Raw genomic sequence first — 70,724 nt, 5'->3', positions numbered from 1 at the left:
TTCTTAAATCCTACACCCAAAGATTATTAAGGCTGTTTCTGATGCATCTCACCAGCAGTGTCTGAATGGACTTATCTTGTTTTTGTTTGTATGGGAGCTTTGCCATGTATGTTTTGGGTTTGCTCAGAAACCAGTGAACTAATGTTTCTTATTTTTATTTAAAGATCTTATATTTCTCTTTCAGATCCTGGCAGCTATGTCATCTCCCTGCAATGTGTATACATGACTTTTTCTAATGTATGATAGTGTTGCGGATATAGCCAGGATGATGCTGTTGACGGGCTGCTATTTGCCAGCAAGTAATTTTGCTTCTGCATTGCCTAACATCGGTGATTAATTAGCAAAACTGTGGCAAAGAGACGACCCCTTCCAACAGATAATTTATAGGAAATTATAAACTCAGATAATAAAAGTTAGGCTACTGGCAGTAAAAGCAAAATAAATCCACTTTCTGTCCGATTTGTCAGCTGCCCTGGGGAGCTAACTGGGACCCTGGGCCTGACGCATAGTCCAGGGGGACAAACTCTATCAGAGTCAGAAATCTCTGGATATCCACTTCTCTGCAAGACTTCTGTTCAAATCTTCCAAAATAAAACAGCGGGTGCCTCAAAACTTTCGACACTACCCTCAAGACGGCATCTGATGACAGCAGACTGTGCTGAAAGACAAGAAGAGCAGGGAGTCATCCCCTCAAACTAAACATCTACCAGCGAGGACCTGGAGGCCCAGCTGAAAAGAATTACTATAGCCACTTTGGAAATTAAAATCAGTGTCCAACAATACTGTTAGTTGCTACTTCAATTGCTTCTTCTTGGCAACACTACGGAGACAGACGAATGAATCTCAAGGAGGATATTTGTGGTGGAAAATGAAGTACAAGAGATCCCTGCCCAGATCCAGAAAAGTCTTGAAGAAAGATATATCCTGTGCACAACTGGAGTGGCCAAATCCTACAGCCCACAGGCCCTTAAAATTTGTCCTCTTGATCCTTACGTAAATGTTTAAATGTCTGGTAGATACTGTGCCTAGCCTAAAAAAAAAAACAATCTCTGATTGCAAGTATCATATACTCATATTTACACATCTCAAATTGGTTATGAAAGAGGAAAATGCAACTCAGTGAAGATAATTCTTTTGGGGATGCCACATAGAAAAGAAATAATTTCCCACAGTTTAGCAAAGCATATTGTTGGACTACAATCACACTTAAAAAAGCAGGAAGCCTGCCAGGTGGCAAGGACTTAAAGGTTTTAATTAAGTTTCCAGTCCAGCGCTATTTCCAGATCAGCCAGGTGTTGCACCCCTTCCAAAAGCTACTGGTTTCTAGTTTTAACTTTTAATAGCTCAACTTCTTCAGACTAGAAACATGAGAGTTACTTCTATTCTCAGTAAGACACCATGGAAGAATGCCAAGTGATAGCTCCAGCAGTCAGCAGAGTGGAAGAGATCAGCACAAGATGATTTATGTCATCTGTATAATCTCCCATTAACCCTCCCATTAACTACTTGTACTCTTCCTAAGTCCCCTCCACTCCTTCCTTCGTTCTTTGCCTCCCCTGGTTTGTTTTGCTCCACATTCCCTTTGATTTTATCCCTCTGTCTCCATGCCCCTTTGCTCAGCTTCACTGATAGCCTGAATGCAGGCCTCCCATGCATAAACCTGGAGAGAAAAGCCAATAATGAGGAATCACTCATAAGACTTAATCTTTCATGCCTTTTTGCTGCAGAATTCTATAATTTGGCCCAGCCATTAGATTATCCCCCTGGGAGCTGAGTGTTTACCTTGCATTGGTGCAGGAAATGGGTGGCCTGCTCGTGAAAAGTGGGAAGGAGGACTTTGTTGGAGCCTCCTACATCCCCAGCATGTAACATCTCTCTGTCAGCACAAGGCTGCGGATCAGGATACTCAATCTGGCAAGGGATAAATCACACAGCTAGGGAGGCTGCTAGGGGTGGGGTATGGGCAGCAGGGGGTCTCACTTGCCCCTCAGGGATGTCTTTCCACGCTGAGTTGCTTCCAGTTGCTGCTGTCCCTGGTTATCCCCATCCCAACGTCTTCCTTTCTCTGTTTCTTCATTTCCCTCCAGCTCTCCTGTTGCTGCCTGGGACAAGTCCCAGGCACTGGCTGGAGAAACAGCAGCCTCTGGGAACTGGTCCCACTCCAACATCACAGCAGTAACCTCCAGGGCCAGTTCCCTCCCCACATGGGCTCTATGACTGCTCCTCATGTACTGTGAAGGGACCAGCAGTATCCTGCTCACCAGAGTGAGGGCTGCAGCCACAAACCAGGCTCTGTCTGGGTTCTCCCTCCGGCCTCAGAAATTGTTAATTCATTTGCTCCTTGGGGCACAGCATTGACTGGAAGTACGTCACAGACTAGTGGTTAAGTCAGGCTCCAAAGAGGCAAAATATGTAGAGTGAGAGTTAGGAATCCTCCCGGGCAAAGGAGAGGCAAGAGAACTGGGACTGCTCCATGAGAATGCAGTGATGGTACCACCATGACTGAGGCAAAATCAGCAGCCCCTTTACAGTTCCTGTTGGTGCATAAGGAAGAGCCGTCCTCCAGACACACTTCAGCAGAGAAACTCTTGGCTTCCTGGTTCTGATAAGGCGCATGCCCAAAGCAGAAGCCTTCTAGTTCAGGTCTATCAGAACTGAAATGCCTCTCTACATGTCCAGAGGCTGAACTTCAAGGACCTTTGAGAGGTCAAGGAATTTAGATGCCTCCCAAGTAAGGTCATATCTGAATTCTAGTCTGATGGGTAGCAATTTTGGATACAAGTGTTTGCATCTGCTCCTAAGGCTGAAAAAACAGATCTTGTAAATGACTTTGATACCCAAGGAGAATTATAAACACCAATATGTGAGGTTACAGAAAAAACCCAGCCCAAAGTTCAATAAGTGTATTTGAGCCCATCTTAGTTACTGTTCATAGACTATGTTCCTGCCATAGAAATAGTCACAATTTTGAACCTATTTTGACTTTGCTGCTGAGTGCTTGTTTTAAAATCATTGAGGCTACCTGAGAGACACAAGGATGAACGCCATGCATGAAGGCTGAACCCCTTGCATGAATCCCATGATAGCCTTATCAGGGAGAATGAAGGACCTCCATCTCATAAGGAGCTCCTGTTGTTATGCAGATGCTACCCAAAGGTTAGCCGATGCAGCCATGGCTATCCAGCCTCTGCCGCTATGGTTGCAGTCAGGCTTGCAACCATTTCTCTCCCATCTGAAGTCCTGTTCCCAGCCTCATCTTCCCCTTTTCCCCATATTTATGTGCCATATTCTTTATTCTGCCATTGCCTCCATGCTAACGTATTTTGTCTATTTAACATTGTCCTATCTTTGCTTCTGCGACGAGCTGTGAAACTACATAAGTCTTTGAAGTATATGGTGTTAGCAACATCTGTGTTGCTGTTGTGAATTCTGTTTTGCCTTTTGAACTGTTATTTAAAAAACATAAATTATAATAATAGCAATTACATTCCTGTAGCCTATATTTATTGACACACAGGGCCAGTGAGAAATTTGGCACTGACATTTAAATATCTACTTGCTTAATACATTAAAGTGTTGTTTGTGTTCCACATACCATAGGGCCAAGCCCAAATTAAGTTTGACCTTCACAGCTTCCCTGCACAAGGATGAGGTTAATCCTAGCCTAGAGGCCATACACTTTCCCATGTCATGACATTTTCTGGCTTCATCTGACTGCAGGCATCGCTGTATGGTTATCATTGTCCCCAGCAGAAGCTCTGAAATTCATTACAGCTTTTTTTTTTTTTATTGCTTTTTTTTTAAATTGCTTTTTTTTTTAAAAATTGCAACTTTTAGGAAAAAGTTGCTAGTATATTATTTCAATGTTCTCATCTTTGTATTCTCCACTGAATGTGCACAAATTTTGTTTGAAGACACACTTAGCACCCCCAAGTCCTTCATCTGGCTTCCAAAGCATTGCCAGCAAATCATTTCATTTGCATATTAGCAGTAATTCCTGTCTCCTCTTCGTTTATTGGAAACACTAAGCTACAGACAGTGAACTCATTATTTTTCTGTAGTTTTCGCAAATATAGTGTTAACAACTTGGTAAATTGATAAAGGATACAAAGACTTGTATTTCACCTTATCATGTCTATATATTGGTGTTATAATTTCACTTTTCTTTTACAAAATATGAACTTTGAAGGCAATGTAGGGAAAAGACAGACCATAAAAATTTTCACGAGACTTATAAGACATTTGAACACTAGATCTGTACTCACCATTTGGCTGAAATCATAGTCTTAATTGCACAGACAATTCTTAAAATTTAATCACTTAAAATAGTCCATAAAGTCCAAAGATTACAGGATCAAAATAAGAGACAAAAATCTAGGAGACTCTAGTTCAAGTCTCCTTCTTCATTTGTTAAACTTTGCACGATATTAAGCCCTGTTAACGTGTAAAAATGTTGCTGGTCATAATAGCATCAAAATAGCCAGTTAAACTAACTTCACTTTGACTCAAACACATATGCAGTCATTTTCAAATAAGCCATAGAAAACCATAGATTGCACCATAGAAAACCTTTATTCAGATGCATATTCTGTCTGATACTGAGTTTGACCATGTAGATAAGACTTCAGTGGCAATACAAAGCCTTTTATTTCTTTTTTTTTAACAAATGAAGAAGGAGACTTGAACTAGAGTCTCCTATATTTGTTATTTAAGATTAATATACATACAAGTAAATGGAACTATGGACCCTTCTACATCATGTACATAATCTTCAAACCTATTTAAGACTAAAATTCATCAGTTACCAAATCAGTTCATACCATTCTGAAAACATGATCAAAAAGCAGGGGCACAGAGATGGTTATTGCATGGAGCTTTAGTGAGAGGTTTCATGTTAAGGAGAAAGTAACTGGTGAATGCTGCTCTTCAGGCCCTGCGTCTATAAATAAATGGGATTTTTCCAATGACTTCTGTGAACATTTGCTTGCTCTTGGGACAGTTACCAGCAGAATTGCGCTTTTATATACCATGATCTTGGCACTGTTTTACTTCCTTTTCACAGGCCAATAAGAGCAAAATACAATCTAAATTTGATGTCAGTTGCTTATTCTAAACAAAAGCATCTAAGAAATACTAGAAGAATGGAAGAACAAGGCTTAAAATGTTGTGCTGAACTTTTGCTCCGCTCAGAAAAAATAACATGGATGGATGCATGGGTGGATGGGAGGATGGACGGATAAATAAACGTGCTAAACATTTCACGCAGTACTTGAAAGCTAATGGAAAACACATTCTGCGGCTTTCACAAATTAACAGAGCAGAACAATCTCGTTTTTATACATCACAATCTTATTATTTCCTGTTTTTCTGGTAATTTTTGGCTTGGAAAGCAAACAGACCCGTGCACAGATGAGTAACGATGTTTAGTTTTAAGATTTAGCCAGAAAAGAAAATCCCTGAAGATCATTTTATTTGGATGGAAATAATGTATGCTACTTTGTTGTTGCTCTTTGGGATTTAGTTCTTTTACTGCCTTTATAGCTGATTGCAGCGTAGCACAATCATGTTAGGGCCAAATCTTAGAAGACTTAGTGAAGTGAGTGGGAGTTTTGACTTCTATCTGAGTAGGTACCCTGGGACTTCGGTTAGGACAAAACCAAACTTTTTTAGCTCTTTTTTAATTAACATCCAACCTCTCAAGTGTTGATCCAGTTGGACTAAAGTAGAAGGGGCCTGACTCGTACCTACACCCTGGCTCTTATGTGGGGCTAAGGGCCTCACCGATACTACGGATAACAGATGATTAAAGCCAGGGACTTCAGCAAATAGTACGCGGTACTCAAAGTGTTCATCAATGTGAAGCCAAGCTCACACGGGATTATAGAACGGATTCAGCTGCTATTTGTTTTCCCTTTTAAACAGTTGTATTTCTTAATAGATTTCAGACCCTTGTAGTCAGAAAATGTGAACTATTCAGATTTAAAAAAGAGTACACCAACAAAAAAGAACATATACTATTTTTAAAGCTTTCTATTTTTAAACTAATTTAATGATTCACTTGGCTCTGTCTCTGGTGTTTTGAAGGGTTTGTTCCCAGCTCTTGGGGGTAAAATTTGTTCTGTGTTCTGTCCTTGAAAAGCCCATTCTCAAGGACCATTACTTAATACAGATTAGTATATATTGCTGTGATGGCTTTGTAGGCAGGATTTCCTTCCACTAGAAGTTATTTGGAAGCACAGGTTTGTTTCTTGCATTACAGAGCACAAAACAGCCACCTGAAGACAGAAGTTCTAGTCTATGGGAACAGTCTTGCTTGGGTGTTAGCCAAGGCTGCCTGCCTCATCTTCAGTCAGTCCTCTGCTTTCTCTCCAGCCTTCCGCAAATAGATACATTCACATGCCTATATCTTAGCAAAAAAGGTAATTCAGGAGTACTGGTAGGAATAATTTGAAGCATCAGTGTGAAAATCCGCATATGCATGTATTTCTTCCTGTGTATATTCCTAAAGAACAATACGACTCATGGGCATAAATGTGCATACACACACACACACGTTTTTGTTCACAAAGCCGTTGCCCCGAGAGTTGTGCAGCCTCCGTCTTTGGAGGCTTCAACCCGGCCTGGACACGGCCCTGAGCAACCCGGTGTGAGCGGGCGGCCGAGGCTGCTCCGAGCAGGAGGCTGCTCCGAGGGCCTTGTGAGATCCCTTCCCGCCTCAGCTATCGTTCCACCCTGTGACTCTGTGACAGGAACTGGGAGATATTTACAGCAGTGCTTACCGTGACCAGGGAGCCTGACCGAATAGCGGGGGCTTGGGACACTTGCCATCAGAGGCACGCTACTCGTCAACTGCTGTATTTTAAGTCCTCCTTTAAGTCCTCTCGTGTGTGTGAGCACGAGAGAAGAGCGGGCGCCCGGGTGCCTTTCCTCAGCGGCACAGGGTTCATGGCTGTCCTGGGCCCCTGCTGCAGCTCCCAGCGACTCCCCTGCCCAAGGGGTTTCACGCTGCCCGTGACATTGTTGCTGTCCTCTTCCCCTGCTCCTCTTTCCTCCTTCTCTTGCTCCTTCCCACTGCCTCACAAGGCTGGGATTTCCCCCCCCCTCTTAGTTTATGGCTTCTCCAGGTTCACACCATTTCCTAGCCCTCTCGCAAGTCCCAGCAGGGACCTTGGCAGAAAAAAATAACCCTGGAGGTTGCGCAGTGATCAGAGAGATTATCCGCATGAAGCCTTCCCCTCGTGAGCACGAGCACCACCAGAGCTCCTCCACGACACCCCGTCACGCTGCTGGAGCCGGGGCAGGCGTCAGCCCCTTCTGCACAGGCCGACCTCGCAGCACGGCTGCATCTGGGCGGCCACCCGCGCCTGTCCTCTCAGTGAGAAGCCCCTTTGCTTCCTGGTGTTGATATGAGCGAGAAAAGCTGCTGCTAAATTGTCAAAACAACTGTGTTTGCTTCCCCCGATACCTCACAGGGAGAAGGCTTCTGCTTTCCTATCTGCTTATCCCGGACTTAGCATATTCTGAGCTCCTAATAGCAACTAAAAGCACACTCCTATGCTTACAAGGTAGAAAAGCCTTAACTAAAATGTGAGAAAGGGGCATCTGCTGCTTCTTCAGATGCTTTCCCCAGATTCCCTTCCCATCTCCATCACCAGGGCTGTTGAAATTATAAGGCATGAAATAGCAAAAATAAGAGTTCACTTACTAGAAGATTTTACCTCAGTCCAGAGAATGTGCAAGTCAAAGCTTTGTTTTACATAATCACCTCTTTTTCCAAGCAAGTCGTCCCAACACTCGGCACCATTTGTCTTGTAACTTGCCTTTAAAATAAATATTTTGACATTTTCCTTCCTTTTATAAAACAGACAGGAGGTGTTTTCAATTAGGGCTGCAGAGGTTGCTGAAGATTCGGGAGATTCCTTTGAAGTTGGAAACCCCCTCTCACCGACAGCTCCGACGGCTTTGCCGTGGCATCGGGAATGAGTCTCCCGGCTGCCCTGGAGTGGAAGCGCCCGGCTGCAGCCTTCGCTCGGCCCTGCAGAGCCCTGGCGCTGGGCAAGGAGCGAGTTCGTTAAAAAGGATCGTTCTAGATAAAGAAGCAACTTTGGCAGGATGAAAAAAAAGCTTGCTTCCCATAACACAAAACACAACCACTATGGTTTTGATCGATGAGCTCCGTCTCCCTGGTCATACAGGTGGACAAAAATCACCTATTGTCAGATGAAAACTGAGTCAGAGCACCCAGAGCCAAAATACAACTTCAACTTTCTAATTCAAGCATTAGATTTAATAACTATATGCTAAACTTTTGGGCAGATAAAAAAGCAACTTTCTTCCCATAAAACTGTTAACAAAATTACTATTACGAAAACATATTTTCAAGAAAAGTGCATTCTTTCTTCTAATTTCCCAGTCTAGTTACCCTCATGCTCTGGCACACAGTCGAACCAGGGAAGATTTAGCCCCTTTGTGGGAGGACTTTGTGAGCTCTTTACTAAAACACTTACATTCCCAAGGCAGCAACACCCTTTTTCTCCCCGTCTTTCAGATTCAGCCCTTGTTCTCTTTAAATCCTACTTTAACACTAGAAAAAAATGTGTCCTTGCATTACAGCACGTGCTACCAGCATAACCGGTCTGAAGAACACAGTCTTATACAATCAAAAAGCAGAAAAGGCAGAAAGTAGAGAGCAGAAAAAAAGCAGAATTCTATTTGCACTGTTCCCTATTAAAGCCAATGGTGCCAAGGGTGCCACGGTGCAGATATTTCTAGTCTAGGCAGATCCAGAAAGAAAAGATTTTTTTTTTTTCTTGCAAAATGGAATGACTTAGGGTTTTCCTTCATTTTCCTTTGACGTTTTCCTATGTCAGAAGCTGTGAATTACACTATTCTTCTTTTGGAATACAACCCAACACTTGACACCTCAAGCTCTGGTTTTAATTTGCCTGCGTGTTACTGCTGAAACAAAAGTCCATACATGTCCAAAATTATCTCGAGGAACGTTCTGACCCTCGTGGAATGCGGTGGCTGCCACAGCTGTATTTCAGTGCACACTGGACAATTAAATGGCACACGAGAGAAGGTTTCCATCTCTTACACTCATTTGTGGAATTATTTCCTTGGAGAGGTTCAAGATTTAAAGCTTCCTGGAGAGATTCAATTTGTCTCTGAGATATAATATCAGGTCAGAGCACTAATTTATTTACAATTCTGTGATTTTTTTGTTCAATTAAAAAAAAATAGATTTTGGAAACCTTTGGAAAAAGGTTTCGTAACAGGTCTTACATCTATCTAAATCAAATCTATTCAAATCTATAGTATTTAGTCTCCTTTACAAAGTTTATTAGACTCAATAGCACAACTCATTTCAGACCCATCCCTTATTATTTCAAAAACCTGAACAACTTAAATATCTGCATGGAAGAGTGTGGCATATTTTGTTTAAATATGATACATATAAAAAGAATGTATTCTATATATATACATGTAATCAAATATTTTATATATCATGCAAGTCTCCGTTCTAACATAGTTCCTGTGCAAATGAAGGGAAGTCACTTGGTCTATCTGTTCCTCAGCTCTTTATTTTGAAATGGGAACAATGTTACTATGTTAACTCCTGGAATATTATAAGAACAGAAAGAGCAAATTATTTGGGAGTGCTCCAGTAAGGGGAAAAGAATCAGGTTAGGAAAAAAAAAAAAAAAAGAAGAAGAAGAAGAAAATAAGTTGTATGTGTTTTTAAGAAGAAATATTGAGAGGGACAAAATGTCCCTGTAGTGGAGCAGATGGAAAAGCAAGCAGATGGAAAAAGTATAATGCAAATGTGTGATTCATAGTTTTCCTAAACAAATAATTTGACCTGAAAAATCTAAATTTGGACTTTGGCCACAACACAGATGCATGCCAAAGGCCTGATCCTTACTTGGCTGGAATGTTCTTTAAAATCACACAAAGAATCCTATTGATCTGGAGACTTGTAAGATCCCAAGTCAGTCCACTTGGCCATTCCACTTAAGTTACAGTGCCATCTACTGTAGTAGCAGCCATAAATATATTATTATTAGTGCTAATATATTGTAAAATTTCTCTGATTTGATCTTGTTTTCCACTGTATCTGTAATCAGATCAAGGTATGAATTTAGGAGAATGCAAAATCATGTCAGATATGGATGCAAATAGAAGGAACATCCAGAGATCCAGGAAAACAGGTAAATCTATGAAGTGCCATGAAAGCTTTTTCAAAGCAGGCCCTTCTAGCTGTGGAGATCCGGACTGCCAAAAAAACCCACATTTTTTAACTACTGACATAAGAAGGAAATGTTCCTGCTGTCTGTTTTTTGCACACATTCCATCTTGTTTTGGAGCTTCTGAGGAGCTGCCGGTGGTGACGATCCCCCCGGACGAGCTGCGCCTCCAAGCCACTGTGACAGGGATGTTTCTGTTCTGTGCTCTATGAAAAAAATGCTCCCTGCTAACCCTACACACCCCAGAAGGAGGCTCCAGAGCAGAGGTCTTGGCACATGTGTTGGAGCATGGATGCAGCCCAGTACCTTTCCATATATCATCTCCCAGAGGGTGACGAGCATAAGCCAAGCACTGCAGAAGCCCTGGGGCATCGACGGCAGCGCTGCCTGAGGCTCCAGGACACGCTTGGAGGCCAAGACCTGGCGCCACTGCCGACATTTTCAGCAGGATGGAGGGGCTGCTGCTGGCTGGAGCAACGTGGAGACCCCTGCAGCACCTCCTCCAGCGCCTATCACGGACCCGGCACGTTGGGGTCTGGTCTGGGACATCAACAGCCCTTAGGATGGGGACTATCCACAGCCTACACTGCTTGTAGCCCACATGTTCATCGTGCTGCTGTAGTCTGAACACGGATGCGGTTAACGAGACACTATCAACTCCTTCTCATACATGCTCATTAGCCCCAAAGCCGGTATGTTCCAGATGTGTAATTGCATCACATACCACTGTGAAGAGAAAAGGTGCCAGTATCACAGCTGTGTCAGGCTTTAGTCACCTAAATGCAAAGAAAGAAGCTTCATCCTGAACAGCGAGTGCACCTTTGCACACTTATTTCCACTCATGCTCCAGGCAACATCCACTGATTCACTGTAGTCAGGTAGCATTTCACATCTTCCTAAAATCCTTTGCACAAGTCAAGTCAGGAGGATTCACAACTGCACCTGGCTAAACACTGAGCCCCAAACGAGACAATCCTGCTTTGTGCCACAGGCTGGCAGAACTCAGTGCTTTCTTCATTTCACCACTGACTTCTTTAGAATAGTCTGCCCTTCCCACTGGTTTCTGGGATCCTTCTGCACATGACACTCTGCTGCAAAGACAGAGGAGATTTATGGCTGCTTAATCATCTCTTTTCAGTCAACTGCACTGTAGCCCTTTTTGTAGTTTTCCTTTTTACAGGCATTGTGAATGATTCCCCAGTTGGAATTTTTACTGAGCAACGGAAAACAAGCATTAAAGAAACACATACTATAATTCACACAAAGGTCACCTCATATAATGTCTGGTGCAAGTTAATTGTGTCCCAGACTGGGACTTTGTAAGAATTTCATCCCATGTAAGTCAGTTCAGTTTGATACTGGGACTTCAACGAGACTGCGTGAAGACATGTCACTGTTGGGGCTCTTCTTCTCTGAAAGTCCTTTCTTCAGTAAATTTATAGCACACTCAACTGAATAAAGCTGGTTATTCTCCACTAGGTGCAACAGCAGAGCTTCTAAAAATAAACCCCCAAACCAAAAAGCCTGCTCGAGTGAACAAGGCGGCAGACTAAGGTGTTGTTTCCATGTAGCATAAATGAGAACTGCCACCACAGGCGGTCACCCTGCCCTGGCAGCCCCTGCCCTCTCTGCACAGACCCCTTCTCCCAGCTGTTCGTGCCAGGGCTCCCGCGCCCTCCTGGAAACTTTATTCCTTTCACATGGTAGTTTCAAGCCAGATCACTGCTGATCTTAACAAGTGTGGATGCAATTCCAGGGAGTTTCCTGCTCACGTCAGGGTAGCTAAAACTCGCTCAGGGAGCAGTCCTTACCCACAAAAACTGCTGCAAGTCAAGTCTACAGAACTGTAAAACAGCAATACTTAATCCTTACACATGCAAACTTGGGGCAGAGAATATCATGAAGAGCCAGCAGTCACTGAGGATCAACATGAGCGTTGATGTCCCTGATGAAAAAGAAGAGTTTCTCATCACGGCTGCTCATTTCTGGTTGCCACAGAAACAGCCATTGGAGCCACTTTGTGTCAGGCTGACAACGTCCGATTTTCTGACCCTGCTGTTCTGATCTCTACCATATTTCTTGCCTCTTCCTTTCATGGTGGATTTTTTTCTTTAATGAGAAATGAGCGACAGACTCAAAATCTCTTCTACCTAAACCATGAATATATTATTTTCATGCCCAAAATTATCCATTATTCTTCATATGCATGTGCTTGGTGCGTAATATTATCTACCTCCAGTTCTAAAAAAAAAAAAAAACAAAACAAATGAAAGGAATAAAAAATATAAGCACAAAACAAAAATTTGGTTACAGATGCTTTTCCTTTGCTTTCCTTTGTTAAAGCTTGAGGATCAGATTAATATTGGAATTATATAGCCTTTTTAATGAATCTAATACAGATTCCCCTCTCTCTTACCCTAGTTTGTCCATCTTAAATCATCCCAGCTGTAGCATAAATGCAAAATGGGAGTCTATACTTATATACTTGCATTTTAAGTTACTTACAGAGTATGATTGAATAGTGAAATTTTAAGATTGTTGTGATTATTTTCACTCATTGAAGAGTTCTTCCAATATTTCTGAATTTTTCTACTTTTTTTTCTGCTTTAAACACGATGTCTTATGACCTCAGACCCGCAGGCATAGAAAATCAATGTTTTTAAAAGTAGCCAAAATTTGAGCAGCCAAAATACGTAAAAGATGAAAAATTTCATCAGCTTTTATTGGTTTCAGCCAATACTGTAGCAGCTAGCACTCCAGGTGCTAGGATTTTGCAAATTCAGCAGAGACTTCTGGAAATTTGAGCCAAAATATCTCTTTGATTAAGGTAAATCTCATGGTATACTTACCTTAGAGAAAGATTCAGTGAATACCTAACAAAATTTGTCAAGTACATAATAAACTCAGGTTTAAACTATTGGGAAACGCAAAATAATTAGGAGTACTTTGTGCATTTTCTGATACAAAATGAAACTGATTCAAAGTGATACCTCCCATACCAGAAGTTAAACAATCAACGCTAAACAATCAATGCAAGAATTACCTACTCCTAAGATACTTCTAAAATTCCTAATGCAACGTCCTCAGTGGGAATGAGGAATACCTTTTCTAAGCAGCTAATGGCAAAAGCATGTTCTACTCAGATCGGTGAAAAAGACTTGTCAAGAGTCCTACTTGAGCTTGGCCTTGGAAGATGCAAACTTGTTACACAGCAAGTGCGACGGTGTTGAACGTGGTGGGTAGCTCCACAATTCATATTCTGAACTCTGCTTAGAGCTTCCTCTAAAAATAGCTGTGCACGGGAACAAATGCAATTGGTGCCTGCAGAATTGTGCTTTCTGGCAGGAACACAGACAAGGAGACTTGGACAAGTGCTCTCCACGGGCAACAGCAGGGTAGGAGCAGCTGCTAGTGATTTACCCCTGCAGTGCCCTTGAGACCAGGCGCCCCTGCTCTGCGTGCAGCTTGGAGTCACAAGTTTTTGTGACAGATGTTGTGGCAAAAAGGACTCTGAAGAAACGACCTGAGGGCTTGTAGTGTGGATGCAGACAAAGCGCTCAGCTCAGGATCTGCTCTGGGATCATTCTCAAGAAAAATCTTGCAGATCCATGTAGATGCAGCTGAGGACCAATGCAGGATGGGTTGGCCTGCTGTGCAAGTAATGTGCTGCTTTCTAGTGCCAGACTTTATTCTGCTTATTTATGACAGAGTAACTACAGAAATTGCCATTCTTAAAATCTGGAAGCACCTAAGTTTCAAAAAGAAACCTGTTACAGAAGAGACTTGTCTTGTTTGGACTTGTACTTCTAAATGGTTGAGCTTTGAAGACAGGAAGCCTGGGGAATAGCTGCATGGGCCTGTGCCCCAAAACACCAAGGCAGATGCATTGCATGAGTGAATCGCGAAGGGTTTTTTTTGTTTGTTTTTCAAATTCAGAATAGTTCCTGATTAACAGAAGTAAACAGAAAAAAAAATGCACAAAACCCTATGCAGTTAAGTTTCCCCAGAGCTCAAATACTTAGAAAAATCAAAAACATCTGAGACATAGTTTAGATTCTGAAATACACCCTGGTGCTTTTCCTTTGCTTGTATATGCATATAGCCCATTCCAAGAAAGATGTGTTTAAGGCATTTAACGTATTTAACAGATTTCAGACAATATAGAAGAGATTAACAGCAGGAAAGTATCGCAAAGAATAGTGCTGAATGTAGGAGTAAAAATAATGGAGAGAAGGTTTTAAACAAATAGAAAGTGATGCCATTCAAAAATAGTGAGTGATCTAAAGATGGAAATCTAATTTTGTAGCTTTCTGGAACTAACTGAGCCTTCTCATTAATGACTTATAAGACATCAGATTCAGATTGGACAGTTTAAGTTGTTACCACCCCTGGCTGTGTTACCACCTTCCTGCCTTGAGGGTTGGGAAATCTACACTATTAGTGAATCAGCTTCTGATTCCCTACAATTTTCAACCTGCCTCTGAATCACTGAGTGAAGAGCTGAACCAACAGAATGAGTAGACTGATAGGCAAATCTAGAGGAGAAAAAAAAAAGGAAAAAAAAAAGAAAAAAGGAACTCTGTACTTAAGTTCATGAACTCAAAACATATGAGTCTCTACAAAAAGAGAAACCTGGGTAAGAAATGAACTATACCAATATTTTCCTACAAGAGCTGAATCAGTAGGAGTTGCAGATGCTCTTAAGATGCAGTTTCATGTTACAGTTAACCAGGCTGCTACTAGAAGAGGGGATACAACTGCCTGACAGGCTGTGTCACCACCTGTTCTGGCATGAGCACCCGATGGTCCCTTTCCTTATCAGGCTGCAATTACTCTGGAATTAAAATAACAGAAAAAGTCAACCTTCAAAACGAAGGAGGCAAGCAAGGATTTGTGCCCATTCACCATCCCACTTGGGACATGCTTTTTCCTCAATCTGCCTGTGCAGTTTTATGCACTTCAGTGGAAAAGACAATTCCTTACAGTTTGGAATGCACAGACCCTTAGCGGGTATTTTTACTGGGAGATAAAACACTAAAAGAGCATGTACAGTAGCTCTGGTCAGCTTTGGAAAGATCAAAAGTTTCAGTGCTACAACTAAACAAACAAAACATCTATTCCACGCAACTGCAATAACATAGCTGGGGTGCAAATTTATACAACAAAACATACAGGTAAGCCGATTTTGAGCACTACCCAGAATAACACAGCATTTCCTTGATTTAATTCTTGTCACGTCATGTCATGTAACACTACTGCATGAACTGCTTAGTTTGATATTAAGATGAAAAGTGTGTTGGGAAGTTCCTGTACCATCCTCAGTCTTCACTCCTCAGGGACAATTCTAACATACTTTTTTAATATAAAATATATTTTTGTTGTGTTCATGGTAGTAAAAATAGATTATTTTAAAAAATGTTATTACACTGAAGGTGGTTTTACTCCCACTTTTACTCAAAGCCCAACACTCATTCTCAAGTAATGACATACAAATAAGGGTGTGTGGGAAAAGCTTTCTCCTCCTGTCTGTCTGGTGGCTGCTAACACACTAGAAGAAAAGGCACCAAAAGGCCTTGGGGAGCCAACTGTAGAGAGGCCTGTGGGCCGGCAATGAGGGTTTCAGGAGGCTCAGAGCACCCACAGTTGCTTTTATATTCAGAATCATGGTTATACTTGAATTTCCGTCATTGGAACAGAAGAGACCAGTGAAACGTGCAAATGAACAGGATCTGTGTGAAATGTGAACTTGAACTGCAATGCCATTTTCCCAGGTAGTGTTGCCAGTGTCCTGGCTTCTACACATTTTGGTATCAAGGAAACCCCAGCTCTTTTTGTGAGATGAAATATTCCATGGTGGGAAAGAAGAATTTAAGGAAGATACTACATCTCATCTGCCACCACTTCTTCTCCTGTTGTGCTCTGAATGTGGAGGACATGCAGTTACTTCATATTCCATGGTGTCTGCTGTTCCAAATAAAGATTACAAGACCTCTTGTTCCAGACTGAGTTGCACCAAAAATATTATTCTTCTAGTGATCACATTTCTTTTTCAGTCTATTCTATACCTCAGTCTTTTGAATTTTATAAGGAGGAGGCAGCATATGGTTTAAATAATTTTGATGTGTACAAAATACAAAGCATTTGCATTTTCACCAGAGCTGATCAACTGCTAAGTTGATTCAGAGAAATAATTCACAAAGCAGTTATTGTTGACCACAAGAAAGTTGAAGATGTATTTAGTGAGTCTGCTCACGAAAAGCAAGAAAGCACGCCAGAAAGTAAACAGAACAGCTTGCATAATGTTTAGTCTCCTACATTTGTTTATAGAATTTACTTAATGATATGCATGCAATAAAAGTCACATATTCTAAAAGTTTGCATGCAATTAATCTAGCCAGTGGAAGCACTTAGAAAAGCTCCATAGTGGTAAAGCCTTTTGAACCCAGCAACACAGCACAGGAGGGGCCTTATGAGCCTCCCTGATCCCTCTTCCTCACTGTATAGAGCCACATCCTCTAGGTGACCCTGCATGTGCAGGGGGGTTGGACTAGATGACCTCTGTAGGTCCTTTCCAAGCCTAAGCATTCTAGGTTTCTATGAAAAGTCTTTACCTGCCTCTTCACAGATCCCTGCCAGGGTCCTTCTAATGCTACTCAGGTGGTTTCTGGGTTCTGTAATGCCTTTCCCACTCTGATTTAATTTCTTTTCCCTTTTATTAAACAGCATTACAACCTGTACATTGCTCTCCTAATATACCCAGTGCACATAAATCCCTCAGCTGCACTCAGCCTGGCATCTCCTATGAGGTCCTATCAGGTCACTGGGATAGCAAGATGTGCCCTTTCTTCACTTCGGTAACTTTGTGCAGCGTGGCCACATGGGCAGAACTATCAAGTGTCACAGCACTTCATTTTATTTGGTAAAATATTGGTCACTAAATCATTTCATCATGAAGCAAACAGTCAAACCCATTTAGATTCCTATGCTTTAAGAGTATCTGTAAGCACAGTGGCAAATCCAAAAGAAAAGTCAACCTTCCTTGTTGACTCCTTGTTGCTCCTTGAAAGCAATGGATCATTTCTCATATGCATGACCTGTGTGATGTAAAAATGTGAAATTCTATTTTTTTCAAGCTGTAATTAAATATTACATCAGCAGTGATTTTAAATGCCACGATATTCAAATAGACGGTTGCGCCTATGTATCACCTCTAACAAGTGTCTTCAGCCACTACCTCAGCTCTTCCAAATGTAATGGATTTGCTAGCTCCTCTAGCCGGAAAACTCCTGTATATTTGAGGAGAAACTCCCCGGTTTAGGGCTTCTGCCTCGAGGAAAGGGTTTAGGCGTGCGGAGCTCCAGCTTTCCCCGCAAGACCAGGGCCACCGCGATCCTCTCTCTTGGCTGCGCGACACGAGGGCGGCGCCAGGAGATGCCGAGGGGCTCCGGGAGGCGCTGCCGCCATCATGGCAGCCGGGGCGGGTCGGGCCCAACGGCTGCCGCCACTTCAGCCGGAAGCGCCGCCGTGCCCCGGCGGAAGTGACGCGCCGCCGTGCCCTCCCCTGGTGGCGGCGGTGGCGGGCGCGGCTGGCGGCGGCGGCCCGAGGCGCGCGCGGGCGGGAGGATCATGGCGGACGGCGTGGACCACATCGACATCTACGCCGACGTGGGCGAGGAGTTCAACCAGGTACCGCGTCGCGCGCCGCGGCCAGCGTGGGTCGCGCCCGGGCCTGGGCCCGACGCCGCCGCCGCCATTGTTCGGCCGCGGCCTCCCCGCCGAGGCCTCCGCGCCGCGTCCCGCCCCCTCCAGGCACGGCGCGGCCCTGAAGCCCGCGGCGAGGAGGCCGCGGCCCGGCCGGCTGCGCAGCGCGGCCCCGGGGCGGCGCGGCCATTGTTCGGCGCGGAGCGAGCGGCGGCGGGGGGGAGGAGGAGCCGGGGACGCTTTGTTGTGCGCAGGGAGGGAAGCGGCCTGCGGGCTCCTCTCCCGTCCTTTCCCTTGTGTTCTTTTTTTTTTTTTTTTTTTTTTTTTTGGGAGTTGTTGTAGTTGTTTGCTTGTTCTGTGTTTTTTTTTTTTTTTTTTTTTTTTTTTTGCCTTTTTCCTCTCCCGTATTTTAGAAAAGAGTGCTCTGGACTGCGACGCCCCTCCCGCTGAGGAAGCGCGCTTGAATCCAGCGGAACTTCCCTGCACTACAAATACTTGATTTTTTTTTTTTTGTGTGTGTGTGCTCATGTCCGTTTTTTTCCTTTTCCCTTTTTTTCCCTCCACATTCAAGCAGGCGCATGCCGCCTTCCTCTCTGGACACTGATGTTGCAGCAGGTTTGCCAGCCATCTGTCACCCATGCAACTGCTTTGCCTCTCTGCATCGCCTTGCCCCAGATTGCGTTGTTCTTGCCCCAGAAAATAAATAACCAATGAGCAGCTTCGTTTCCAAAGGTTTTCCAGGCTCCCTCGCCCTACAGAGAACTGGGGCATAATAGGCTGTGGAAGTCGCGGTTAATTTCAATAGTTGCTCGTAATTCTTGCAGGAAACTTTAATTCTGTAGGTAATTCATTGATCAAGTAATTCAGAAGATGAGCAGTCTAATGAAGGTATGTTTTGGTGTTTTTTTTTTTTTTTTTTGTTTTGTTTTAAGCGGCGTCAGGTTAGATGAACACCCAAGGGAGAGAGCTCAATTACTCCTGTAGTTTGCTGAGAGATAAAGGTTTTGCCGTTACAGTGGAAAGTTCCCTGTATGAAACCGAATTAGGGAAACCCCAGCGCAAATACCATTTATTGTAACAGTACATCTGCTCAACTTCTTTGTTAACTTTTATTCATCAATTTTGAGTAGGACAATGGTAGCAAATTAAGTCTTGCGGAGCATCTGATTGAATCCAGTAGTGTTGGATGTGTAAATTCACTGTTGAAGAAGCCCTCTAAGCTGAATAATTTATGGTTGCAAGTATCATGCAAGCAGATGCTGCCAGAGCAAAACAGGAGGGGATACTCTGTTTCACAGACTATAACGTGCTCCTGGTCTGCTTGGGGCTGCCCGATTTTGGCGTTCCCTGTAGCCGTAGTAGGGAGGATGAGGACATATGAGGAGTGATAATTGGGATTAGCAACTCGCTCCAATCGCTCTCCTAGCAGGGGGGTTGCTTTCAGAAGGTGTTGTTACTACCCTGGTTTGTAACCCTAGCAGAACATAGGAGAGAAAAATGAGAAGAAACTGGTACCCTTTCTCTCCAAAGTTATCTACAGAACTTTACTGGTAAAGTTTCAGGAGCTGCCCAGTTAAACAGTATTACTTTAAAAATGAAAGTGATGGTGGGAGACACTGGCATCTTTGCCCTTTCCCATTTTCTGGGACAGGCTGACTGTTTCTGCCTGCTGAATTGTTACTGTCCCGAGTTTCTCACTTTGTTTTGGTGACTCTTTCAGAAACCTCTACTAGAGGGCTCCGATTTGGACATTACGTCTTAAATTGATAAGGCAGACAGTTGACAGATGCCATACGGAGAAAGTGATTAGCACTATTAATTTGTTTTCATAGCAGACATTTTACATGGTGCTATATTTGTAAGGAAAGGTTCCTATACGTGTGAAATTGCTGGATTATGTTGTCCTTGGTTAATTGGATTTAGGAATATTCATTTGAGGTGGTCTACAGGAACCATTTCCACTAGTTTTGCCAGTAGCAGGGACTGAAAATACACTGTTGTGACTTCGTTATTCCTCCAAGCACAGAATGACTGTATACTCAAGCTAGGGGAAGGAAAAAAAAAAAAACGGGGGGAAAAAAAACACAAAAAAACTTTTCCTTACAGCTATGGTGTTGCAAATAGGTTAATAAGGATAGCGGATTCTCCCTCCATTGTTTTGTCTTGTTGTGGGCATTAAGATACTCCTTCTTAAGTCTCTTCTGGGATTTTTAATCGTCCTTTTAGAAAAAGTGATGTTCTACTTGGTTACTGCTGAATGAACCATAGGGTGTAAGGGTGAAGCAGACGCAGCCACAGGTTTACCAGCAGGCTAAACTGAATGAAAGTGGGTCTTGGGTTATATTGGTGTTTGTTACCATGAGCTGGATAGCACGACTTGAAACCAAATCCTTTTTCTTTAGTGAAAGCACATCCTTTCCATTCCATCAGTGCTCCTCAAAACTATATGTCCATGCTTATTCTTGCCCTTTCCTTAACATTCATCATATGAGTATTTTTTGTCCTCATATTTACAACTTTAATCAGTTTATCTCCCACTGAATTTATTTATTTATTTATCATGCTTTCCATATTCGCTAGAGGTCTCCTTTTCTGGAGAACTTGAGTCATGTCACTTTTCATTTTCTTAGTTTCAAAAAAGTAGTTTCATGTATGCAGGCCTTTCTACATACATTGCATGTGATCTGTAAGAAGCCGGTGTTGCATGCCCTATTTTATTTTGGCCATTTCTATTCCCTCTTTATGTACATGGATGAGGCTGGCATCCTCTAGGTGGCAGAAAATTGCAATAAAACTTAGGAGGACTTTAGCAAATATCTTTTTGGATTTTAGTGCAGTTGATAATAAGGAGGCTGTGCATGAAGGCAGCGTGGGTCTGGCACAAGATTGCTTCCACCTGGGGCTGGCAGACTGGATTGCTGCAGTTGTGAAGATGGGACCACATATTGTCTCTTTCCATATCTTAAAAAAAAAAAAAAGTATATATTTATATAAATGCCTACATATAAAATGCGCATACACACATATATAGGTACAATCTTGTATCCTCTCCTTGATCAGGAGGTTCTCTTTGTTATTTTAATGGTATAGAAAAAAACGTTTATCTTGTTAATACTCTGGTGAGTATACTTGCATAATTGCTTTGCAGATGTGTCTAAACATGCCTGTAGAGTTCCTGTTTGGTATTTAAATACTAACAAATTAGAAATTAAAGCATTTTGAATTTGTATTTTGTAGCTGAGTAGTAAAAGTGATTTAGAGAGAGTAAGCAGCTAAATGGCTAATCATCTCGCAGCCTCTGTGGCTACAGGTTCTTAGGAACGTCTGTTACTCCCTTGACTTCTTGTCTAGAACAAAGAGAAGGTATTTTTTTTCTTTTGTGCAATAAATAATAAAGCCCAGCATTTAATGATGATGTAAAGCAGGTTATTAAAAACAGCCTTTAAATCAAGGTCAGTTGCCTCATTATTGGAGGAGATGGATGAATTTTGATCTGATTAATTTCTACTCAAGAAGAGCTCAGTTGTAAAATGTGCAGATGGGCAAACTTACATTTATTTTAAAAAGTATGCACAGTACCTTCCTTAATAGATATAGCTAGTTTGGGTCAGTTCTGTTGGTGCTTAAACAGGGGTGGAGATTACCCCTGTGCATTTGCAAGCATACTACAAAAGAAAACTTGGGATAACCTCAGCTGCAGCCTCTTTTTATTAGGTTTTGTTTTGTTATCAGGCAAACACTAGAAATTTTAGCTGCTTGCTTGATAGCTTGGTGATTTCCCATGAGCTGTAATCTCCATGGTGAAGGGTGGAATGTGATTTGTCCAGCAGGCACCAAGTAGGCTTTTCGTTAGCACTGCCACGTGCTCACGGTGTTCAAACCTCAGTGTCGCAACATGCTGCGACTCGTAGTTAAAATGCAAAATGGGGAGGAACGGCTAACCCAAGTGTAACGGCTTCTCTGAGACCAGATCACTGCAACACCCAGGTTATTCATTCAACCCCACCAAATAGCTTTGAATGTGGCATTTAAGTCCCAGTTTTCCTGAGCAAACATCTAAATATTTTGCACAGTAATCTGGTGGAATCATGGGCTGTGGAGGTCTATTGCTACCCTGATTTGGCATCAGAAAAATTATGCAAACTTTGTTTCCAGACATGTGTATCTGCAATCATGGGCAGTTGAGCAAAAGTTTTTCTTCATGTTTGGTGGTTTCCCCTTAAATAAGGAAGGCAACAGAGGTCTAGAATAATTCTGATACAGCATTTGTTGAAATGGTTATGACTAGAGAAGCTATACTTCTTGTATTCTTTTTCTTACTCATATAAAACTAGGAAAGAAGGGCATTATAGGCTTATGTAGGAGGAAAGGTGGTTGCATTTTGTGCAATAGCCGGTGAGACATCTCTTTCCCATCCACACTTGCAGTTACTGCCTCGAATTATTCTTAATCATCTGACCACACACCGTGGTGGCTGAATGAGTTTGCTGCTGCTGCGAAACCAGCACGGCGCAAGAAAAGGTTGCAGTGAGCAATGTGAGTTTCTCTGTGGTGTCTTTATTGATTTAAATGAAGACGCTGATGTCTTCATGACACTTTCATACGCAAGCTGTGCTGCCCCAACTCTTCCACGTATTTTAGAGGGGAGAATTGGAAGTGAGGAAATCTTGGAGAGCAGTGTGCAGGTGTCTGCTCTGGTTGGCGCTTTGGTAATGTTGCCTTCAGTGTTGTCAAACAGAGGTGCAAAACAAATGGCTGCCTGTTTGGATCCAACTACCAAGACTAAAGTCTCATTCCCTGAAGTCATCGTCTGTGTACACAAATGACTGGAATTACTGCACGTTTAGTAGAGGGTTTCCTTAATTGCCTTGTGGCATCATCCGTAATCTTGTTGTCAGATGTCATGTTTCAGCCTGTCCCAGGCAGTTCCTTTCTCTCTTTACTTTCATCGGTTCTCTGCTTTCATTAACTGTGATGATAAAAGGAGTCAAAGTGAGAACAGAAAACCGGACAGGCTACACGAAAATATGCAGTCCTTGCTTAATTTAGTGATGATAAACTTCCTTAAAAAGAGATAAATTTTCTGTTAAAATCCGGAGTGTATTGAGACTGCAGTTTAATGAGGATCAAATCTGCTTGGTTGATAATGCCAAAACTTAGGTTATCTGGCTTTGTTTGTTTGTATGGAGACAGTTTGTATACTGTCTCCGTATGGGTAACATTTGCTAATGAGGAATCTTTTCATGTTTTAAAGAAGCTGATCCTCTGACGAAGATTGTGCATAAATTGGGTGCCTACCAGCCTAGCTTTGCAGCCTCTCTGCTGTGGAATCCAAGGAGGTTCTCTCCAGGCACCATCTATGTATCCTGAACTAATCCATCCAGGATGCCTGTGAGGGTTTCTAGTAGCAGACACTGAGTAATCTCAATTACCTAGTAAGGCTGGTTGTGTCCTCAGTCAGGATAGAAGACTCCAGATCCCTCTGCAGGCTTTTCAAGTCCAGCTTTTGCATGTGGCAAAACAACACATGAAAGTCAATATATCAGCTTTGAAAATACCCTAAAATTGTCTCTTAAGCTTTGTCAGACCACTGTTCTCATTGATAAGTTAGTAATTTCTTGTCACTAGCAAATCACATGGTGCCTCTCCTTCACACAAATTAGATAGTGAAAAACAGTGATGACCTCCTGCTGTGGAAGTGATCTATCGACTAGAATGAATGACAGAATCAGATGAAAAAATGGCAAGTATCAAGAGAAATCTTTGTTTTCGAAATAGTTCCTTGATGTGAAGATAAAATAGCTGCATCTTTGAAATCAAGTGATCCCACTCATTAAGGTTACACTGTTTTGCAAAATTTTTCCATGCTTTTCTCAAAGACATCATTTACAGCCAGTACGTTTGACCTCTTTATTTTCTTCCTGTCTTTTGCGATGACAGTTTTACTATTGCTAATAAAAAGTAACAGGACTTTGGAGTAGCTGATCAGCAGATGGAGGCAGGTGCTGCTCAAGCCTCTACATCTGTGTGACAGTGTGTGGATGTTCTGGGTCAGACTAAATTTAGTGTGGCGTTTTGGACCTAAAATTCCCACCACGCTTACGATTTGAAGGTGTCTGAAGGAACGATGATTGATCTTGACCCTTCTGTTCCCATTTAGGAAATGCAGTTATTGAACTGCATTTGGAGTGGAGCTTCTGAAAACTGTCATTTCCATCTCCTCTGAAAAGAATCTAGTTCATTTGGCCAGGACTTAGCTGTAAACTGAAGCAACCCAAGGGAAATGGGAATGGTTCTTTCCAAAATCCTGCAATATTTCTCTGAACAAAAATGATCAGAGACAGCATTAGTGCAGCCTGTGATACTGTAGCTCATCAGTAAATAAGTAATGCTTAATGCGCACAAACCTTTGGGCTTATTAAGTGTAAATGAACAATATAGAATTTTGTAACTTTGTGGCACTTCTGTGAATGAGAAGGTAAAAAAACCAGATTAGAAATTAGAAAGCTAGAATGTTGTACTCATCATTAAGGGCTCTTCCAGAAGCTCAGTCTGCTTTCTCTACCAACTGTTTTCCTGGAAAAAATATTTACTTCTAGAGTGGTTGTTAGTTTGTTTTGCAGATTGTTCATTCTTGCTAGCATGTAGAATTTGAGGAGTAAGTCTTGTTTTCTTTTGGATTTTTATTTGTATTATAAGGGCAAAAGTGTCGTATTGCAAAACAGTGGTGGGAAGTATTTTTTGCTCACGTTTCTTTTTCTTTTTTTTCCTGCCTGCTTAGAATAGAATAGAATTCTATGTGCTAATGTAGAATAAACTGGGGCTTAGTTTTTCAGCAGGGGTGTTGTTTAGGTGTCGACATCAGACTTAACAGTGTCTGTGGAATGTGGGAGTTACCAGAGTATTTTATTTTTAGAATAAATTTTAGGAGTGCTTTATGTTAAATGTAATCTAGGTCTGCCGTTTATATTTTAGGAAGCTGAATATGGTGGGCATGATCAGATTGATCTGTACGATGATGTAATTTCTCCATCTGCAAATAATGGAGATGCTCCGGAAGATCGGGACTACATGGATTCCCTCCCACCTTCAGTTGGCGATGACGTAGGTAAAGGAGCTGCACCAAATGTTGTCTATACATATACTGGAAAGAGAATTGCCTTGTACATTGGAAATCTTACTTGGGTAAGTTTTTGCTATTATAGCCGGGGATTATAATATTATGGGTGTAATTCTTTGTAAATAAGTATTACCTGAAATACTAAGAGCACAGCAAAGCAGATGATCTTATTTCCTGCAAGTTACTTAGACTTCAAGACAGCTCTACACAAGCTAAAAAATAGAACAAATCTTCAGTAAATACAAACTTCGAAGTTTTCTCTTCTAAAGGGCTATTTATACTACCATCTTTTTAAGGTTTTCAGAGAATTGATTGAAAGGGCAGCAAATTTAAAAATATCAAATATTTTATGCCTGTAGATACTTTAGGCTACCAAACTAATCTGTTCTTGAGTAATACCTTCCTGAAGCTTTTCTTTTGAAAGGGAACTGCAAATTTCTCTTAAGATTTTATTGGAATTACTTTTCATCCATTTTCCAGAGCGTTTTCCAATTCCCTTTTTAGAGCAATTCCCCTTTAGAGCAATTCCATTTCCCTTAGAGCAGTGATTCTTAAAGCATTTTTTAGGTATTTGCCTTGAGGCTTACTTCTGCAGTCTTGGGGGTAACAGGTTTGGGGTAACTTATTGAACTGCAGTTTCCCTAAGGACAATTACATTTGTTTGCATTGAATCATTTTGAAATGAGTTGCAGTTAAGCAAAGGAAGTGCAAGTAGCTGAATTAACTAGAGTTCATATTAACCTGATATCCAGTTCCTCTAAGAGCGTGCATGCAGAATTCTCATTCAAGGTTTTGTTTTTCTCCTCTGTTGAAATGATTGCTATTGCTAAAGTTGCAAAAGAGTGCTTTGTAGGTTCTTAGGTATTTTTCATTAATTGTAATTTCATAATTACAGTGTCCTATTTTTGGAATCAAATAGGTAAGTGAAGAGTAATTGGCTTAACAGTTATACTACCCTAAAATATGTATGTAAGAATAGAATGAGTAAAATGCACATGAGTTAGCTCAACTCCTTTGTCACATGTCACAATTGGTGTGGCCAGTGTGCAGCAGTTATATCTTACTGATTATATGTTTTTGTTTTTTTTTTTTTCAAATAAAGCTGGCCACAAAAAGTGTGTTTACCTGCTTAAACGCTGCCATTGAGATTTTTTTCTTAGCAGTTAGATTTCAACAATTTGTTGAATTTTTGAAGGAAGCATTGATTTGAGGGAGATCAGAGAAGTAGTTCAGAATCTTGCAAGCCTGCTTTGCACTTTCCATCATGAAATTTAAGGGGATGATGGAGTTACAGACGTAGGAGGAAAACCATCTTTGGATGTGAGTGAAATTGTTAAACATTCCACATTAACTAATAGGAACTTACTCAAAGTAGGTTTAGTTAAGTGGAGCCATGTCTCCACAGCTGCTGAAGCAGTATTACTAACCATGATAGCTATACCAGTGTTCCTTCTTTTTTTTTTTTCCGTAAATATTACAACTTTCCTGTAAATAATACTTAACTTACTAGAACCTCACTAATCAGAGCTCTTGAAAAGAGCACCTTCTTGGTATGGTATTTAAAACAGGAGTTTTAAAAAATAATAGAATTTGTAGGAGAATAAAAGCATTGGATATGGAAAGACATAACAACTATTGAAATAATCCATCCTAAGTCCTACTACACTTGAAAAATGTACTTTCAGAAAACAAAAGTTACTGAACACAAATGGTATTTGGCATATTGTAGCCTGGATATTGTGTTGAAGGACTGATGCAATATAATGTATAATAAGCACATATTTTTAAAACAGTGTTTTTGATAAATGTAAAATATAAATAACTAATCTCCAAAAGTCAGGAAATATTGATAACCTCAGAAATATATTCCTGTTGATCACTTTCATAACAAAATTTAAATTAGTGATTTTTAGCATGGAAGACTAGGTTGCTCTTTTCATGGCCTTTTGGTGCTTAAGATGTATTTTAATATACAACTATGAAAACTTATTTTTTAGTGGACAACAGATGAAGACTTGACAGAAGCAGTTCATTCATTGGGAGTAAATGATATTCTGGAGATCAAGTTTTTCGAAAATCGTGCTAATGGCCAGTCTAAAGGGTAAGAAATTTTAAAGTGTTTCTGTGTGTAAACTGAGCATGGAAAGAGTGGAAATGATGGAAGATTTGTCACTTTTTGTAACTGAGTGTATGTGAACTGATTGCCTTTGCTAATATCTCCAGCAATGACTGGGCATATCATTTCATAGTAGTGATTTAAATTTCAAGCATTAATTTTTATGACTATGTGTTTTATTATTTTGTAGTTAAGTTTTATTGTCAATCTTTATTAAGGCTATATTCCTAAGTTTTGCTTAGTGTGGTGGTGGCATTTGTAATCCTTCATAAGGGAAATACTGTTCTCTTTCCCTTCCTGCCCCCTTTATTAAGTCTCTCAAATGCTTGATTTTTTCCACTAACTTCTGAAAGAAGTGCTTGAGCCTTTTTTTTTTTTCCCCTCGGTTGGCAACCTAATCTTCCTTGCGTGACTGTGTCTGTCTCCTTAGCAGTAATGTGATTTAGCACAGTGAATAACTAACAATAATTTAGTCATATATGTTTATGTATAGTATATTTATACTATACCACAGAATTGCCTTTGCGTGATTTGTTTTGATATATCTTGGAGCTGCACTTAATTTTTTTTCTTTTTTTTTATATCTTAAAATGAGTTATCTGTATTTGAAACTGAGCTTATGTGAGGCTGGGATATGTGAGGCATTTCCTGTATTTAGTTTTCAAATATTCTTTTACTTTACTGTATGATGTTTTTCTTAAGACATCAAGATATTTGGGGAATGGAAACACTGGCATGAAACTTTTCTTTATTTCTTTCAGGTTTGCCCTTGTGGGTGTGGGATCTGAAGCATCCTCCAAGAAACTGATGGATTTGTTACCTAAAAGAGAATTGCACGGGCAAAATCCTGTTGTAACTCCATGTAATAAACAGTTTTTGAGTCAGTTCGAAATGCAGTCAAGGAAGAGTAAGCCTTTCTCTTGTTTATTGTGGGGAAAATAGGAATTTATTCCAAAAGGTTTACTGCAGTTTTACTCATAGTGTCTGATCGTTTGTACATGGCTTAAAATAGCTATAAACATAGTAAGGTGAAGGAAGTGGTAGTTTTGATCAAAGATGATCCTCTTACTAGAAAAGCACTTGTTTGAACAAGAGATAGCCTGCAGTGGAAGCAGATTGCAGATTCATAAACTCTTGTGTTAAAAATGGACATTTAGAGCTCTGTGGAACATTGGTTACTTATGTTAGACCTTTCTTCAGAGCAACTTCTAGACCTATAGTGAAATGAGCTTGAATTAGAAGAGTGAAATTGCATGACGTTTTAACCCAGTCCCATCTGGTGTGCTTGTGACTGTGCTGCTTCCCTTGCTGTAATGTTGATGCTATTCTCACCCCTCAGTAGGCAGGTTTAACACTTGAAGCTAAAAGGATTTTTTTTTTCCTGGATTATCTTTCCGTCGCGTTCCTGGCTCAGGCAGGCATTAGTTTTGATGGAAGGATGGGAGTATTTACTTGAGCAAAGAAATGTGGATGGCAGCCTCAGCCTATGTCATTTTACTGTTCTGGAATTGCGAAGTTCTTACTGCATTTGAATTAGTCCCATAACAATCTGTGATTTGTTTGTTTTGCCTACCTGATAAGTAGAGACTTTTTTTTTGTAAAGCACTTGAGTCGTCTTTGAGAATAATTGCTGTTATTGAAGAGGTCTTCCTGATTATGCTTTAGTTCTGCGCATGCCTTTAGAGCAAGAATAGAAAAGATTTATCCTATTTTGAATTCTGTAGTTAAATTTTTGCTTTTCATTGCAGCCACACAGTCTGGTCAGATGTCCGGGGAAGGAAAAGCTGGTCCACCAGGTGGAAGCTCACGTGCAGCTTTTCCACCTAGTAACAGAGGACGGGGCCGTTTTCCGGGTGCTATACCAGGTGGAGACAGATTCCCTGGACCTGCAGGGCCAGGAGGGCCACCACCACCTTTCCCAGGTAACAGAATTAGCATGCGAGGCTTTGGTTTTAGTTTTGTTTTCTTGCATTAATACAGCTTGCTTATTTGGAGAATTTTTTAAAAAGTAGTAATTTGGTGAATTATGTTGTAAGTATTTATAGCTGGAGTGTAGGATTCTGCAGTATCTTTTTGTTACTGTTCAAAATAGGGAGTTTCACTTCCAATATAAAAAGGTTATTTTGAAGTGCTAAAAGACTTGGGATAGACTAATAAATTTCATAGCAATATAAACATTCTGTATAATGTACCAGTGTACTTTTTGGTTCTAAGCATGAGAAAAAAAAAATTAAGGAGGATTGTTAGGAAACACTTGTGTTTACTGAAGCATAGTTCTGATTTTCTAACTCACTGTGTGGGGGGAGAATGTCTGTGTTGCAGATCAGTTGTCCAGCGGCATAAAGTAACTGCATTCCTTCATTGCTAGTTTGCACTTCATGAGAAATTCAGCTTTGATTGATGCCCACTGGCAGGTCAATTGGGTGGCACTTGAAATGCCTCTAACTTAAGGTTGTGTGTAGTCAGGGACCTACTGTGGGACAAATCCTCGTCAAGCCATGGGCTTGCACTGTGGTTAAGCTCTCATTTCAGATTACGTCTTTCTAATAAACATCAGTCTGAAGTAGATTGCCTATAAACACTGAAAGGGAAATGGTCAGATCTGAAAACTTTTAATGAGTACCTGGTCATTCTGTGTGGGTGATAGAGCACTGGAACAGATTGCCCAAAGAAGCAGGGAGTCTCCTTCCCTGGAGATACTCAACACCTGCCAGGATATTATCCCAAGCAACATTCTGTAGGTGGCCCTGCTTGAGCAGGGGGGTTGGACTAGGTGATCTCTGGAGGCCCTTTCCAACCTCAACTGTTCTGTGATTCTGGAGCAGATTGTTTACTAACACTCAAAGGGAGATGGTCAAATTGAAAAGCCACTAATTGAAGTAATCTGAAGGTAGGTCCGGATACCTTGTTTGCCAGACCTTCTTCAATACAGTTTTTTTTTTCTCTATTTTATATGTATGCATATATATTATTTTATCCATCTGAAACACGAGCTGCAAGTGTTAGTAGGCTGCAGTCTTTTCTAGTTCAAGCTTTTTTTTTTTTTTAGTGATGATAGCAGGTGACTGAGTAGTGCTTTGTTTATTTACTTGCTTTCAAGTTAATGGTGTTCTCTCTGGAATACTGATAATGAAGTAACTGTTCAGGGAAAGGTAGTTTGGTAACTATTAATGTGGGACCATATGTGCTTTGTGCAAGTTCCGCATTGTTCAGTGAGATTAAAATCAAAAAGAATTAATCATTTCAATAAGACTTTTACTTCCCTCTTTTTTTTTTCTTTTTCTTTCTTTCTTGTCTTTTATTTTTAGCTGGACAAACTCCCCCACGTCCACCCCTAGGTCCTCCAGGTCCACCAGGCCCACCCGGTCCTCCACCTCCTGGTCAGGTCCTTCCTCCTCCATTAGCTGGACCTCCTAATCGTGGTGACCGTCCACCACCGCCAGTTCTGTTTCCAGGACAGCCTTTTGGTCAGCCTCCCCTTGGGCCACTTCCTCCTGGCCCCCCCCCACCAGTTCCAGGCTATGGGCCTCCCCCAGGCCCACCTCCACCTCAGCAGGGTCCACCTCCACCTCCAGGCCCATTTCCGCCTCGGCCACCTGGCCCTCTGGGGCCACCCCTGACTCTTGCTCCTCCTCCGCATCTCCCCGGGCCGCCTCCAGGTGCCCCCCCACCTGCACCACATGTGAATCCAGCCTTCTTTCCCCCACCCGCCAACAGCGGCATTCCCACTTCCGACAGCCGCGGCCCGCCTCCGACTGATCCCTACGGCCGGCCTCCACCATATGACAGAGGTGACTATGGGCCCCCTGGCAGGTGAGTGCTTTTGCTGTACCGTGTTTGATAGCCCTGGATGTTGTTCCTTGCATGGAAGCATTTGATTTTCTTTTCTGTTGAAAGCAAGCTTTTCAGGAATAATGGAAAATAAGACTGGAAGGGGTCCCATGAGGCTTCTCATTTTCCCCTTTTCACTCACTTCAGTGAAACATCTCAAAAACATGTTTGTAGAATTAAGAAAGTCTTGAAGTGCAACACTAGTGTTCTCCTTTTGATCTCTGCTCTGTGTTCATCGTTCACGTTTGATGATGTCAACTCTGTGTGTCCTCTCTGTGGACTTGCTCATCCCTTCATATGCAGTGGCTTGTGGTTGTGCTTCTGTCTCAACTAGAAATTCTTTGCCCTGGCGCTGTGCAAGCTGTATTATTAGGATGCTCTGGAGTCTTCCTTGTCCAATGTGAACATGTGCTGAGTACAGCACGGTGCCAGGAGCTGTGGCTGTCTCCTTTTCATCCTCTAGCAGCTCTGTTGGAATCCTCAGTTAAATCTTTTCGTCGCAAAAAAAGATGTGTGGGTTCACTCCAAGATTTTTATCTTCCTTTTCTTTCAGATTGCTTGCGCTCCTTTGGTTCAGTCTTCCTGTGTTTGTAGCAGTAGCCTTTTCTATGGTTAATTCAATCTGGGACAATTTTGGGGTGTCTAACTTGGTTTGTCAAACTTTTCAAATGTTTTAAATGTCTTTGTGCTCTCAAATGTCTCTGTCTTGCTGCTGTTTTTTAATTTCCACTATACTTGTATTCTTTAAAACATTTGGGGATAAATTGTAAGAAATGTACTTGTGGATACATGTGGATTTTTCAGTTGTGATTTTACTCCTAGTAGGAGACACTTCTTACGTAAAGCTTATTTCTGCAAAGATGCTTTGCTTCCTTGTACATATAATCACAAAGTGTTTTTTTAACAAGCATTTGTACTGTTATGTTCATACAGAAACTGTAGAAACTCAAGCATTTGGCTTATTTGCCAGAAATAAATAAGTTTATTTTGGTAGACAAAATCTAGGTTGTCCACAGTTTATAGAGTGGCTGGGGAGGGAAGGAGTGGGAATAGGACAGTATCACTTTACTTGCTGTCCAGTATTTTCATTAATAATGTTAAAACTATCATCCATAACTATTTAAATTGTCATTAATTATATACCATAGGCGTTTCACTGGAAATAACATGTCCATAAGAGAAAAAATACATATTCCATTCTATGGGAGGCACACGAAAAATAATACTCAAAACTCAGGGAGGTATGAATTTTTAGACATTTCCTCTTATGCTAAACTGGCTATAGGATCTTGTTCCACTTCTTGCACTTAAGAGGATAGCATTGCTTATCATTCTGCATTTTCTTTCTACCAGAAGAACTAACACTGTTTTAGAAATATCGTCAAGCAATGGGCCAATTTAAGTCTCGAATTTTGTCTCTTAACACGTTCCTCCAGATTTTCTGTATGCAGAGACTGGTTAATAGGACACTGCAATACTTTTTGTACAGGTTAACTTATGTTAGTTCGGAACTATGTATAGACAATTAATAATTAAAGAAAAATAGTGTAATTAGAATACAAGGAGTTGTCTTTATTGCTTTCTCCTTACTATGAGCAGTTTGGGGATAAATTCATAGCACCTTGAACTTGACCAGAAATATTAAAAAAAAAAAAAAAAAAAAAAAAAAAAAAAAAAAAAAAAAAAGGCTGTAAAATGTTGAAGTGTCTTTCAGTAAATAGAGTGTTTTAAAGATGATAGGCTGAATTGCTTTTCTTAGGTTATAGCATTCCGGTCTCAGGAATCTGGGAAACAGGAATACATAGTCCTCATACCAGTATTGTTATAAAAATGATCTCTAACTTTGTTCAAAATGCACTCCCTGCATATGTGCATTTCCACATCCGTTCAATTAAGATAGTATTTCCTTACATTTTTTCAAGGATTTTGTGAAAATAATAAATATTTGTAAAGCACAATATTAAGTGCTACTGAATCTTCAGAGTGAATGGGATGAACAAGAAATAAGCCTGTTTGTATAGCGGATACCTTGACTGTTTTTTGTTTCGTCGTTTTGGTGGGTGTTTTTGTTTTTTATCTTTTAGCCTTCAGGATTTTATATTGTAATATGGTCCTGCTTTCTTTTCTGTTTGTCACTTTGCTTAAAGTTGCAAACTTGGATTGTTAAAACTGCAATGCTATCTTCATAAGGTTTTCTTCTGACCTTACTAAATAGTAGTTTTATTACTTGCAGAGAAATGGATGCTGCCAGGACACCTCTAAGTGAAGCAGAATTTGAAGAAATCATGAACAGAAATAGGGCGATCTCAAGCAGTGCCATTTCAAGAGCTGTTTCAGATGCCAGTGCTGGTCAGTAAAATTTGGTTAATGTTTCCCATTCTACTGGAAAGAGCTTATAGTTTTCCTATTAAAAAAAAACTTGCAACCTGAAGAACATTTATCCAATTATTAGGATGCGAATTTGGGCATAGACTGTGATTGATTTTTTGCACTCAAATTTTTGATGATACCTTCTGATTATTGAGCTGGATAGTATTCTAATATTTGGTCCCGCAGTAAAGGGTCTGAATGGCTGCTGAAGAGAAGAGAGTCAAACTGGTAGTATTGTTACAGATGATAAAATTTTGTTTTAATTTTCATAATTTTCTAATAATGACTTTGTATCACTTTCAGGGGATTATGGAAGTGCTATAGAGACCTTGGTAACTGCGATTTCCTTAATTAAACAGTCCAAAGTATCGGCTGATGATCGTTGTAAAGTACTTATTAGCTCTCTTCAGGATTGCCTTCATGGAATTGAGTCCAAGTCTTATGGTTCTGGATCCAGGTAAAACTTTCCTCTTCCATCTGCAACCCTTTATTAAAAGGGAAGGTGTAAGACAGGGCTGGCTCACAGAGGAGGATGTGGGCCATTTAAGAAGCATAGTGGGAGCTCAGTTGCTCAAGAAACATGTGAAGGAAGCAAATGCTGGTTTGCTAAATTAAATGATTCAATTTTCAGTTAGCCTGCTTTTTGAAGCTAATCTGACCAGCCAACTTTCAGTTAGTGTCTGTTTTCTAGGTGGTATTGCAGTGCGTAATTCAGAATAGAATTTTCCGTTATCAGTCAAGTGGTCTGATACATAATTTTGGTTATAATTTGCTATTGAAAATTGAAGTTGAGATATATGGCACCATTTTCATTTTGTTTAAACATAACTTTCTCTGCGTTTGCCATGATAGCAACGCCACTGAGGTGGAGAACTAAGTTGGACATAATGTTTTTGTCCATTATCCTTTATCATGTAATGTAAAAATTGCAAGTAGGTAGATCTGAAATTCATAGACCTCTACCCAGGACAAATCAGAGATGAGTATTTCCTTTAAAACTTAAATAACACCCCTTTCAGAGTTAGGCCGAATGTGGAGCTTGTGTTGTGTTTGGATACTGCAGCAGTAGTATAGCTGGTATTGAATAGTCAAAGCACAAAGACAGCTGTTGCTGGCACAAATTCTCCGTACCCGGATTAGCTACCACATTGCAGTGATCATTTGAGGTGTGGAGAATTCCTCCAGCTGATTTCAGCCGTGTTGTCCTCCATTCTGCCCACTTTCCCTTGAAGATTCGGAAGTGGATGGCTTCTCCTTACTATCTCTAAGCTGGTAGCCACCACCTTGTACACCAGCCGTCTTTCATATTGCATTCCAAAACATTTCTACCCCACAGCGTACAGGTATTTCTCTCATACGCTATTTGATCACAAAATTGACGTGTGGGTGGAATCAGCTTGTAGTTTGAGGCAAAATTTAATGAAGTAATTTCTTTTAGAAGACGTGAACGATCCAGGGAAAGGGACCATAGTAGGTCAAGAGAAAAAAGTAGACGCCACAAATCACGTAGCAGAGATCGTCACGATGACTATTACCGGGAAAGAAGCCGTGAGAGGGAGAGGCATCGTGACCGTGACAGAGACCGCGACAGAGAACGCGACAGAGAGAGAGAGTATCGTCACCGTTAGAGAAGGTGAGCGCTTGTTTCATGGTTTTGAACTTATTTTTAGTAGACCATTAACAGTTAAACTCTGCTGTAGATTGGAGATTATTTACACAGTTCATGTCTGTGTTTAAATGGTCCAGCAGTATGTACTGAATCACTTTCTTCTTGCAGCATCTGAAAAAAACTTAGGTAAGTAATAACAGGTAACCGGTTGTGGGAAGGAGGGAGGATTTGTGTGATTCCTTTCTTCTGCAGTGTGCATGCCTTCTTTCTAATCTTCTGTGGTGTGGTATTAACTGTTGCAGCCCTTATGAAGGGGGATAAAAACAATTCTTGAAAAAGCAGTAAGGCAAACTCCTAAGTCTGCTCCCTCTCTCTAATCTTAGAAAATTACACCATGTTCATGGTTATGTTTTAACTTGCACCATGGTCGCGATTTTATTTTCACTTGTACCACGTTCGTGGTTGTATTTACACTTGTATTTTAAAATAAAAAAATCAATCTGTGCAAGGACCGCAGCATTTAGCACTTATATGTAATGCCTGGATTATTTCAGTGGAGGGAGCACGGCTATGTATTGTTGCAGTCCTTGCACAAGTAGATCTTTTTTTTTTTTTTTTTTTTTTCTAAACTTGGTTACAGTGGTTTTTACTTGATTTCAAGGAATGTAGCCAGACTTTGCCTTAATTTATGAGATGTGGCCGCTCAGTATTTTCTGTCTTTTTCTTAGCTTTTAACCAAATTCAGGTGTTATATTCTATTACACTGATGGTTGGTTGTTCTCCTCTCCACTTACCTACTTTTTCATTTCCTCCACCCATTTGATAGAAAAGCCATTGTCTGAAGGCCAATGAACAAATGTATGGCACAAGGATTGGTTGTTTTCTGGTTGTTCACATTCTAAAATATTCTTTTATTTTGTATGTCTGCAGTCTTGCATGCATTAAATATCTAGATAGCTACAAAGTAGCAGTCTGATCAATGCTTTTTTTTTTCAGTTTGCTACTGAGGGCGTTAAATTATATAGGGATGTTCATTACGTTATGTAATGTCCCATTTTGAGGATCAGTAATTTGAACTTTTCATGATTCTCTGTATTTGACAATTGGAATAAAAACCTGCCTCATTTTTTCATTGAGGTAGTCTTTTCCCTTTTTAGGAAAAAAAAAAACTCTCCTAAATCTACATTTAAATCAAAGTTTAGCAGACTTGCCTGTCTGCCTAACTTCATTTCTTCACATCTGCTTTCCGGATTTGCATGTGGCACTTATTCATGGAAACTTATTTGCAGAAGTTAAAGCAAAACTTTCTAGAAATCATACACACTGTATTTCTAAGTAAAAGCAGACTTAGAGTTTTGTATCAATGGAATGCCAGTTTTTCATGTCATGTTCATAGTGCTTTTGTGGCACTGAGTCCTGGAGAGAACAAAATGTGATACTAAACACTCTGGCCTACTCAGTGTTACATGGGATGCTCTTCTGGGATCACACACTACCAGGGCACATGTAAAGCAGTAATGGACCGAGAAAAGGAGAGTCAAAGGCTTAAGTAGGAAGGTGAAACATGGCAGCTAAAACAAAGCTGGCAGTAGTAGTATATATCTCTTAATGTCACTTTTTATGCTAAAAAAGGGCTTGATAAAAATATTTCTGGAGTTTCATAAAGGAAACTGTGGTTCTTAACTGTAAAATGTCAGAACAGAAAAATACAGATTTAACAAGAGTAAATGTAGTTTCTTTTGTGGAATTGGATTGGAGTTTGTGACATTTGCCAGTAGTTATTACCAATAGGAGGTAATCATTGAGCTAAACTATGGATGCATTTGCAGAGGTTTTTTTTTTTACTTCTGTTGAAAAGGAGCAAGCTATACTATCAATTGTATAGTAGTTTGGATTTTTTAACCCTTGACATGCTTTGTTAATAAAGCTTTAATTTTTCTGTATGTAGACTGTTATGTATGTAGTTGTGGAGTTTCTGTGCTAAGTACAGATTCCTCCCCACTTCACCTCCCTAAAAAGCATATCCAATGTTATTAGGCTGTATTTGGTAAATACCAAAGCACAATTTTAAAATGAATTTAATCCTACTGTGAGACTGTTATTTCAGTCTCAATTCAGGGGGGATTTGCACATGCGACTTCAGCTTTGTGGTATGCTGGAACTTCACTTTTTTCAGAGGAGTTGTATAGCTGAGACTCCCTTGCACAAAGAAGAAAATAGGTTGTAACAACTTGATTAAAAGGGGCATTTAGTATTCTGTATGTAAATGAAAGCATTTGATATTTTTGAAAAGATCAGCTGTAACCATTTTGTTATGTTACTGTCTTAATGAAGGAGGACTTTTTTGTAGCTTTGTTTATATATACATATATATATAAAATAGAGTGATCTTCTGGTTTGTATGTTTCATTTCCACCGAGATGTATGTCACCATACATTTTTTGTTTTGTTCTTTGCATTGCTTAATATTCATAAACTGATTTAACAATCTCAGTCACTTAATAAATAACAGCAGTACTGAAAGGAGCTACTCCCCATATCACTGTGTTTTACCAGATAAATTGGATTTGCCTGTGTGCCTGCATCTCTTGAATGGCACCTATACTTCTTATTTCTGTGTGTAACTATAGTCGTAACTGTGAAACTGTATTGGCGTATTTTAAAAAGGTGTCACACATCCAGATCAGAAGGGTTATAAAGGTTCGTTGTGAACATCTTTTGTGTACAGTGAAATTCAATTTGTATTGTATTTGCTTACCTTTATAGAGATGGATTAAATTGGAATACGATTTTAAATGTGTTCTATAAAACTCTCCTCCCCCCCCCCCCCCCCAAAAAGAAAATCAGATGTACCACAGCAGGTATTTACACTTCTGTTTGTACACTTTGTTATTTAAAATTACATTGTCACCTGACTGTTGTGTGTTTTCGCTTGAGTAAAGTGATATGCACACTGATAATACATTCTTCAGAGCTAATATAAACCCAGTGTTTCCTTAAAACATTTTCTCTTTGCTAGTGGAAAGACTTACTGATGTTTTTTTGAAGAGCAGACAGATGTGCAGCCTGTAGGAGTCAAAACAGCAAAAAAAAATCTGATAGAATCATATTTAGAAGCATTAATAGTAAAATCAATGTGTACAAACAGAATAGTAACACAAATAACTTTATCAGAATGAGCCTTGACTTTTTTTAGACACCCTTTTTCTATAGTTTAACTGATATTTCATTGATGTATTTTAGCTGATACATTGTCCCAATCTTAATTTGTCTGAATTTCTATAACTGCTGAATGTTAAGCTTTTCATTTTATGTTCTTGTTATTGGGTCAATTGATTATTTTCTATTTAAAATGCATTTGGACTGAGTTGCGAAGGAAAACTACACTAACATTGTAACAGCTGATGTGTCTGTAGGCTTTGTATTCCGTATTTCATGGCTTTCCAATGATTTTTCTGCTCTCAAACCACTGTAAGCAAAATCATGTAAAGTCAGATGTATTTCTGAGTACATCTTCAAAATCTGTTTTCATCTATCCCTGAAATAGTTTTGAGCTTTGAAATGGTTTAAGAACTAACGGAGTGTCATTTTTTGGCATCAGGAAGGGGGAATGGCACTTTGCAATATTAATAACATTCATTGTATTTTTGTCTGTGAAAATAGGAACTGGCCTGTGACAGTATTAGCCACCACACAAAGAGGGAGCAAATCGGGAACATACATAAGCCTTTTATGAAACCTTGCAAATTAATACGAAGGTGCCTATTTTGTAATTGTTTTAATAATAAGCTTCTATGTGAATCATGGCAGCATCATTCAAGAATGAGGAGTATATAGCAGCCTGGGACTGCTTGAGGTGGTCTTGTTATTAATGAACATTACTTACCTAGTTTCTCTTTTTTAAAATGTGCTTTCGAAGAAGCATCTCTGTAGGGCAGAGAGAAATGGCCACCTTTACAGAATATTATTTTTCTCTCAGCTGCTGTCAGAATGGTTGGCCCTTGTTGCCATATCCAGCACTCATCAGGCAAGGAACGCTCCGAGCAGCTGAGTCAGTGCTTGAAACTCAGCGCAGAGGAGCCGAAGGAGAAGCAGAGCCACTGCTCTGTGCTTCCCAAAGCCCCTTCCGTGGCTGCTTTGGTGCTCTATGGAAGCATGTTGCTTGCTGCTTCTTCAAGCTTAGTGACATCCCTCACTTTGAGGGATGATAGGGCGATTTCAGATGCAAATGAACGAGAAGATGCTATTGTTTATTTTCCAATGCATCACTACTTATTTTATTGGTTTTTTCCATGAACATGTTGCTGTAATTTTGTTGTGTTCTGAGATGTTTTAAGGCACATTTGTATTTTTATATTTCCAACATCCTGGGATTTTTTTTTCCTCATTTGAGCTCCATAAAATTTGTCTTCAAGGCTGTATAACATTTGAAACAAAGAAAAGTTACTAGTCTGTAAATGCAGGATTGATAGTGTTCTTCCCCCTCCCCCTCCAAAAAAAAGACGCAAATCCAATTAGTTGATTTTTTTTTTCCTTTTGCTCATTGTGGTTTGAGAACTAAGATTTCTTACTTAAAAGGGAATGAGAGCTCTTCATTTTATGTTTTCCTGTTGCAGCCTGATCTACCTTCTTGTGTCTTTCTCATATATTAATGTCAAAGATACTTACCTACCTCACAGCTTTTTAGTTTGTGAACTAAAATCTATTTTTTCTGAACACATCTGTGTTCATAAGTTATTTTTGGTGAATAGCCAAACTGAGTTAGAAGGAGAAGACTTGTTATGGATGAAATTATGGTTTGGTGATATACCTTTTTCATTATATGCATTTTTGTGGTGTAGGAAGTTGTGCCCTTCTAAATTACACATTATAAGATTGAGCAAAGGTATCAGGTAAGTACAATAGTAATAGAAAGAAGGGAACAAATGGATGGTGCTAGTGTGAAAGAATAGTGGTGTGTAAATGAACCACTATGAAATGAAGATGATAATGTATGCTACCTTACGTGTAGAAAGGCAAATACAGAGTCAAGCTTGAAACGAGTTCCTCCCCACTGTGTTGTAGCTGTACCACCATGTTATTTGGAGGTCTGTGACATTCTGGAACTTAGGTTGGGTTAAAACCATCTTTGGCCACAAAGGTGTGGGGCTTTAATTCTGCGGCGGAGAGAATGGGTAAAGTTTTTTTTATATATAGAATGGGAAGAATTGCCTAAGCTATTCTTAGGAGCAGTTAGGATACAGTGACAAATGTCATTCATCTTGCTCAAATGTGAATGTGTTGGGAGACTGAATTTCAGTTCCTGAAACTCTCAGAAAAATGATTACGCTATCTTATCTAAACTTAAAGCGCATGTAAACATACAGCTTTAAAGGACTGTGGAATTTTCAGACTTTAAAAGCTGTTTAAAACTCCCCGTACCTATTTGGATGATCAGAATTAAAGCAAAGAAGTTAAGAGTTGCTACTGCAAGATGCTTTATATAAAATATATATATATATATGGGATTTTTGTTGTAAGATTCTGTCTTTGACTGTGAAAACCAGTACTGAATTGCATCTTGCTTAATTATAAAAATGTTTGCTCACTTTAGTTAACATTCTGGAATTTCATTTATGAAATGTTCTGGCATAAAATACTAAACTTTCAACCACAAAAGAGCTATTTAACAGATAAGTCTGAAGTTTGGATTTGTTTAGAAATGCTGAGAAAATGTTTGCTGTGTGTTGTTAAATTGTACAAATCTAACCTATGCTTGGGACAGACAGCTCAAATTAACTTTAGGCAGAGAGAAAAGAGTGTTGCCAAGAAGCATTAACTAAAACTTTGTTTTTTTTTTTTTTTTTAAATTGTTTCTTAATTCAATATTCTACTACTTTGTAGAATACTGAAAAGTGCTGAATACAAAGGTATAATCCATACGGTTTTCTTTCCTCCTTTTGGAACTACATTAGTGTTCTAATTTTGCCAAACTACAGTGGCAGAAAACCTTGAACCAAAATTTCTACCACTTTGGGGATTCTGATGGGTAACATTTTTATAAATTGAAGGTTCGGTGTGATACTGACCGCCTTAAAATCCCTGCGTTGCAAAGCACTGATCCTTAGTACAGCTTTTTTAAAGTTCCTGTAGTTCTATAATTACCCTTGCAAATCTAGCAAGTAATTTCCAGGAACTAAAACTTTCTTGCACTAGTATAACAAATCATATACACAGTGCTCTGGATCTGTTAACTTTTGCCATAGAAATGATAAAGATCCATAAATCTTGCCATAGCAATTGTATTATGAGAGCAGCAAATTGTGACATACAGTCTTACAGCTGTCGTACACTTATTTGCTCCACAGAAGAACTGAGAATTTTCCCTGCTTGTCCATGCTGGCTCAGCTCACAGCTCTAAATATGCCCTTTTGAGAGGGCAGCACTTCATCCTTTGCCACTGAAAACATTAGTTTTATAAGAACTCTTTTGAGATTTTGGTCTCTGGAGAAGTGTTTTCCCCAGGAGCAGTTACTGGTTCACACTCTCATCACTTGAGAGGAAGTTTGTGAAGGAGAAAATAAATTCCAGTCAGTGCTTCACATTTGGATTAATGTATGTGTGCACTCTACTATGTAAAACCTAAACTTTGTTATATCTATTTTAATGCTATGTTAGTCTTAGTGGTCACTTTGAGGAAAGGAGGAGGAGTGTGTTGTTCATACTGAGAGAGGAAAAATTAAAAAAAAAAAAAAGAAGTAATAAAAAGATTACTTTGTTTCCAAACTGTTTTGACCCACCATAAGAGTAAAAGGATCTTTGACAGCTGTGTACTGGTGTATGGTCATGAAATTGCTCCTCTAAATGTCTGTTTTTCAAATGAACAGTTTAATGTGTTGGCTTTTTATACAATTTGATTTAAATTATTTTGAAATCACTGAATGTGGAAATTGTGACTTACTAATGAAATGAAGCTAACTAATTGTTTTGTAATGCAATTCAACTGAAATCCACTGTATGGAATTATACCATCCCAAGTACTTTGTGACCTCTTACAGAAATTACCTTTGAGTGGCGTGGTTCCTAATTCATAATCATAAACAAATAGATGAGGGTAGGAAGCAGGGTTTGGGGATTTTTCTAGGGAAAGTAGGTGAGAGAACCAGCAAATCTATATCATGTTATCTGGAAACTGGGTTCTTGTGACTAAAATTGGAGTGTGTACTTTCAGATGCAAAGGCCCTGCTGCTTGCCACTAGTCTGAAAATCTTTTGAGTATTGGTATCAGATTCTGTGCACTTGCAAATGTTACTGAGCTGTTAGCCATCAACTTCATTTTATAATCAGTGCATTATTTAAATGTTAAGTAAATCAGTTGCAAGCTGCTGCAAGCAGGCAGGCAAATGTGTAAAGGAGAAATCTGGTTGTGGCCAAATTATCTTACGTGCTTTCTCATTTGCTTCTCCAAATGCATACTTTAGGGAGTGTCCTATATAAATGTTTCCATCAATCACAGAAACAGTAGCTATTTCTTCTTTTATAGCTCAATTCTTCAATTGTTATTTTTACATTCTTTCAACTTTGTTGTACAACAACATTAATTTTAACTATTGTATTATAAGACAATTTCTTGCACAAACAAGTAGCTACTGCTTCCCAATATTTTGTGTTAGATTACATTACGGTGAAGTAGATGCACGACTTGCGTACGTATAGATAAGCCAACGTTTTTCTGTGTATTATGGGGACTAGCAAAATCTACATCACAAATTTTGACACATTACAGCTGAAGGAAGAGGAACGGCGTGCAAGACAAGAAACGTTCTTCACGGAAAGATGCTTGTCCAGCAGTTTGCTTCATGTGATTGAACTGAGCCTGTAAGGATTCATGGATAAAATGAACAGGAATAGATCTGAATAAAGCAAATCTGCATACATGGTAACCAGTAGCTCTTTTACTTTTTTATGTTGCTTAACTGTTTTATTTGAGGGAAACCTGTGTGATTTAAACCTTATAGCTTTTGCAACTTTATTACTGGTTATATACCTTTGGCAATTATAATGTGCAAGCAATTGGAAAAAGTCACGTAAATGCTTGTTTTTATAGTAGTTTGTTCTTGTTAAAATGTTCATATGATAATGTCTGTACACAGCACCACTTTGATTACAATAGATGTAGTGTTGTAATAAACTGTTTAATGGGGCTGATGTGTAAAGCTGTTCAAGTTATTTGATGTTTACACCTCAGGGAAAGTCTTGTGTTCAGCAATATTTAAAGATAATGTTACAATGAAAACATTGATGCTGTCTTTAAAAACATCGCAATAGTTCTTGCATATGCCTCAATCTAATCTCGCATTCAGTGAGTTAAACATACTAATGTTGCTCTCAGACATTCAATTTTGATACGAAAACAGGTGGTTACGCAAAGTCTTTAATGCTATTTTGCTTTCTAGCAGTTTTTACCTAGATGGCTTGTGAATTTGCTGAATGACATATAAAACTGTAAAAACTGCAGTGTAAATTCTCTGTTTAGAGGAGAGGTGCACCTGGGTTCATGACTGAAAACTGAAAGTTGCATCTCTCGTATCACTTTGACACTACAGTTTATATTACTTAAACTGTTCATATTGAGGGATGGGAAGATTAGCTTTAAAATAATCTGCGGTTGTTTACAGTTTTATAGTAATAGCGCTTGTCTGGAGGGGAGTTGGGTTTTTTTACTCCTTCTCTCCCCTTTTTCCTCCCTTCCCAAAGGCCCTAGACAGTCTGTACATAGTTGTATATTAGAAATGTGACAGAAGAAACCAGTTCCCATTTTTTTTTCCTGCCCAGAGTAATGGGCTCGTTATTAGCTTAACACTTTGGGGTTTATTCACACAAACATTGAAGAAAGAAGGTACACACATGTGTCTTTGTTCAGTGATGGGCAATATTTAAATGTCTTGGCAAAAAGTGGCACTAACTAAATCTGTCAAATGAGGTTTTGTAAATTTATCTAAAAACAATCTGTTGGAGATTAGAGTGAAAGTTAAATTCAGATTACAATAATTCATTTTAAATTCTATCACGTATGAAATACATGAGGAGAATGTTTGCATCATTTGCCAAAACTTAAGTTTTTGGTAGCCTTGAGCAAAGGCTCCCTGCTGAAGTGTGCTGTAAATCAGTGTGCAACAGATGTATTCTCTGGGCTTTCAGTTACCCACACATCTTGCTTCATGTTTTGAGCTAAGTTTCAAGACCTCACATGGCTTGAGAGGCAACTCTAGGGCAGCTCCTGATATATATGTATTTTTTTCTTACTGATTCAAAGTTTTTTACAGTTGATCTAAAATAAGTCACCCCATTCAGAAAAGCACTTAAATCCACTTGATTTTCTAAAGGCATTTTAGAGCATATGCTTAAATGCCATAGAGTTTAAGGAAACTTTAACATATGCTTTAAATATTGTATAATGATTTTATGCTTTACTGAGTTGGGACCAGTAGTAGCCTGTGCAACTACCAAAGTTTTTCCTAAGTTTGAAATGCTCTAATATTTTTGTCACCTGTCATTCAGCCCGATGTCCTGCAGACATCGCTGATTCTGTTGGACTTGGCTACGGCCTTCAGACCTGCCCCCTCCTCCTCCCAACTCGCTATTTTTTTTCCTTAAATTGTGTACCTCGAGTTCTCATGCATGGGATCACTGGTGTTTACTGAACTATTTGCTACTGAGAAAGTATTTGAAATGTTTGTTTAATCCTGTTTAAAAAATGAAAACTGCTTTTTAAAATTTTGTAAACTGAAAGTTGTATCAAAGTCATGACTAATTTCCTGCTTTTTGTGAATAGGTGTTGGTTACAAACAGTACTGTTGTATTTTTTTTTTTTAACTTAAAAACATTGTTCACTGCTGGGCGTAGTAAGTTTTACAGAAGAAAAAGCCTGCTGTTACATGGGGAATAGCTAATACTGAAGGGCCATCAGGTAAGTATTAATCCACTTCATAGACAAACCTTAAAATAAAATTTCAAAAAGTAAATTCAAAAGCATTTTGCACAGGAACTGATATTTTACTAAACATTGAAAAAGATTTAAGGAGAGATGTTCTTTTACACAAGGAATAATTTCTCATTTGTGTACAGATTTCCATTGCTGGCAATGGAAGTAGCAGGGAGACCACAACATAAATTAAACTGAGAGCTGGTTGTGGCTTGAGAGGTGAGGTCCTAGGATGAAGACCCTTATTTCCTTCTATTCTCTGAAGATTTATTTTGAACCGATGGCTGTATTGTCTGGTCATTTCAATAATTTTCTTTGTTGTGAGCTTCGTTAGTTTTTTTTAAGAAACAAAAGAGAAGTACAGAAAAAAAAATCCAAAGAGCCTTGTAGACACCAAAAAGGAATATGTCTAATACCCATGGTGTGTAACTGGATCTGTAACAGATTTTTTTTTTCTGCCAGGTTTTGGTTTGTTAAGCGTTACTGACAATTTCCTGTGTCCTCTCAGGAAAGAGCAGTTTGTTATTTACTGACTGGTGATGGTGCTTTGGTGGCTCCTGCTGTGTTCTTTTATATCCAACTGTAATTCACCTCCTTCTGCTGGTGAAAGTACAAAACAGTCTATGAGGAAAAACTTGATTTTTAAATACTGATTTTTTTTCCCCTTTACAAGTCATGTTGAAAGTAGTCTTATAAGGCTGTGTCCTTTAGCTTTTCTGGAAAGATAACACCAAGAAGTGGTGATCTTGGGGAAGGGGGATGTGCTCGAACAACAAAAGTTGCTTTACAAGGGTTTTTTTTTTTTTTTTCCTTTTAAGACAAATAGGTTGCTTAAAAAAAATCCTTCTTGGAATAAAGATTTTGACAGGTCAAAAACAATTCTTCAAAAGAGGAACAAAAAATTTGGAAGATGCACATTCCCCCTCCCCCCTGTTCCTTTCTGCTTTCTGTGCCAATAGTTTAGGTTCTGATTGCATTATGGGAAAATATGCCTGTCAGAATTTATTGAATTACAATGTGACTTAAGTGTTTGGATAGCTGTTGGATTTTATGTGTTAACAAGATACACTTTATTGATTTAAGGTGTTAGGTTTTGTTTTTGATTTGGGTATTTTTTTAGGAGTGGATTTTTTTTCCTTTTTTTCTTTTTTCCTTTAGACTGGTGAGGCTTAGTTTTTCTATGTGTTTTTTATGGTTGTTTAGTTGCATACCCAAATCCTTGTAAATGTTTTCCCTAGTTGTATGTGGCTAATTGCAAATTTAAATGTTGTATATACTTGTCATATGTATTCCTAGAAAAAAATACATGTGATTCTTTATAGAAGTACTTAATTCCTGATTTCATTTCTTACCTATTTGCTTTCTGTACAGATTGAACAGATTTTTCCCTAATTTTATTTATAGATTTTAATGAGTTACCATTGGTCCTTGTGTAGACTGAAACACAGCCTTAAATTCCCTATCTTAATGCTTGAGATCCTTTTTGTTATGTAGATTCAAGAATGACATGCATGTTTAAGACTGATATACTTCAGAAATCAAAGACATTAAATTTTTCTGCGTTTAAATATTAACCCCCCATATTTCATAGCATGAACGTGCAGATCAGGGTGCACGTTCTTTCCAAAACAAGTGTTTTACCTATGAGAAGCAGCAACATGGATTTAAAAAAAAAAAAAAGATAAAAGGATATAGGTTGCTTTGATGTAGATCTTAAGCAAAATGGTCTCAGCATGCTGAATAGTCGTGACATTTCTGCAGAAATTCTGTCTTGCAGCTTTACACTATATTGCCTTGCAGCTAGGGTTGCAGGTGGGCTTGGGCTTGGGGTGTGTGACTCTGTTCTGCTTGCCTTTTGTTTCTAACTAGGTTGACCTGACATGCTATGTATTTTCAGATTGATTTTAGCTTTAGGGGATGAATTATTAAAGAGTATTTTGGAGCACAAAACTTCTTTCATTTGATGTTCTCATGGATTTTTTTCCATGTTGGACAAAATATGGTAACACATCCCCTTCTCTCTGGGTATTGTGCACTTTTTAGTATTTTAACCCTCTCTCATGCCCCAGTTATTCCAGTGGATGCTAGGTTTCGGTGTGACCTATGCCTCTACTTAAATGTTTAAAGCCTCTTTTGAAATACACTAATTCTGTTGGACTATCTTGAAAATAGTAAACTGTATGCATTTGATCCCAATGAGACAGAGCATTGCAGTTTTTTTTTTTTAAATCCCATCCAGTCATGCCATGTAATAAATGATTTTACATGTTTCAGCACTAACATTTTTGAATATATTGAATTAATATACCTTGGTGGCCTGACCCTCTTGTATACGGTATTTTGTAAGAAAAAATATTTTAAACTGTACATATTGTTGTTGCATTATGAAACAGACATTTGTGTGATCTTCAAAAATAAGAAACTGAGGAATGTGCTTTTATAAATACAAGTGATTGCAAATTCACTTTCCTTACTAGTGCAGATGTCCTTTTTAATAAATAAAAAAAAGCAATCAAACAAAAACAAACAAAAATAAGTGTTTTAAAAGTAAAATACATTCCTATTTCTTCCTATTTCATAAACCTGAACATTTTTATGAAGATGACTAGCACTGCTGACTTTTTAAGCATAAAGACTGTGGTATCTTCCTGTACCATTCCATTCCCTGGTTCCCATTTTGTGCAAAGATATTATGAGTAAGCTGTTCAAGAAATTGTTTGAAATGGGCTGTGGGGCTGGTCTTAGTTGGAGTGCAGAATTGCAATGCAGAATATAAGGAACTGGCTGTTTGTCAGAATGTCTGACTCCAAAGCAGCTTTCTGATACCAGGAGGCCAAAGAGCCTGTTCAATACTTAAGTTTCTGGAGACCCGTATTTTCCAACAAGGTAAGGTGATACCCTGGCAAATGTGCATTTTAATGTATTTTTGGTGGAGGTGCTTAGTCTATAAGTTTTGGGGATCGTTCATGTTTTTTTTTTCTTTTTTTTTTTCCTCCTCTTAATTTGTACTTGAAATACTGAAATAACTTTTAGTTTTCATAATTTTCTTTTTTTCAGCCTTTAGGAGACTGTTAAGCAATTTGCTGTCCAACTTTTTTGTTGGTCTTAAACTGCAATAGTAGTTTACCTTGTACTGAAGAAATAAAACCCATTTTTATAAATAAATAATTTTGTCTGTCTTCATTTCAGCTTGTGTGCTAGGCTTGCAGTGCTTGCTGTGTCAAGAGTCCTTTCAGTTATCCAGACCCTAAAACTTAGCGCGTGAATGCAGTTATAGCCAGCTGATGTGCTATAACTATTTCTGAGTGTGGAAATAATTTTTGTTTATACCAGCTGTTGTCCTGCTGATCTGGTTTCTGAAGTGATAACACACTTTCTGCAGAATTTTGAGTGAGTGAGAAGTGCACACATTGTGTGGGGGGTTTTGCTGTTGTTTTTTAAGTTAGTTGGGGTATTTTTGTAACTTTTTGTATGTGGAATAGTGACATGGGTGTAGTGTGTCACTGAAGTGAAAGAAATAAAAGCGTAAACGGTACCTTTTGTATTTGGGTACTTCAGGTAGCACTGCAGCTTTAACACTCTCTCTCTCAATATATATATTTTTATATTTTTAATCTGGCTTCCTTAATTGACCGAACTTCTTTTTATCAAAAGATGAGCTGTTGTCAGCTCGTCTTGTGCAGGGGGTCGGTGGTCTGGTACCAGTGGAATAAGTTGTAATGAGTTAAAGCTCATCTTGGCAGTGTGGTCTAACAAATGTCTGACTCCTCTGCGGCTAAATCACTGTCTATATATAAAATACAGATATAATGCTAAATACAGAGGGATGTTATTAGCATTATACTGTGCCATTCTGATGGTGAATTTAGTCTTCCTAGTATTTGTTGTTGAAGATGATTTACTACGTAACAACAAAAATCATATCTGTGTATTAAACTGTTAGTACCCTTTTGCAGCGCTAGCTTCTCCAATTTGTGCCTTTGGCAAGCCTTGCACATTCTGCAATGGTAAGGTAAGGTGAGACTCTGACTTTTATTTGGAAAAAAATGCTTTTAATCCTTGTAACTTCAGCAAAGTCTGTGTGCAACCTGATTGGCTTGAAAATCAGAATAGTCATGGTTTTATTTAAGTATGATATTTGAATGAATGGATCTGGGTGATTCCGTAGGTCCGTGAAGAGGAAACCCTCATTAGAAAATGAATCTGCGTTTCTTTGCGTACTGCTCCAAATCTGTAGCAACTAAAATAATGCGCAGTCACTCTGGCGGTCTCAAACTTTCAAGTAGCAAACAGCAGGGTAGGATATGAAAACTTAACTTGGCCGCAGATTATTTACTGCATGAAGTATTTACTACACCAGGTATGCCTGGACTTCACAGTTAATGTGGGTTCTTAACTACATTAACCTGGATTTTGGCCCTGATCTCACTATCAAACCACGTTATTCTGCTGTGGTTTGAATGGAGATAAGTGAAGGTCTCATCTGGGGCTCCTGGCTTTGCTCCGGGATGAGAGCACAGCTGAAAATCACTGTTAATCTGTTTTATTATTTTGTATTCCAAGTACTCTGTCGCGGTTTTCCTCCAGGTTAGGGTGTTCAGCAGTTCCTTCTACCGAATGGGAGAGAAACCCGGAGCATCCCGGCGCCAGAAGCGCGGGGGTGTAGCCTGCGTGGAGGCCAGGAGGATTTGGTGTAGCGAGTAGGCAGGTGCTTTGTGGAGCCCGGGAGCCCAGCGGGGTGAACGGGCTCCAGGATGGCTCCGGAGCCCCTGGGAGGAGGAGCGGAAAGGTAAGCGCTTTGAGCAAGCCCTTGTCCTGCCCCGTGCTGGGGGGGAAAACATCTTGCTGAGAAGAGAAAAGGAAATCCTTCAATGAAACTTCCCAAGGATGCGCGTTTCAACGTGGGGAAAGAATCGTTTCATTAAAACCTCTGACAAGAGTGAAGTCTAAAGTGAGGATTTTTGTTTCAAGCCGCGTTGACGTCCCTTCCCCCGTGGGCCTGTGAGGCCGCGGCGCTCGTCCCTTCCCCCGTGGGCCTGTGAGGCCGCGGCGCTCGCTGCCTCCTTCGCGCCCGGTTCCGCGTGTCCCCCCTGCTGGGGGCAGCACAACCCGCAGAGCTGCGTGTTGCTCTTGGGGCAGGGCCTGCTTTCCATCTTACAGAAATTTAAGGAGGGGGAAATATATATATATTTTTTACCCTAGAACAATAAATGCTGGCTTGGAGGATGTATATTAGGTCTGCTTGTACCTATGTGCCTCCAGCCTGTGTCACAGACTTGCTGGCAGTTGCAAGGGGGAAGGGCCAACGCCTTGGCAGAGCTGGTGGGAGAGGATCCAGGCCGGAGCAGGTTGTTTCCCTCGCTGCTGTTCCCTGTGCTGCTGAGCCCTGCAGAAGGGCTGTAGGTGCCTCCTGTCTGCTGCCCCTTGCTGCAGGCAGAGCTGCCTCAGGAGAGCGCGAACTCTTCCCTCCGTCCGGCAGCGGAGGAGGAGGGTGTGAATGAAGGACAGAAGCTGTTGCTGAGTGCGGCCGTAATGGAGCTGTGAGACCCTGGGTTAACGTGGATGGGCAGGCTTGGTGGCGGGGAGGGAGGTTCCTGAGGTGCAGCAAGGGGCCGCTGAGGTAGCTACTTCCATGAGCTGCGGGTTCTTAAAACCAGCCGCTGTTGCAGGCGGTTCCCAGGCTGTGGGGTGAAGCAGCTCTTGTGTTCCCATGAAAATACTGTTGTGGGGTTTGCAGCATAGAAAGCAGAGCAGGAAAGCCCCCAAGGTAGCTTTGTGCAAAGAGAAAGACTTCCCTTCTGTCAGTGCTTGACCACGTCTGACCCAGTAAGTGCACGAGTGAAGGCTTGAGCGAAAGTCTCAAGTGAAAAGGGAAACAGAAAACCATTGGAAGAGTGAACTTCTTCCCAGAGTTCATCCATTTTGAAGAAATGTGTACACACACACACATATATATATATATATTGCTGAAAATGTTTTCTGAAACACTTGCATCTTCTTGGCCCTAGAAGTGATCAACTAGGTTTCATAGTTTTCTCCCCTGTATTTATGGTGCCTTTAGGCCTTGAAGTTTCTGTCATGCAAAGATCCAGTGCGTTGTCCTATTTCCCCCTTTTTAGTGCACACAGTTTTTGAGGTTTAGGTGAAAAGGAAGTCTGTAGAAGCAGTTCTTCGGGATGGGGCATTTTTGTTTTAAAGCCTATATTTCAAGTATATGCTTTCTGTGAGAATAGGTAGAGAATTGATCTATTAAGAGCAGGATTTCAAGAAACTAAAAGCTGAAATAGTTTAGAGGAAAATAGATTTAGTCAGTTCACCTAAACATAACACTTCTAACATCAGTTTAACTACTTAGCCTTTGGATTAATGAGCACAGTTAACTGATTGAGACCCTTGTTTGCCTAAATAGTGTGATTTCCATACGCTAGTCCCCTAGCCATATATACATTCTCTCCTTAAAAATTATATGAACTGTGCAGCAGAATTAATTTGGTAATCTCTAACTGCCCTAGATTTAAAAAGACGGCAGTCACTTCTTCCACTAAATTATTTTTTCCTTGATACCTCTTTTTTTTTTTTTTTAACCTTTTTGCATGTATTATTTTGAATGCCCGTGTGTGCATTATTGTTAAACGCTGTGTACTTTTATATCCTGCATATATTTTCCTATATAGTACGCTTAATGTGATGTGAAAAATATGTGGAATATTTGGAAGCCTTCCCTTAACTCTGAAGCCACTGAAAGACGATGACCACCTCAGAGGAGGAATCGGTGTCTGTAGGTGCTTCTGAACAGGAGCACGGGCCCTGCGGGTTTCCAAGTGGCGCAGGCCACGTTTGCCTTTGAAAGAGCCGTGTCCTACAGACTGTGCCGTATTTCAGAGCTGCTGCTTGAAAGCGCCCGGTGTCCCCAGCCCTGGTGTCCCCAGCCCTGGTGTCCCCTTGCCCTGTCCAGCCCCATCTGCTCGTTCTGGACGGGCAGAAGCTGCCTGGCCCCTTTGCAGCCTGTGCCCTGTGTCCCGCTTCAGAGTGCAGGGCCCTACCTGGGTGTGCGGCCGCGGGGCCGCGCTGAAACAGAGGCTGTTCATCCCAAACAGAATCCTTATTCATGGAGCGAGCTCTCAGGGACGCGGCTCCGACCTCAGAAAGTTAATTGGGGCCTACGTGTAATTAAAACTGCCTTTCCGAGTCGTTTAGTCTGGACTCTTTACAGCATCTTTTTGTGCTGCAGCTCCTGCTTTCTCACAGCCGTGGTGTGAGGGGAGCAGAAATGTTGAACCAATTGCAGCAGCCAGTGAGGTGCGGGACGGGAAACTTTTGGAAATAATGTCTAAATTGTGCATGCTTTTTAATGTGTAAAAGCATTTTGAATAAAAAGAGAAGGTTTTATTAACAGCTCTAAAAAGAATGATGGGAGTGATTAACTACCCTTTCTCTCTGCAAGAAATCCTGGATTTTGAGCTTTGTTTTAGTTATGAACATTACAGAGAATTTATACCGTCTGCTGCCTGGCTTCCATCTCAGCTGGAGTCCTGTAACATTTTTGTGCCTTTTTTTTTTCCCCCATATCAGTAGCTGTGTGATACTTCAGAAGAATATTTCTATCATGTGGGATCCCTGCTGTGACCTCCTGATTTTAAGTATTCCCCTATATTCCATTCAGTGAAGTTATCGGGGTGGGGTGGGGGAAGAAATTTTATGTTTTCTCCTCAAAAGGAATTCAGAAATAAGCCCCTTGCCTCTGCATTGTCCCTTCCTTCATGTTCTTTTGCCTGTAATTAGAGCACTAACTAGTGTGGATTATTTAACTGCGGGGGGCTTGGGTGCATTACTGAGGAACAGGGGGTGAGAGAATTACTCGAGAAAGGGGAACTTAGAAACCAGGCCCTAACAGAAGTTAGGGCATTACAGAGGCTTGCTGGAGGTGAGAGACAGTTACTGCTTCCAGGGTGGTCGGTATGTGCGGAATCTACACCACGATTCCCTCGGCAACACAACCTGCCCTCCTAGCACACACTAAGAGTAAACGGAGAGTGGAGCAGAACGGAGACACCATGGCCAAACTATGTTGTCTTCCCTGCGGAGGTGGCAACCTGGTGGGGCTGTGCAGACGATGAGAGTGAATGGAGGGTGGAGCGGAGTGAAGACACCGCGGCCAAACTTTGTGGTACTCCCTGCAGAGGTGGCACCTGGTCCTACCACACAGCTGATAAGCTGCATAGTGTCTGCTCTAAGATGTCTAATGCTGGGCCAGCAATGTCCCAGATCAGTCCCTTCTGATAGACTTTGCTCAAACTTCTCCTCATTCTAATCTCTTTGTAATACCAACACACAACCCCATCCCAGAAGTTACCCGCTTCCAAGGAACGACCACTCCTCACTGAGCATGCTCTCTAGATTTTTCAATTAACGCAGGAGACTTCTTAAAGCAATCAATAACGAAAGTAGGTATGACTAGAGTCACTCCAGCTCCACCTAGGTGTAAAAGAAAACATATAGAAGGTGAACTAAGGAGGGATATAGTAGGAAGAATGGGGTGGTAAGAATGGAGGAAGAGGAACTATGGAAGAAGGAATATTCTAAGATTCTATAAACTAAGCAAGAAGGGGGAAGGGGAGTGTTACATGGAGAAGGCAATCAGTGACATGCAGCCAAAGCCAGAAGGTGTCCAGCGGGAGTATGGTAGGGGGGAAGTGAGGAGAGGATATGATTATAGAGGGTCCTCTTTCACCCCTCCTGGGAAACCTGCAAGCTTGATTACTTCCCTTAACTGCCTGTACACCAATGCGCGAAGCATGGGGAATAAGCAGGACGAACTGGAGATCTGTGTGTGGTCCCAGCATCATGATCTCATTGGAATCACAGAGACGTGGTGGGATAGCTCGCACGACTGGAGTGCTGCCATGGAAGGCTATGTGCTCTTTAGGAAGGACAGGCTGGGAAGGCGAGGTGGTGGAGTTGCTCTTTATGTGAGAGAGCAACTGGAATGCATTGAGCCCAACCTGGGAGTGGAGGATGAGCGAGTTGAGAGCTGGTGGGTAAGGGTTAAAGGGCAGGCTAATGTGGGAGACACTGTGGTGGGTGTCTGCTACAGGCCACCTGACCAGGATGAGGACGTTGATGAGGCCCTCTATAGTCAGCTGGATGTTGCCTCTCAGTCACAGGCCCTGGTTCTCATGGGGGACTTCAACTACCCCAACATCAACTGGAAGGACAACACAGCCAGGCACAAACAGTCCTGGAGGTTCCTGCAGAGCGTTGATGATAACTTTTTGACACAGGTTGTGGAGGAGCCAATGAGGAGAGGTGGACTACTGGACCGCCTGCTAACAAATGGAGAGGGACTTGTAGGAGATGTGAAGGTGGGGGGAAGCCTCAGCTGCAGTGACCACGAGTCAACAATAATGGACTTCAGGAGGGCCAACTTTAGCCTCTTCAGAGACCTCCTCGGAAGAATCCCATGGGCTAGAGCTCTAGAAGGTAGGGAGGCCCAAGAGAGCTGGTTAGTAGGCTCCTCAGAACTTGGGCTGCCCAACCTGCATAATGCATATTTTTCAATAGTCCAAGAACAAAGAGCCCTATATATCAATTCCCATTGGTGCCAAAAAAATAGTCAAGAATTTTTGATTGATTGATTTGATTTGGAGCACAGATTAGTGTTCTGAACAAGTTGCAAGCAGAATCCTTAGGAATTACGCCTTCTGGAAAACCTGTTGTGATTAGTGGAGTTACAGGTGCTAAAAAAAAAATGCCCACTTGCAAGGACACAATTATGGTTGCTTGGGAGAAAGAGGATGACAGCTGTGGATGTGGTACTAAGTTCGCACCCAGGGAATATTCTAGGATATGATGTGCTTAGAGGGAAGCAATGGTATCTGCCTGATGGCAGCGTTTGGAATTTTGGAGGAAAGGAGTGGGAAAAGGGACTCCTCTCCTTAGCACAAGCAGGGAAAGAGGCAGAAAAACTACGAACCGCACAGGATATCATTGCTCAGGGGCCTGTTCAGGCCCACCTCCCGAAGGTGTCGCACAGAAGGGAACTATCCGCAGATGGTATGCTTATCTAGAAGGAATAAGCCACTTGTTATCACTAAAAGAAGGACCAACTAAGAACTCCAAATTACAACAGCCAGTAAGCTCAGACATTGCGACTTTACGTCTTCCTTATAAACCTTCACCTATTAAGGCGGCCCCAGAATTCAGTACATCCTTTAAAAAGGATGGAGTAGGGTTTACTGATGCCTCTGCCTGGGGAACAAACACAGTGTGGAATTATAAGGCAGCAGCCCTGGAAATAAGTTCAGGATGGTCAGGAACTGAGGAAGGTGAAGGTAGCACCCAGGTTGGGGAATTCCGAGCCTTGTTGTTAGCTGTGGAAAATTGAGCTGAGGTAGTTTATACTGATTCCTATGCCACATTTAAGGGAGCAACAGAATGGATATGTCAATGAGAGGCAAATAATTGGGAGGTAAATCATATACCGATGTGGAGCACAAGTGACTGGCAGAGACTTTTGGAAGTAAGCAGACACCAGCCTTTAGAGATAGGATGGGTAAAGGCACGTGCAAAAACTAGTGCACCAGCAACAAAGCGGAATCAGGAAGGCAGTGGATTAGCACAAGGGCAAACAGTAGCTGCTGAAGGAGATGAGTGGCAAAAGCTAATTGAATGGTTGCACGTAAAAAGAGGACATTCAGGGAAAAATGACCTATATCAAGAATGTGTGGCACGGGCATGGCCTGTGTCAGTAGCATTAATTAGTGAAATCATATCAGCTGGTCCTCAGTGCCAGCTCCAACTGAAAACGAACCATCCCAATCAAGCCTCACCTCAACACATTCAAAGAAACAAAGTCTTACGGAGTACCTGGCAAATTGGTTATGTAGGACCATTAAGACCCTCTCGTGGTCGCAAATATATCCTGGTAGGCGTAGGAGTAGTATCCAGACTAACCATGGCTACACAGTGAGCGCAGGCACGGGTGAGAATGCTGTGAAAACCCTGCAGGACCCTGCGGTTTAGCAGCCTCCCAGCAGCAGGGTGCGTGCAAAGTGGTAATGGGAGTCACTCCACTGCTGCTGTGGTGCAAGATTGGGCAAAACAGGAAGGAGTAAAATGGGTGTTTCACACTCCCTATTATCCCCAGGGTAATGGTATAGTGGAAAGAGTCAATGGCATGGTTAAAAAGCATGCAAAGGCGTCACAGCCTGACTGGGATCTGCAGCTATCCCAAGCAGTCTGCACAGGAAACAACAGGCGGCGGGGGGCATATGGAAGCCTCAAAATAGGAGTTTTCTGCCCCACAGGACCTCTTGCTACAACTGCATCAGAGCCCTCAAAGTCACAACGTCACACACCTATTCGAATGCAGGTGGGACGACCTGTGGTGGTGAAATTGCCCTCTGTCAGTGTTGTTTCTTTGGTTTTGTCTAAACCTCAAGGACTGTGTGCCTGGGAAGCCACTGGTGCTTGTGGGAAAACACACCACAAAAACAATTGTTGGATCATTCCAGACTTTTGATTCCTAACCAAAAACCTGGACCAAATATAATTGCCGTTTGCGCTTGCAAAATTAGTAACAATCCAATGTGTGCCGGTCAAAACAGGGACCGAGCAATTCTTCCTTTTGCTTTTCACGATATCAGTACCCCAGAATGCTGGAAAATTGCCCCTAGACTCAAGACCTCTCCTATAGTGAGCTCGAACGTCCACAAGGGTTGTTAGTTTTCTGCATAGAGTGTCTTGTTGTTTTGAGTGATGTGTAAACTGGGCATTTGTAAGAGGGTTCTCTTAAGCAGGATAAAGCTGTAGTTAGGATCAGCAAACATGGTAGTTACAGCTCGCGTTGGGAAGATATGCTTTGGCTTGATATGTTCACTCCACTGGAATCAAGGAGATACCCAAAGTGAGAACAGGCAAACGTTAGCCATCCCTGACCCTGCCACACATGGTTTGCAGGATAACTTAGCCCTAACTTTAATAAAGGGGTTTGCAACTGCTCTTAATGAATCTAGTACTGCTGCTTGCTTGCCTCTACCTACATCTGTAGAGGACGCTCTTCCTATGGGTATTCTTCCCACTGACATAGCAGGGAGCTTGCTGAGGCTGTGGAATACACTCTCCAAATAATGAATCCTTATTCTCCGAAGAGGGAGAATTTCTTTGGCCATTTAATTTTTCTATGATTGATAAGACCATTTGCACTTATTATGAAAACAATATTACTTTAACTCTTCCCTGTAGCTGGATTTTATGGGAAGCAACAGATTTGCAACCTTGGGAACAAGCAACTGCCACCCTGCAATATAGTCAAGCTGTAATTGCATCCTGGTGTATACAGTGGAATAGAGGGCAAGATTGTCCTCCTCAGAATAATCGTAACTTAAATTGCTCTTGGTTTGGAGAATTTCAGGACTTCATGGGTTTTACACCATTTGGCCCGGGATTTTCTTTCTGTTCAGTATCAAACAAGTGAGCGTTGTGGTCTTGCCAAAATGTGATAAATTGCTCCAACTGAGAACAACACAATTGGGTCAGATACTACGTGCTCTAGGTGTCCCTGCTTGAGCAGGGGGGGTTGGACTAGATGATCTCTAGAGGTCCCTTCCAACCTCAACCATTCTGTGAGTCTGTGATTCTGTGATTATTGACCAGTTAACATTTCCCTTAAATTAGACTGTCTGTGCCATAATCACAGCATAAGATACAAATCAGCAGGTGTAAACATGGCACCTCATAATGATTGCTGTATTGCCTCTGCATGATGGCAATATGTACATCTCCTTCTGGGCCGGATTACCTGAGCTCCAGTGTACCTTGGGCCTTCCAACATTGTGCCCCGTGTGGAGGAGGACTCCACTCTGACCCCACTGGGTGGCTCATGCAAAATGGGCAAAACCAGAACTGTGGGGACATGTAGAGGCCTGGCAGGACCCAGGAGCTCACCCATCAGTTACAAGCTACGTCAAAAATGACTCTTTAGAACAGCAGGGCGCTGGACTTGATGCTGTTACACCAAAATGGACTTTGTGGCTACCTAAACCTCTCCAATACCGACTGCTGCTTTTATATCCCTAATGTTGCACAGGAGCTCGATGTGCAACTAGAGAAGATGCGGCAGGTGGTGAAAGATGCCCAAGAATTCTGGGAATCAATGAACACTAGTTGGCTGGCAAAGGGGTTCAGTTGGTTTGGACTTGGTGTCACTGGTTGGATCCAAAGTTTAATAGAGCATGTGATAATGATCATTGTGATGATAATTATCCTAAGTATAGCAATATCCTCTGTAAAATCAGCTATAATGAAAGCTGTTACCGTAAGGCTGATTCAGCTTACCGCTTCTACCCCTTTACAAGCAGGTGACCCAATTGACATCCCGGTACTAAGACTCTAACTTGAAACGAAATTTCAATATGCAAAGGTGACTGGAGTCACCGGGTGGATACCCAAAGTTTGTTACAAACATTACTTACTACTGTAACTGCAGTAATTGTTGGGCACCATGTGCGGTACCGTCCACGTGCGTCCTGCTCTTCCTCACCCATTTCGATAATTATGTTTTGTATTACTGCTGCCTCAGGAATAACCCAGGTCGTCCTGGTTTGCAGCAAGGGCAGGTCTGCTAGCTGAGGCAGCGGCCGCGTCGCTGAGGCCGGGGCCGGCGCGGGCTGGCGCAGCCCACGCGGGTGTTTTCATCCCACCCTTGTTCCCACAGAGCTCAGGTTTTCTGCCCTGCAGCAGGCCCTGCCACCATTTCCTTGTCACCCTGAAAGCAGCTGCTTTGCACCTTTGATGTGATTTTCTTTATTCCTGTGTGCTTAGTGCCAGTTCCTCTGGTTCTGCCACTTTCCCCACACACCTTTAATGTTCCTCCATGCTCATAGTCACAGTCCCACCTGTGAACATTCAAAATATGAATCTGTTTTTTATGGTGATCTTCTGATGATCAAATCCTTGTGTGAGACTTAAAAAAACGAACAACAAAGGGAAAAAAAAAAAAAGATTTCTCTTGCTCTCCTGTTCTTCTGTTTTCCTATCTGTATGAAGTTCGATTTCCAACACTGCAAATTAAAGCATCTGGGGGGACTTTTGCCCTGCCTTCTTCCCTGCGAGGCCACGGGACAAACTGAGCTGGCCGAGTAGCAGCGCAAGCTGGTGCTCAGTCCCCCTCTGTGAGGCTACTCCCTTTTCAAGTTTCACTTCCTTTGGGGCAGGTTGGGGCTTTTTTTCCTTGTCAAAACATAAAACTGAACAATGATACAGAAGACCTGTCACTATACCTGGAGACAAATTCCTGCGGATTTGTCCACAAACACTGTAATTTTTAACTAGTGCTTTACTGAATAGCAGTGCTTCAGCTTCCTGAGTGTTTACTGAAAGACAGACGGGATCTCTTTCTGTATCTCCACCCACAACCTTTTTGAGCTTTCACAGGAAAAAATCGTACTGTAAAAGAATTAAAATCATGAATCATTGCAGGGTTATTTTCCAGAGTTTCTACACAGCCTGAAATACTATTTCCGAGGAGCACAAATGGGGTATTAGATGTCAAAGTTTTAAGGTGACATTTAAAATGTTACTGCTGCTAACTGCTTTAAGTGCTCGTTATTCCAGCAGGAATCTGCAGCCCGTGTGCTCATCCTGGGTCTTTGTGCTATCAAACATGTCTGCAGTGAGCCAGACCTTCAGCTTCTCCCGAAACAACTTTTTTGATGAGCAGTACGGAAGAGGTAACCTTTCACAAAGGAACGTTTTGCTTTTCATTAAATAGAGTAAAACAGAGAGAAAAGATTTTTTTTTATGAGTAGGAAAGATAATATTCTTATAAATTGATTGTAAGAATTGCAATTCACAGTTTCCTTTCTACCGTAAGAGTGAGAACAGCATGAAGCCCCCCTGCAGTGTCAGTGCAATGACACTCGCCCCGGGGAATTTCTCTCTGGAGGTGGATCACTCCAGGCAGGGCACTAGGGCCCTTCCCAGCCCCTCTCCTTGCCAGTTCCCAGTGTCCTGAAAGCTTTTCCCTCAGTGCTGTCTTCCCAGCTCAGGACTGGAAGAGCTCCGGGGGTTGTCTGTGAGGCAGAGGCAAAAGGGCACCTGGTGACAGGCCATGGAAAAGGCACCGGGGGACAGGAGCGGAGGAGGAAATTTTGGGTTTATTCAGGTTTCTTTCAAGCAGGTATGGGCAGGGTGACGGAGTTGTCGTGCGTGAGCAGTTTAACAAGAACCACGCCATGGCTGCCTCATAAAAATATTTGCAATGTGCTGCAGTTTCTGCAGATTTCTTAGGAATTATAGCATTAGTTCAAACAGGAATCAAATAATACCTGGGGCTCTGGTTATCCCCTTTCACAAGAGGGGAGCTGTTTCATCCTGCTGCGCTGCGGGCTGCCGTTTACGGGCATCCGTCCCCCCGACACGTGGAGCGAGGCCATCTCTGCTCGCCCGGCTCCGAGCATCCTCGCGTCTGAGGACCAATTCCACCCAGTTCTTTTCAGGGTTAGAGGGTCAGACCTAAAATTCACCTAAATTTCATTTCTAAAATCATTTCCTGACTCTTGTTTCCCTCACTGTGCTGCTGTGCGGGTAACGTTTTGACATAGTTTTACGCAGTTTAGGAGAGCACAATCATGTGAGCACACTCAGTTTTCAGCTCGGCCCGTCATGGTGTGCTCTCTGTCCGCAGGGCTGCCGAGGGGCTTGGGTGGCGCTTGGTTCTGTGGCAGGCACAGAAGGTTCCCAGCTAAGCCCTTAACAAGGGGACTCGGGCATCCTGCTGACATTTTACTTTTCCAGGTCCCAAATGCAACAGGGACATTTTACTTCTGCAGGTCCACGAGAGCAGCTGTGACACCATATGGGGGGTATCTGAAGTACCTGCATGCCAGGCTGCCGAAGCTGCTCTGATGTGCCCTGTGCCACAGTGTGTGGTGGCTTCAGCTGCTCGTGTCTAGATCCTAGTGGGACCTGCAGTTCACGCATTTCTCCCCGTGTCCTGCTCCTAAGATTCAGTCCTTTAATCCTGTCCAGGAAAGTCAGGTTCTTGTATGAGCTGGACAGACCTTGAAAAAATCATGAAGAGAAGAAAGAAGTAATTATGTAGTTCAGATCCACATTGGGATCTCTCTCTTTTTCTGGATCTGGAGTAAGAATTTAAACCCAGCTGTCTGGGGATAGTTCCCTCGTATCCCAGAGGAAGAAGCTATTTGTGTAGGGCCTTTCCTACTGGAAGTGTCCTAGCTGAACACTACCGGTCGGTGTTCTAACAACTGTGCTGTGTGAGGCCCGAAGGATGGGTTTGAGCCCCCCAGTCTGCTCTTCAGCAGTGGAAACATCAGATGGGCCAGGGCTGGCAGAGCTGCAGGTGGCTGTTTGCCTGCTGGCAGGAGAATGAGGAACTAACTACGAATATTTCTGTTTGACCAGCAGAAAGCCACACATTTCTTGACAGGTATTTGGAAATACTAATTCCACCCATTGTGGGTTGCAAGATGGGAGTTTCTTAAGATTTTTGGCTCTTTCCTTTTGGTTGTTGTGCAATCTCATTAAAGAAGACAGTAAAATGATCCAGAGAGGCAAAAACCACTAGGCTTTAGTGTGTTGATCTATTCACCAACACAAGATCTTTCTGGTAAGGACATCCACTATTAACTGACACAGTTGTCATAAGGGAGAGGCTTATCAATTAGCAAAGCAATTAGCACAATTACCATTGCCTGTTCCAGGAAATGAAATAAAGATAAAAATGAAATAAAATTGCTGTAGCGTTACTACGCCCTGATACACAGGGGCCTCAGGCTCCTGAAGAGTTGCCTCAGCCCTGTGTGCCAGGTAAGGGCAGGGGAGGATGCTCACGTCCAGCCAGAGGAGCTGCTTTGGTGAGCCTTACTCACCCATCACTGGTAATGGAGTAATTCTGGTTACAAAGTCAAACAAGAGGATTAAAAAAAAAAAAAGGGCAAATCTAGATCTGAAGACTAAAGGTTTTAGCTGCATTTATTGTGAAGAGAGACCCTTTTTTGAGACTACAAGGATGTCCCTTTGCCTAGTTACTTACTGGGAAGAGGTCACTCAAGAAAAGTCAGATAAGATCTGAAAACCTGAATTTCAAAGTCTACTAAAAATCAACCGGCTCTGAATGTCATTTGCCCATTTCTGGTAGTTCAGTTTCCCTGTGCCCCCTGAATAAAGTGCTGCAGCTGAGCCCTGGGGTTTTCCAGGCCGGCTGTGAAGCCCCCCTGCACGTGTCAGTTCTGCCACCAAAGCCAGAGCGTGGTGGTTGGTGGTTGGTGTGGAGGGTGTTTTGTGCTTCATCACTCAGGGAGCTCTCAAACTGGGACTGGTTCATCAGGGCTGCTAAGGGGGCTGCACCCAACGCCTGCCCGAAGTCCCCCGCAGCCCAGCTCATCAGCAAACAGCTCCACGGACCCACTGCATCCGCAGCCCCGTGAACCCTGCTTTGCTTCGGGAAGTGAGTCCTGGGAAATTCCCAAGTACCTCCCAAGTACTGCCCAAGTAGCTACAGCTGTGGAGTAGTGCAGGGCAGAGGAAGAGGAACCCAACGGGGCGGGGAAGGGTTATAAAAGGGGTGCAACAGAGGGCAGCCTGCAGAGCTGTGCATGCAGGACACAGATAACATGAAGCTTTTCCTAATCCTTGGGTTTTGCCTCCTACCCCTGGTTGCTCCGGGGAAAATCTATGAGAGGTGTGAGCTGGCAGCAGCTATGAAGAAACTTGGACTGCACAACTTCCGTGGATACAGCCTGGGAAACTGTAAGTTGGATGTCTTGTAGTTTCCAGGGGTGCATGGGGCAGGAATTAGCATTTAGGAAACATTGTTGAAGTGAGCAGACTGGTGTGAACACTGTGGTTTGGAAGTTAAGAGCCCACTGAGTTAGTCTATCTCAGCACTGCTGCTCCTTGCCCTGGTGCCTCTCTGTCCGTGTGCATCTCCTGTGTCCTGCATCCTGGGAGGCCAGGGCGGAGCGGGAAGGTAAATCTGTGGAGCAAGCAGGGCTGGGAGCCAGGATGAGGTGGGAGGCGGGCAGTGAGGGGCATCAGTGGGAGCCTTCCCGACTTGCCTGGGTTGTTAGAAATAGCAATGGAATAGAAGAGATGCTGGTCTGGCCATTCCAGAAGGGCCAGCTGGGAAGAAAGAGGCTCCTAGAGACAAGTCAGGAGGTGAGTGGGAGGCCGAAGACTTCTTTTCTCTGATGGGAAGTGGTAATAGACTCCCGTTAAACCCATCGCTTTTTAAGGGAAGTTCACAAGTTTCTGCTCCAAAATCTGGAGCGTGATTCCCATTTTGACTGCACACTGCCCATGCTTCAGAGACTTAGCCTCCCCATCCTTCTTCCTCTTTGCTGCTCTAGCACAGATGCAGTGACACGAATGGGGCTGCCTCCGAGAGCGGCGGGACCTGCCGGAGCTACCGGGAAGCTCCGAGTGCCCCGCGAGCTGCCCGAGAAAGAAACTGGGCAGAAGGTTCGCGCCAAGAATGGTGCAAACCAGGGGCACGGACAGCGTTGAAAATGTCCCGACACCACCTGGCTTCCCAGGGGGGTCTCGTGAAATCTCACCTGAGCTGCAGTCCTGCCCGCCTAAAGGATAGCCCTGATTAAAAGCAGGCAGAGCCATGCTATGCTGTTTCTGGGTTAATACTTGTTGGGCTTGATTTGCGCTTCTATAAGAAGAGCAATTTGCAGAAATCTATTTTGAATTTATTTCAAGATTAGAGATCCTACGTTGGGGTGTCTTAGGACATCTTGAAGTCAAGATATGCTACATATGTTTTATTTATTCATTTATTTATTTTTATATATTTAGTTGGATTAGAATAAAATAATTCCCATCTATTGCATGCATTTTTATGCAATCATCTTTTAACCAAGAGAAAAGATGGGCTGCATAGCCAGTTTAAAAAAAAAATAATAATCCTTCTGTTTGTTCATATTTTTAAATGGACCTTTGGCAGGGGTTTGTGCAGCGAAATTTGAGAGCAACTTCAACACTGGGGCCATAAACCGGAACAGCGATGGAAGTTCCGACTATGGGATTTTGCAGATCAACAGCTACTGGTGGTGCAATGATGGCCGGACCCCAAGGACCAAGAATGGCTGCAATATCTCCTGCCAAGGTGAGCCCATCTGGTGTTTCTAAAGGCAGTACTGCAGTGGGCTGCCCTTTCACATTCCAAATGCAAACAGGTAAGTGGCAGTTGGCTAGAGCCCTAGCTTAAACAAAACAGACAAAATTCAAGCCCATCTATTTCTCCTCAAAAGGGAGATACCCACGGTGCTAGGGAAAGGTTTCTTTGCAGCTGGAAGTACATGGCCCTTTTTGTCCAACTTTGTGTTTCTTTAGCAAAAAGATTTCCATAGAAACCAGTTATTAATTAGTAGTTATGACTCAAGAAAAAAATAATTTTACATTAAAGAGAATGAGAACTTGACCCACTGAAAAACCTTGGCCCAAGTGCTAGTCTTGCCATCCCCCTTTGTATTAAAAAGAAGTACTACAGTAGCTCATACCTGCCCAAAGTTCATGCGCTGAGACGGGTAGGGAATTTCTGCTTCCTGAGGGCTGAGTAGGCAAGGGTTACATCTAAAGATGTATTTGAAGGCTATTGAAGTGAAAATATGAAAAGAAAAAAAAAGTTGAGATTTTTTTCCTGTTTCTCTTTTTCAGCACTTCTGAGTTCGGACATAACAGCATCCGTGAACTGTGCAAAGAAGGTTGTCAGTGATAAAAATGGCATGAACGCATGGTATGTTTCACTGGGCTAAAAAAAAAAACACTTGCCTTTTTAGAGCACAGACAATGAAGAGGCAGAATATCACTTGTTTTAATATGACCAACTTTAGAAAGAACAGGCAAATTGTAGCAGTTGCCGTATATATATATATTATAATCTAAAACATGTGAGCTGGGTAGCTAAACTGAGGATCAATGAGCATCCTGCAGTACCCGCGGTGTTCTTAAAACTACAATGTGCAGCAAACTCTTCATACCGCGTCAGCTTCCTACTCCTTTTAATAGAGGACTGGAAGAGAAATTATTCACTGTTTAAAAAAATATGACATAAATATGGCATGCATGTGACTAGTTTTCTCTGTAGAGAAAACATGCATCTCACTAGTTTTCTCCTTCTGTGGAGATCTTCCAAACCTGCCTGGATGTGTCCCTGCTGGAGCAGGGGGTTTGGACTAGACAATCTCTAGAAGCCCCTTCTAGCCTCAACCATTCTGGGATTCTGTGATTTTGATTTTTGACTGCAAAGCAGACAATAAGCATCTCATTCCTCTTTAACAAAGCCAAGTTATTTAAATTTGCTGCTTTCACAAAATAATAATAATAAAAAAAAGCAGCCTAGCCTTAGGTCCACCCTAGGTCTTCTCTCTCTCAGCTCTTGCTGCCTCTGAAGGTGGCACTGTCTTTTTAATTTCCGTGCCACTTGCTGGCAAGCACTAAAGGGCCAACTTTAATGGTCGTTCCTAGCACGGAAGGAAGACTAAGCCTCACCTACCGCTGGTGGGCTATAATACTCATTTACCATTAGCTCAGAAAGATGGACTTTCCTAATTGGATCGTTCCAGTTGTTGAACATCTGGGCTTTCTGGAGTCTACATTCCAGTATGGAAAATGCTTTTATCTCCTCGGATTTCTTTACATTACTCATATACCAATATTCTTGTATACTCTCAATAGTTCAGAGGGAAAGTGAGCCCTCTGTTTTTCCTAATTAGTAAAACAGACCCTGTGAGTAAGAACTGCAGGCGTGTTTTTATTTTGCCTCTTAGTGAACCACAATACAAAGAAGCAAGTCCCTGATAGGGGCAGCTGGCAGTCAGTGGATACCATGTGTTTTTTATCCAGCTTGTAAGAGACTTTTGGGAAGTTTTGGCAAATGACTTGCCATATAAACCTTCTGCAGGAGTTAGCTCAGAGTTAAGTAAAGCCCTTCCATACTGATTCCTGAGTCAACCTCAACTAATTGTCATCATCTTCCTCACTGCAGGGTCGCATGGCGCAAACACTGCAAAGGAAAGGATGTCTCCCAGTGGGTCAAAGGCTGCAAACTGTGAGCACTGATGTTTTGCAGCACCATCCGAATGCACACCTTTCACACAAAGCTGGCTGCCTCTCCAGCGTGCTTCTTTACACACTTGCTTGCAATCAAAATAAAATAGAAAGTAATTACTGCAACACAGCCAATATGCAAAGAGTCAGTGTCTTATACCTCGCTGATGGAATGGCTGGTATTTCCACTGCCTGGCTTGTTACTTTTGCTATGGGTAGGCAAGATCACAGATATCTTTTAGTTGAAAACTTGTTAGTTTTTCAAACTGCATGCCAGCATTTTACTTGCTTGACAGCTTAAATGTATCCGTCATTAAAAATACCTGCAAACGGCTTTCCTTTGGTTGATATACTCGGTTTGGTACCGTTTCATACGCACCACCCGTAGCTGTATTCCTACGGACACGTGTCCGTAGCCGCGAGGATGGCGCTCCCGGCTTCCAAGTGCGGGGAAAACAAACCAACAAACCCACGAGAAAAACCGTTACCGGCCAACGGCCGCAGCGCGCGACCCCGCCCCCGGCGCCTCCCATTGGGCCGCGGCCCTCCCGCTCCGGTGACGTCGGCGGTGACGTCAGCGCGCGGGCGCTGCTGCTGCGGCCGGGCCGCGCCTGGGCCTGCGGGGCGGGCGGGCGGCGGAGCGCGGGCGGCGCGGCCCGGGCGGCGCCTCCTCCTCCGGTGCAATATGTTCAAGAGAATGGCTGAGTTCGGGCCTGACTCCGGGGGCAGAGTGAAGGTGCCGGGCCCCGCCGCCGGGAAGGGGGCGGTGGGGGGCGGGGGGAAGAGCGAGGGCCCGTAACGGTCGTAACGGCCGCGCGGCGGCGCGCGCTGCCCGGTAACGGCCGCGGGCGGGAGCGCTCCGGCCTCTCCGCTGAGATAACAAGGCAGACTCGGCCTGAGAGCGCCGTACCTGAGGCTGGAAACAGCCATTAGACACCCGCTTTTCGAAGTGCATGAAGTTTTCATTATTACCTTTCATTTGCTTTTATTTATTTATTTATTTATTTTGCTGGAGTGCTTGACAACGAGCTTTCTATTTATTTCTGTTTCTTTCTTTCTTTATTTTTCCCTCCGAAGGGCGTTACTATTGTGAAGCCAATAGTGTATGGCAACGTCGCGCGGTATTTTGGCAAGAAGAGGGAAGAGGATGGCCACACTCACCAGTGGACGGTCTACGTGAAGCCCTACAGGAATGAGGTAGGGGTGCAAAACAGGTCCCTCTGAGCAGCATCCCTGTGGTGGTCCTCGGGATGGCTCTTGTGTCTGTGTTGCTGTGTAGGTAATTAATATATATATATATTGCTTGTTGTGATTTATCTGCTCTATCCTGCAAGTGTTTAAGCTTGTGTTTGTTGTCAGGTAGCTTTGCTAGACTTACAGAAGTTAAGCAAAAGTTGTAAATTTGCTCTTTTTTGTGTGTGTGTCTTTAAAGGACGCTTGGTGGTTGGCTGCATTACAGTTATAGGAAGAGATACTCTTTGTTGCCTTGGATTTACAGTGATGGGGAAATGATTTACAGTGATAGATTTACAGTGAAACGCTTATAGGATAATGTGCCTCTTTGGTCTCTAGTGCTGTGGGGAGTGAAGCGCTGTAATGTAAAAATGAATTGGGCTTCAAAGAGGGAGCCAGAGCTTGGTGAAAGGACAGAAGGACATCTGGGCAGCTGGTGAAAAAATACATTGATTGCGAGCTTAAAAATAATTTCATTTTAAGTTTTTGGAATGATTTCTTGTGTGGAGAGGAAAATTGTAGAACATTCATAGGGACAGGATATTGAAGGGCATGCGTGACATCATGAACTCTTGGATTTACATGCTTGCTTTTCTCTTTGTTTCTAGCAGTAGCCATGCCAGTAGAAGTGACAGGCATGTAGGATTGACAAGTAAGCAACAGTTTAGTAGCTGCGTAAATAATCACAAATAACTGATTTTCTATTTCAGGATATGTCTGCCTATGTGAAGAAAATTCAATTCAAGTTACACGAAAGCTATGGCAATCCCTTAAGAGGTAGATTTTACATTTTGACAGTTACTTCTAGAGCTAGGATTTGGATTAGTTTGACTGAGACTGAGTTACCTGTACTAATACTTCTGTTTTCCTGTTGCAGTTGTTACCAAACCACCATATGAAATCACTGAAACAGGCTGGGGTGAATTTGAAATAATCATTAAGATATTTTTCATTGATCCAAATGAAAGACCTGTAAGTGCTTCTTTCAGATTTCTGATAATGCTTAGCTAATTATGAGAGCATGCTTAAAACTGTGGCGCATGTTATTATTAGCCAAAATAAGTCCCATCGGCCATGGAATTAAGCCCAGTCATTGTAGGAAGTGGTTTAATAGTTAAATAGTTTAATTTAATAGTTGGTGTCTCTGTGCTTTCCTGATGGGTGGGATATTCTTAGGAGCTTTTCCCATACTTAGTCTCTCTAATGTGTTCATTTATTAGGAAACATGTTGCACCTTGTCTGGGCTGAGGACTTATTGAGGGTTTCTCTGCCATGTGGCTTCCTAGTTGCAGAATATTAGAATATTTTGAGGACCTTAAAGATTTCTATGTCTCCTGGATGTGGATTAAATTAGTCAGAAAAGCAGCATAGTTTTGCTTTTTCTCTTTCTTAAGAAAACTAGGCTAAGACACTTACACAGAGTATTAGAAATAATTTTGTTGTGACTTTGTACAGAAGTACTGATGCTAGACTGGAAGGGGCTGTGTTAGCATGTTCACTTCAAGATCATCACACTATCATACTCGTTCTGTATCATCGTGCTCACTTGTGTCCTGACTTGCAATTCCTAATGCTACTCTCAATTTGATCAAGCTGGCCTGTAGTTGGCTAGATGTTGTCTTTGCTTATTAGAAGGTTGTTTTAGAGCCTGGACACTTTGAGAATTAGAAGCCTTTTTGTTTGAACTTGGCTTTACAGTGGATGCTCACTTACTTCCAAGTCACTGTTATCTGAAGGAGTTTAATAGGCCACAAAGAGTGTGAGGAGAATTTTTTGAGGGGAGTGTAGTCAGGAATAACCAGAATAGAAAGCTGGTTGTCTCTCCTCTCTTTCCCTGGCAGGAAGGATCAAGGGGAAGTAAGGACTGAATTTCTACCTTGGTGATTCCAAGGAGAAGTAAGGACTGGATCTCTTCCAGATGCTTCATAGGTTTCCTCATGGAAGGGACCCATTATTGGCTGCCTGTAACAGCCCTCTGCGCTTGTCTGGAACTGAACAGTGGGACTCCTGATCTTCTCCATCCCCTGTTGCTTGCAGTGCAGGAATGGAGAGCGGCTTCTCTCTGTGGAGAGAAGTGTCACTAGAGACTGTGACAGTGTGTGTGTGCGTTTGCTTGATACGGTCCTACAATGCATTTTTTAAAAACCGATTTACTGGCAAAGTCTATAAACTATTTTAAAAAGTTTCTATGCATCAAATCTAAAGTAGTGGCTTTTGTTTTAGATTTCACTCACCCAGATGGATTTTCAGGATTTGGGCAGACTTTGGACAGCTAACGTGTTTAGCAAAAAATATTGAATTTAAGTAATTCTACTGAAATTGTAGAACAGTGTTATTTTTCATTACTAAGAGATTTTTAAATCCTATACAACTGTAAAGGAAGGACAAGTAGTACTTATTTCCATTTAGAACATACTTTATATTTCTCTACAGTTGTCAAACTAATAAAATTTTGTATTTGTACAGGTAACCTTGTATCATTTGCTGAAGCTTTTTCAGTCTGATACTAATGCCATCCTGGGGAAGAAAACTGTAGTTTCGGAATTCTACGATGAAATGGTATGAAAATTTTTATTGTAATTCTCACTTTCTTTTGAAGAGTATTAGTGATTCCATGTATCTTTTTCTTCTTCATTAGATATTTCAAGATCCTACTGCAATGATGCAGCAGCTGTTAACGACATCTCGTCAACTAACACTAGGTGCTTATAAGCATGAAACAGAGTGTAAGTTCAAAATAATATAGTAAAGCTCTAATGCCCTTGTTTTAGTCATTTGTCTTTTGGTTTGTCTGCATGTTCTCCTGGCAACAAACTCCAGGCATTCTGAGATGCTGACTACCTGGGTGAAGATGAGGCCCCATAAATTCAGGGTTGTAATTTGCCTTGTGTGTTGGGATGTGGGCATGTGTGAACTGTGTAAATTTTCTCCCTCAGGTCTGCTAGTTTTCAAGGCTTTTGTTGTTGTTATATTGCATGTCATTATGGTTATGAGTGGAAAATGGATCTATCTTGGATCTATGGAATGAAATTCCAGCCAGAATAGGAAGTGCATCACAGCGCATAGAAAAAGAAATGAAATATGGGAGCTCAGTACTCTATAATAGTCCATTTCTTTTGCTATAACCATGTCAAATTTCTTTTTACTTGATCTTTAAATATGTTTTTACTGTGGAAGGTTACGTAGTGAGTTATACAGTTTCATCAGTAAAGTTGATGGAGTAAATTCAAGGAACTTGTTTGGTTACTTCCTTACTTGTTCTTTACCATTATTTTCTTGGATTGGTATCTGAGAATCTTTGAATGTCTAGGACTAATATTAATAGACTTTATTTTCAGCACATACACATTCAAATTACTGTTGTGATTTTTAATATTTATTTTTAATAATTGCAGGGTTTCATTCCAATATTTATTTTTTTTTCTTTATTACCACCACAGTTGCAGATCTTGAAG

At 41.4% G+C, this 70,724-nt stretch overlaps 3 protein-coding genes across 7 annotated transcripts in view; all 3 read left to right on the top strand.

Annotated features, from left to right (window-relative positions):
• Positions 1-17,805: 17,805 nt before the first annotated feature.
• CPSF6 (cleavage and polyadenylation specific factor 6) lies at positions 17,806-43,177 on the top strand. 5 transcript variants are annotated; one of them, XM_088522969.1, is made up of 11 exons: positions 17,806-17,933; positions 24,924-25,133; positions 27,066-27,169; positions 27,946-28,091; positions 28,933-29,106; positions 30,493-30,997; positions 32,164-32,256; positions 33,249-33,364; positions 33,689-33,842; positions 34,827-35,018; positions 42,760-43,177. In XM_088522969.1, the coding sequence occupies exons 1-10, from the start codon at positions 17,874-17,876 to the stop codon at positions 35,011-35,013; spliced, it is 1,749 nt and encodes a 582-aa protein (XP_088379095.1). In that variant the 5' UTR covers positions 17,806-17,873; the 3' UTR covers positions 35,014-35,018; positions 42,760-43,177. The 5 variants fall into 5 exon arrangements, with proteins under 5 accessions (XP_088379095.1, XP_088379094.1, XP_088379098.1 ...); XM_088522968.1 differs by having other exon boundaries at positions 34,824-35,018; XM_088522970.1 differs by lacking the exon at positions 17,806-17,933 and adding an exon at positions 18,787-18,836 and having other exon boundaries at positions 34,824-35,018.
• A 19,407-nt stretch (positions 43,178-62,584) lies between these two features.
• Positions 62,585-66,069, top strand: LYZ (lysozyme). Its single transcript, XM_010211043.2, has 4 exons — positions 62,585-62,730; positions 63,932-64,093; positions 64,645-64,723; positions 65,975-66,069. The coding sequence occupies exons 1-4, from the start codon at positions 62,595-62,597 to the stop codon at positions 66,039-66,041; spliced, it is 444 nt and encodes a 147-aa protein (XP_010209345.2). The 5' UTR covers positions 62,585-62,594; the 3' UTR covers positions 66,042-66,069.
• A 563-nt stretch (positions 66,070-66,632) lies between these two features.
• YEATS4 (YEATS domain containing 4) overlaps positions 66,633-70,724 on the top strand; it is a 4,270-nt gene continuing 178 nt past the window's right edge. The window contains exons 1-7 of the mRNA XM_010211045.2: positions 66,633-66,772; positions 67,114-67,233; positions 67,980-68,046; positions 68,147-68,241; positions 69,736-69,828; positions 69,908-69,995; positions 70,710-70,724. The exon at positions 70,710-70,724 is cut by the window's right edge and continues 178 nt beyond it. Coding sequence (XP_010209347.2) covers positions 66,722-66,772; positions 67,114-67,233; positions 67,980-68,046; positions 68,147-68,241; positions 69,736-69,828; positions 69,908-69,995; positions 70,710-70,724 — 529 coding nt within the window. The 5' untranslated portion in view covers positions 66,633-66,721. The remainder of the gene's footprint in view (positions 66,773-67,113; positions 67,234-67,979; positions 68,047-68,146; positions 68,242-69,735; positions 69,829-69,907; positions 69,996-70,709) is intronic.

Source organism: Tinamus guttatus, unplaced genomic scaffold (assembly GCF_059628265.1).
Source record: "Tinamus guttatus ecotype Peru unplaced genomic scaffold, ASM5962826v1 Tinamus_guttatus_pri_ptg000171l, whole genome shotgun sequence".
NCBI lineage: Eukaryota > Metazoa > Chordata > Aves > Tinamiformes > Tinamidae > Tinamus > Tinamus guttatus.
Note: the sequence above shows the minus strand (reverse complement) of the source record. Positions and strands in the feature narration are given on the sequence as shown.

Coding starts and splice junctions, on each gene's coding strand:
- LYZ (XM_010211043.2), top strand. CDS start 62,595: ATGAAGCTTTTCCTAATCCTTGGGTTTTGCCTCCTACCCCTGGTTGCT. Junction 62,731..63,931: donor TGGATACAGCCTGGGAAACT/GTAAGTTGGATG, acceptor GACCTTTGGCAG/GGGTTTGTGCAGCGAAATTT. Junction 64,724..65,974: donor AAAAATGGCATGAACGCATG/GTATGTTTCACT, acceptor TCCTCACTGCAG/GGTCGCATGGCGCAAACACT.
- CPSF6 (XM_088522968.1), top strand. CDS start 17,874: ATGGCGGACGGCGTGGACCACATCGACATCTACGCCGACGTGGGCGAG. Junction 17,934..24,923: donor TGGGCGAGGAGTTCAACCAG/GTACCGCGTCGC, acceptor TTTATATTTTAG/GAAGCTGAATATGGTGGGCA. Junction 29,107..30,492: donor GCCACCACCACCTTTCCCAG/GTAACAGAATTA, acceptor TTTTATTTTTAG/CTGGACAAACTCCCCCACGT.